This window comes from Ochotona curzoniae, unplaced genomic scaffold (assembly GCF_017591425.1).
Source record: "Ochotona curzoniae isolate NIBS_2020 unplaced genomic scaffold, NIBS_Ocur_1.0 scaffold_1852, whole genome shotgun sequence".
In the NCBI taxonomy this organism is placed as follows: Eukaryota; Metazoa; Chordata; class Mammalia; order Lagomorpha; family Ochotonidae; genus Ochotona; species Ochotona curzoniae.
The window spans coordinates 13,782,772-13,854,860 of record NW_024467087.1 but is presented as its reverse complement, the minus strand read 5'-3'; the positions used below and the strand labels follow the sequence as shown (position 1 = coordinate 13,854,860).

At 42.2% G+C, this 72,089-nt stretch overlaps 1 protein-coding gene across 1 annotated transcript; it reads right to left on the bottom strand.

Moving 5' to 3' along the window:
* Positions 1–43,147: 43,147 nt before the first annotated feature.
* Positions 43,148–57,753, bottom strand: RAP2C (RAP2C, member of RAS oncogene family). Its single transcript, XM_040999614.1, has 5 exons — positions 57,645–57,753; positions 57,325–57,421; positions 56,399–57,181; positions 53,613–53,927; positions 43,148–45,695 (listed from the first exon to the last, which is right to left on the bottom strand). Exons 3-4 carry the CDS (start codon positions 56,669–56,671, stop codon positions 53,649–53,651), a joined length of 552 nt encoding a protein of 183 aa, XP_040855548.1. The 5' UTR covers positions 56,672–57,181; positions 57,325–57,421; positions 57,645–57,753; the 3' UTR covers positions 43,148–45,695; positions 53,613–53,648.
* Positions 57,754–72,089: the final 14,336 nt, after the last annotated feature.

The window sequence follows — 72,089 nt, the reverse complement described above, 5'->3', positions numbered from 1 at the left end:
GAACCAGTTGTTAATGATTTCTGAAGTTCTCAGCCTGTCCAGACTGTGAAACAGGCTAAAATGCAGAGATTTCCTCCTAAGAACCCAAATTGAGGCCATGGCTAGACAAAGTGTTGCTAAATACAGCAGAAAGATCAAAAGGTCAGAGTACAGTAGTCCCTCCTTATCTGCAATTTCACTTTCTGTGGTTTCAATTATCAGCAGTCAACCAGGATCCAAAAGTATCAAATGGAAAATTCCAGAAATAAACAATTCATATGTTTTAAATATTTTTCATTATAGTATACTTTTTCTATTTTAGTAGTCTTCTTCGTTTCTTATGGTGCCTAATTCATTACTCAAACCTTCTTTTCCATTTGTATTTGGAAGTGGGACAGAGACAGAGGGAGATCTTCCATTGGCTGGTTCACATCCCAGTGTCAGCAACAGCAGGATGGAGATGGCAAAGCCAAGACAACTCAAATCAGATCTCCCACATAGGTGACAGGAGCCCAAGTACTCGAACCATCACTGCTGCCTCCCAGAATGTGCATTAGCAGGAAGATGGATCAGAAGTGGAACAGCCAGGACTTACACCAGGCCCTCTAATATGAAACGCAAGCATACTAAGTGGAGACTTAATCACTGTATCTGAGCATCTGGCCCTATAAATTAAGTTTTGTCATAGCTGTGTATGTATATGAAAAAAGAGTAGAGGCTGAATATTTCTAACTTGAAAATTCAAAATCTTCAATGTTCCAAATCGAAGCCAGTGGGCGGGGGGGGGGGGGAGCGCAGCTGATTAAGGGTGCCACCTGCAAAGTTAGCCTTGCATATGAACTTTGCTTTTGGTTCTAGCTGCTCCACTTCCGATCCAGCCCTCTCCTAATGCTTCTGCTGCTCAGAAAATAGCAGAAGGTGTACCAAGTCCTTAGACCCTGCCACCCATTTTCAGACCAGATAGAGTTCCAGGCTCCTGACTTTGGCCTGACTTAGCTCCTGTTGAGGTCGATATTTAGGGAGTAAAACAGCAAATAGAAGATCTCATTCACTTGCTGCTTGTTCTTCTCTCTCTTCTTCCTCTTCCTTTCTCTCTCTCTCTCTCTCCCCTCTTCATCCTCTTCCCTCCCTCCTCCTCTATCAGTAACTCTGCCTTTCAAATAAATGAAATGAATTCTTTAAAAATTTCTGAGGGCCAGATGCAGTGACTTCCAAGTTTATCCTCTGCCTGTGGTGCCAACATCCTATATGGGCGCCAATTCATGTTGCAGCTGCTTTATTTCTGATTCAGCTCCCTGTTTACCGCCTGGGAAAGCAGTGGAGGATGGCCCAAAGCCTTGGGCACCTGTATCCTTGTGGGAGAATTGGAAAAAGCTCCTGACTCTTGGTTTTGGATAGGCTCAGCTCCGGCCATTGCTGCCATTTGGGGGAGTGAACCAGCCCCCCCCCCCCCCAACTGGCCTCTCAGTTAAAAAGTGCTCTGGGATCTGAAAGATTTTGAGTTGCTATATAATACTACAAGTGCAAAACTCTATATCATGATGCTAATTCATTGAGAACACTAAAAAAATACCTTCGCACTATATGTACAAGGAACACATGAAATATAAATGAATTTTATATTTTGTCATGGGTCCCTTTCCCAAAATATCTCAAATATATGTAAATATTTCCAACACTGAAGAAACCCAAAATCCAAAACATATCTGAACCCAAGCATTTTGGACAAGTAAACTCTATTTGTAATTGCAGACATCCACTAGAGTTTGGACTATGTTCCCCACAGATAATGGGGGCAGGCTACTCTACCCGGCCACACCAAAGGAAAGGTCTTTGAAAAAGCTAGGATTTCACTTACAGATTACCTCAGTTGTTTCTGCAGAAATCAAAAATACAGAATGGAAGATCTAAGAAAGATCCATGAAAGAGCGCCTTGCTCAATGGAGTGACTCTGTGACAAACCTGAGAGACACGCAAGGTTCTTGAGAATGTAATACAAGCAGAAACATTGCCAATTTGGACTAAAAAAGACAGAGGGTATGAAGCCAAAGAAAGCTGTCAGAGTCCCAGAATTCTGCACGCAGGACAGCAGCTTCAGTGACCTGCAGACATGGGCTTGTCTTCGTGTAAAAAGAGGGATGATTCAGCAGGTGAACCCAGAGGCAGATCTGCTTGTCTATAAACTGCAACCACTGACCTGAAATAATGATTTCTAGGTCTTGAAACAAATCAAATTTTCCTTCTTTGATTTTGTAATTGCTTGGTACTAGTTACATTTTCTCACTTTCAAACCACAATGTATGTGACTAGTATCTTATACTATCTTCCTATTTTGAGAGTCATTTATTTGTGTACTGAGTTTTGCATCTGCACTGATTGATGAGGCATTGTATCCTGAGGATGAATTCTACCTGGAGCTCATCCGTACTTGATGTTAATGGCATAGCTGATGACATGTGGGACTCTTGAGCTGACAAGACTTAGATAACTTCATTTATCTTCAGTTATTACATAAATGAATGAAGCAATTGGGGACTTGAAATATGATGACTGTATCTTTGAATATATATATATATATATATATATATTTGCTTTTAATTGGAAGCAGATTTTACAGAGAAGAGAGAAAAAGGCAGATGGAGAAATAAGGTCTTTCATCAGTGGTTCCCTGACCAATGGTCGCAACTTGATCAGAGCTGAACTGACCTGTAGCTCGGAGCCAGGAGCTTCTTCTGAATTTCTCATATGAGTGAAGGGTCCCAAGTGTTTGGTCCATCCTCTGCTACTTTCCTCCAAACAGCCCTATCCAAATGCCCAGAATCAATGAATACCATACATTACATGTCAAAGAGAAATTATTTGTAAATAAAACTGGGGGAAGATTGTTGCTGGGTTATCCAAGTTAGTTCAGTTTAAACACAAGCAGGATGTCACACCATAGTGCACATAGAGGTCGTGGTAGCTTGCTGGGGTCTGCAGAGGACATCTGGTACCACAGCAGAGAATGGAGAACAGAACATGTGGACAACTACCCTAGCCAAACGATGACAGCAAATATCTGGGTGATTGGAGACTATAAGGTCGATGGTGTCAGCCAATGGCCATTGGAAGGAATTTCTCATCCATAGATCCGTGACAGAGACAGCATTTTGAAACTATCATATCCACATGGGCAGAACCTTTGGAACATGTACCATTGTGACCCTGGGTTGATATCAGGTGGCCTTTCCCCATCCTTGGGTACTGGGATGGTAGGGAGTTTGGGTATGGCCTATCCCCCTATGTCCCCACACCCCCTAGAAATAGGAAAAAGAAACAGAAAGTTTGGAAACAATGATCACACCCACTTCTCCCTAACTCTGGATCCTTCCCACCTTGATAGATTATATAAACATCATCTAAAATTAAAAAGAGAAATTTCTTTAAAAATGGAAGTGAGAGACAATAGGGACAGATATTAGAATGATACTGCGTGAGGAGAGTGTCTGCCATTGCTGACTTTGAAAGATGAAGGAAACAGAGTAAGGAGTGCTGGCAGCCTCTAGGAAGTATGAAAAGCAAAGAAACAGTCTGCACGGAGACCTGAGAAACGAAGACAGCCTAACTGTAAAACTCTCAAGGTACTTTGAATACAAAGGTCATTTCTCAATCTGCTAAAAGGCACACATGAAATACAATTAATGACAATTTTAATTGTGAAATAGTGAATGCCTCCTTTCCCCTCCCCTTCTTCCACCTTGCTATGTTATTCTTGAATAACTCAAGAATGTGTATTCTCATCATTTTGATCCAATATCACATTTGAGATTCTATCAAATACAATAAGGCAAAAAAAAAAGTAGAAGAAGAAGAAGAGAGAGAAATAAAATGAATCTAGATTGGGAAGCAATAAAATTGACCTCATAGACAAAATAAATAATTATGTACATGGAAACATGTTAGGAATTTATGATAAAATTACTAGATCTAAAAAATACAGTAAATTTGTGGGATGCAAAGACTACCTAAAAATATATTTAATTTCTATATAATAGTGATACATATAAAATGGCATTAAAAACCATTCTATTAAAAGTGACTAATATTTAGCAATAAATGTAACAAAAGAAGTACTTGGTTGCCATAATGAGAACTATAAGATATTGCTGAGAGAAATATGATCTAAATGCAGAGGTATTGTATGTTCATAGACTGGAAGATGCAATATTGTCAAATGCAGAATTCTCCACCAGTTGATCCCTGAATCAACACTCAGGTTTAGTAGCAGCGGTTTTTGCTACAGTAGTTCAGATACTGCCTGCGAGGCCCACGTATCATATCCAAGTGTCTGAGTTTGAGTCTTTCAGACTTCAGCACACAGGTGCTTGCCAATGACTACCACTGACTTCTGAAGTGGTTGAGTCCATGCCATTCACATGGGAGGCCACAACAGAGGTCTGACTCCTGGGTTCCATCTGGCCATCCATCAGTTGTTGGGAACATTTGGGGAAGTGGACTGTAGGTGACAGATCTCTCTGCATCTGTCTTTCATTCTCTGCCTCTCTCTTTCCAGCAAACTAAAAACAAACAAAGAAACAAACAAACAAGCTAAGCAATCATTTACTTGAAGAAAGCCTAGGTTAAACATAAAGTCCCAGCAATGCTGTTCTTTAAAAAAAAAAAAATGACAAACTGCATACAAAATTTCTGTGGAAATAGAAAGGACCTAGAATAGCCAAACCAATTTTGAAAAAAAGAATATAAATTGTGAGATTTACATAGTTTTGCCTCTTAAATTAATGTGAAGGCAACCAAGTTCATGTGTAGATGGTTAGACTTTAAGCAACAAGAATGGGAAATCCCAAACTTAACTCTTACATGTGTGACAAATTCACTTTTTCTACAAGATAGCAGAGCAATTTATTTGTTAAAGGGAAAAATTTTTCAGCAAATAACACAACAAATAGAATAATTTGATATTTATTTGGAAAAGAAGCGAATTTTGAACCTTATCTCACATACAAAATATATAAACACTAAAATGACCAGGAAAATCTTCCTAACTTTTGGATAGTCAAAAATCACCAAGCCAATCACAAAAGCATGAGATTCTATGGAAAACTATAATAAATTTACTATAAATTTAAAACATTCAAAGCACATCATTTAGAAAATGAAAAGACAAGCAATGAATTGTTTAAAAAAGCATTTGCCATACTTAATCTCTGGCAAATAACTTATATATAGAACACACAAAGAACACTAAAAAGGTACCAAAGTAGAAGACAGAAAGTCTCACGAAATATACATAAGAAAGTAATTCATAATAAATATACAAATGATTAATAAATACATAAAAAAATGTTCAACATAACCTAATCTTCAAAACTTTGAATTAAAGCCACCATAATACAGTTTGGGGGCCTGACACAATGGAGGTTTTTATGACTTCTGGCCCTACCAAGTGCTGTCAAAAACATGGAGCTGTTTGACCTCTCACACATTTCTCACCCAAGTCATACATTGGAATGTTATGTGCTACAACTACTTGCAAAAATATAGCACGCCTTACAAGTTTAAACATATATTTGTTATGCAACCTAGAAATTCCAATTCGCGGTATTTACACAAGGGAAATTATTTCTACATAGACATTGTACATGGATATGCAGAGCAGTTTTGTTCAAATGACTCCAAAGCAGGAAAAAGAAAAAGTGTATTAACTGACGAACATGTACTCAAGTTGTAGTGTGTCCATAAAAGATACCATTACCCAGCAGGAAAAACGAATGAATGTCAACAGCTTGCTTACACCAATATAAGCAAGATTATGGACAAATGTGAGTGAAAGAAGCTAAAAAATAGTTCATACTGTAGAATTTTACTTGGATAGAAACCGATACAAATTTAACATAATATCTAGAAACAGAAAACAAAATATTGATTGTCCTAGGTGAGCAGTGGGGAGTACTGACCACTAAGAGGAACAAGGGAACTTTTTGAGGTGATGAAAATATTTTCCATCTTGATTGTGTTGATGACTGTACATCTGCCAAATTCATCAAACTGCGCTCTCCGCATGTATATTTTACTGCATAAATTTAAAAGGTTTTTTTAAGACTAAAAGAATATTTGAGTTGTTCAGCATTTTTCTTACCATTCTACTCACATCCTCCCTTATTTGTCTCTATTTGAAAGCAATAGTGAAGTGCTTTTAAGGTTTAACAAAAACCACATCAAGTTAGAGGCTTATGGAAATCATTTAAAAGAGCAGAGAATTGCTTTGCAGCCAAAGTCATGTAGACTTATACCAATCCAGGAATCAAGGAATGTGATAAATCAAGATGTTTTCGGTTATATAACTGAAAGCCCAACTCAAAGTGTCTCAAACAGCTTCATCTACAAAAATATACAAGTGTAAAGCTATCCAAGAATGTCTCAAGCAGCAAAGACCGATTTTCTGGATTTTCCTGTCCTGTGTTTTTTTCCATAGTGTGAGTGCCATTTCTTAAAAAGGCTTCTTTTCTTTATTTATTTGAAAGAGAGAGAGAGAGAGAGAGAGAGAGAGAGTGCTTTGCTGAGGGTTCACTTGCCAAAGGCCAACAACGGCCACAAGTGGGCCAGGCCAATACCAGAAGCCTGGAACTCCATCCAGACCCAAGGACGTAGGCCATTTTCCACTGCTTTTCCAGGTGCGTTGGCTGGGAGATAGATCAGAAGTGAAGCAGCCAAAACATGAACCAGTGTTTATATGGATGGCTGCATTGCTGGCATTAGCTTATGCTGCCACGCCACAATGCTGGCCTTGGTTAGCACCCTTTCTTAGCAGTTTCCTCTCTTATATTTCTGCTGTAGTTGTCAGAAGCTCTTAGGGTCACAAGCCTTGTCATTCACATACAGCAGGGAAAGAGGAGATTTGTTGTTGCAATATTCAAAACAAAGATTTCATTTGTTTTGCTCATAGTGGTCTAAATTGTATCATGTGTTTGTCTCTGAATCGACCACTGAAGTCAGTTGTCTAATATGCACTGACCAACTTGTGCTGATTCTTGGCACAAGATACATATAGCTGGATCCCATTTGGTAGAGGATAGAGAGCAATAGATGTCAGGGCAGCAGCCAATGAATACCCATGGTACCAAGTTCTACCCTGATACTGAGAGGTCTTCAATAACTTACTCTCCATATCTTTTTTCTTCTCAAGAAAATGGGGATAATGACCTGTGGATAGCAACCATCGTCGGTGTCCGGCCAGGTCCCCTCAAACCTTTTGCTGATTCTGTGTGTCCACCTACCCAGTTTCTGAGTGTTTTGCTCTGTTTTTAAAATCTTCTAGTTTTTCAGTCCAACATCAACATTAAGAGGAAGATACAAAGATAACCCCCATGTGTCTTATGCTCTCACGTGTGTACAGCCTCCCCAGTTATCAACATCCTGTGCCAGATTAATAGATTTATCAAGTTAATGAACCTACATACCATAATTACCTAAAGCCCGAAGTTTACATAAGGGTGTATCCTAGTGTTGTGCACTCTATGACTTTGGACATATGTATAATGGTATGTGTTGACCAATGTCCTATCATACAGAACACTTGCCTTACCCCCCAAATCCTCTGTATTCCACCTCACACTCCTCCTTCCAACCCTTAGCATCCACTGAAGTTTTAACCATCTCATAGTTCACCCTTTCCAGAAGTCATGTAATTGGAGTCTAACAGTATGTGGATGTTTCAGATTATCTTCTTTCACTCAGCATATACATTTAAGGTTCTTCCCTGTCTTTTCATGGCTTGATAGCTCATTTGTTTTCAGCACTGAGTGATATTCCATTAAACTGACATACTATAGTTTCTCTGTTGACCTACATACTGGTTACTTCAAAGCTTTAGTAATTTTGAATAAAGCAGCTATAAACATTTGTGTTGGGGGGGATGTGGTTTTGACATAAATTTTCTGCCCTCCTAGGTAAATACTAAGGAGTGAAGATGATACGAGCATATTCAGTTTTGGAAGAAATTACCAAATCATCTACCAAAGTGTTTTGCTTTCAATAGATACAACTTGCCACTCTTAAGATGACTGTCCTTGAATGACTTGAACCAGTTTTGCTATGAGATAAGAAATCAGGGCCTGGTATTATGGCTCAATGGCTAAACTCTTCACCTTGTATGTGCCAGAATCCCGTATGGCAGTGTACCGACTGCTCCACTTGCTATCCAGCTCCCTACTTGAAAACTAGGAAAGCAGTGGAGGATGACCCAAAGCGTTGGGAGTCTGCACCCACATGGGAGACCTGGAAGAAGCTCCTGGCTTCAGATCAGCTCAGCTCCACCTGTTGGGACCATTTAGGGAGTGAATCAGCAAATGGAAGATCTTTCTGTCTCCTCACTCCATAAATCTGATCTGCCTTTTTAATAAAAATAAATAGATCTTTAAAAAAAGACAGGAAATCAGAACACCCTTGGAGTTTACATCCTTTCAGGGAAGTGCTTAAGCAATGACTGATTGATATGGAAGCATGAAGGTCCAGCTCTGATAAGTAGTTTGCATGCTAGAGTTCCCTTAGGGAGAGTGGTGCGGCCTTAAGTGATACCCTTTTTTGCTTTCTTCTATTCCTGATTTTCCACTCATTTGTCTGATTCTTCTAGGAGCAATTACTTAAAAAATCATGTGCATATGGATTTCCATCTCAGGATCTACTTGTGGGGAATTCAGCCTAACATACCCTGGTTGCTTAACTCACAGGTAGTAACTCAATATAACTTAGCAAAGTGAAAGTTACAAACTTGCCTAGGTCAGGGTCCTTCCTATAACCTCCATCCCTACTTCCTTTTTTAGGACTGAATTTCAGGATTGGTGCAGAACTACTTTTCTAGAAGTATCTGTCTCTGTTTAGAGTTTAAGAAACTGTCACTCTTCCCAACACTTAATTTCTAGGGATGTTAATTACTGAAATACTAATAATCACATCCACTCTCACTGTATTCGGGATCTTGGAAAGTTGTATTACATTCAGTCTTTACAACAGTATCGCGAAGTGGGAGTGCTTGTTCACATCCAGATGTTATAGGTAAGGAAATGAAGCTCAGAACACTCAGCATCGGCAAGTGGCAGGGCTGACATTCAAGTTCAAGTTGCGGATGCATGACTCCAGGGCAGGACTCTGACCACTTCTGTACGCTGCCTCTCCATCTTTACCTACCTCTCAAGGAATTCAGGGATCCTCAGTTGCCTCCCTCCTCTCCCAGTGTGTACATCAGGATTTCATCACTTAAGACACATCTCTCTTAGATCTTGATACTTGGCCCCAAACTCCAGGCCCTGACTTTTTGATCATTCGTCCTTAATCTTTGCTTGGTACTTCTTTTGTTTAACTGATCTTTTAAAAACTTGTAGAGAGACAAGAATGAGAAGAGGAACTTTTTAAAAGATTTTATTTCTTTTCATTGGAAAGGCAGACTGAGAGAAAGAGAGACAGAAAAACCTTCCATCTGCTGGTTCACTCCCCAGATGTCTGTAATGATAAGAGCTGAGCTGATTTTGAAGCCAGGAGCCAGGAGCTTCTTCCAGGTCTCCCATGTGGGTGCAGGATCCCAAGGTTTTATGATATATTCTGCCGTATTCCAGGTTCATAAGCAGGGAGCTGAATGTTCGGGAAAAGTAGCAGTTGTTACATGAACCGGTACTCATACAGGATCCCAGCACTGGCAAGGAGAGGATTAGCCAGTTGAGCCATTGTGCCAACCCCAAAGATGAGTTTTTATTGAGTGTTGACTTGCTGGGTATTTTGTTAATCAGTTAATTTGATCAATTAATGACAATTCCATTACAAATCTATAATATGGGTACAACATCAGATTAGGAATGGGGACAGGTTTTTGGAGGGGGAAACTGAGGATTGGAGAGGCTTTACCCAAAAGAACACCCAACTAATAACTGGCAAACCATGAATTTGGGACCTGTTGGCTCCAAAATTCGACTTTGTTCTTTTTCATTACACTGGTGATTTTAATTATCCAGATGTTGAACTTGACTTGTTGACTATAGAGCCAAATGTGTTTCCTCTGTTCTTGCTGACACGCTGTTATTAAAGAGTGTGTTTGCTCAATCGTGGCACATATTTGTTTTGTAGCAGGTAAAAGCTGCATTATTTGCCCAAACGTGTTTGAGAAGGTGGGAAAGGAGTTCTGTGACCAGTCACGCGATCTGATGTCTCTTTGCTCCCTGCAAGCCAGTTCCCCATTAGATGTCTAATGCTCTTAGAGTGATCGTGGGAAGTGAGGGGGACAACAATACAGACGAGTGAAGAGAAATGGCATGATTCTTCTCATAGGCTGATATTTTTATTCTCAAACCAACACTGTTGCTCCCCATTTCCTGCCAGGGTTCAGTTACATAATAGGCATTAAAATTTCCTTGAAGGTCTGCTATGTGCCAGCCTTCCTTACATGCTATCCATCTATCACTCAGCAAAAGCTTCTGTTGACATGCAATAGCAAATGAAACAGACAGAACACATATCCTAGAGCTTACATTCCCAGAGCAACCAAATAGAATTCTGTTTCTTTTCCTCAGCTCTAGCTTCATCTGCAACCTCTGTTTCTTTGCTTGTGTTTATTTACTATATTAAAATTCCAAGAGAGGGCTCAGCATGGTGACCTAGTGGCTAAAGTCCTCGCCTTGAACACGCTGGGATCCCATATGGGCGCTGGTTCTAATCCCGGCAACCCTGCTTCCCATCCTGCTCCCTGCTTGTGGCCTGGGAAAGCAGTCCGGCATGGCCCAAGACCTGGAGACCCTGCACCTGTGTGGGAGACCCGGAAGAACTCCTGGCTTTGGATTGGATCAGCACTAGCCGTTGCTGTCACTTGGGGAGTGAATCATCGACGGAGGATCTTTTTCCTCTGTCTCCCCTCCTCTCTATATATCTGACTTCGCAATAAAAATAAATAAATCTTTAAAAAAAAATTCCAAGAGAGAGTTTGCCTGAGAAAAGTTCCATACTGCCCAGAAAACAACAAAATCTGAGAAACTCCATTTCAAAAAATCAGATAATTAAATCTGAAGTAGATCACCGGAATGAACACTTGGCACAGCAGGTGGAACACTGCTTGAGACAGCCATGTCCCACTTCTGAATGCCTGTTTTGGAGTCTGGGCTGAACTCCCAATTCCAGTTTCCTTTCAGAGTGTACCCTTAGAAGCAACAACTGATGACTCAGGTGTTGGAGTCCCTGCCGCTCGTGTGAAAAACCTAAATAAGTCTCCAGGTTCTTGCCTTTGGTCTGGCCCAGCCCTAGATGCCTCGGGCACTTGAGGAGTGAATCAGCGGATAAAAGATCATTGTGTGTCACTGGAGTATGACATCAGAGTATGCCTACTTTTCATCTTTTTAAAATGAAAATAAAGAAATCAACTAACTATATAAAGTAGATCCATAAGTTAAACACAATTCTTTGGATCCTCCAAGATTCCTTTTGGTTGGACATTAAATAAATGTTGTTTGTTAGAGAACAGCACCCTAAGTATGACTCATTCCTGAGTATGGAGTTTTGGCTGAGTTAACAAGAAACAGAGTTGAGCTCTTTTATCACCAAAACTGTAATCAAGACACCAATAAATCATATTGTATCCAAAATTTGTCAGAGTTGAAGACAGCAAACTTATTTTCTCATTGAATTTTCATTGCGCTTGCATAAACTCGGTTCTATCATTACCTAATTTCACAGACAAGAAAACGAGACGTTTGGAATAGAAGTAGCAAGGTCTGAGTGGATTTCAATCTCCACATCGCCTGTATGTGAAAAAACTGGAGTTTGAAGCTAAGCCTGTTTACTTTTTCCTTGAGCAGATGCTCTCAGAACGGAACACTCGTGTGTTTCTGCTCCCCTCACTGCTACTAACAAAAGACAGTGCTTCAGAGACTTCATTAATACTGTTCGTAAGACAGAGTGGTGGGAAGCTACAGCATTTGTCTAAGCTGAGTTGCCCCTAGGTCCTTGAATCTAAGTTCTTGGAGCCAAGCACACCAGGAAGAGGCTGTCTTGCAAGCAAGGCGGTCTTGCTTCCCGTCAGATTCCAGCAATTCCATTTCAATCAGCAACGAAGCAAAGGACAGAAATGTATTAGTTCCTTTCCACTCCTTGAAAATTGCCTGTGATTCAAGCGCAAACAACCTAGTTCACAGAATTACAATGACGCTCTTGAGGAGAAAGTGTGGGGGGGGCCCAAAGAGCTGCTGAAAGAAGCCAAGAAAGCGGTGCATATCCAGCTGATGCCGTGCCAAGATTTCAGCTTAGAAGCACGAAAACATAATACACACCCTCTTCTTTGCCCCCTACTTTGGTTCCCTCAAATACCAGTCCCAAAGTCAGTGCGCAGCTGAAATATTCAACGAGTCATGGATGCCCTCAATTGGCAAAACACAGCCAGGTCTTTGAGAGTAGATACAGTGAAATCCACCAGATGGTGATGTTTCCAAACACGGTGATGTGGAGCGTGACTTGGAGCTGCCTGGGAGGTCTGAAGTGTGTACCAAAGCCAAACTAAAAGAATGCTTCAGATACTGCTGGAAAGTCAAAGGGCTCCTCTTACAAAGGCTCTGAAAGGTGGTAGGTCTTTATAAAAAACATGTTGGGTCCGTTGTTTGGAGCCAAGAGTCAGTCTTTTATGCTTGACACCAGGAACACTTCGGGGAACTTTTCCGAGGGTCCCAGGACTTGACGTCTCTGAGAAAAGAGATTCCTGACTAAAAATGAACACTGATGTCAGAGATTGCAGGCAGAGAGCGAGTTCCCGAGTCTGTCCTCAGATCAGCCCAAATGAGGCCCCCACGTCCCACACGATCTGTATCAGTGGTTGGCAAACTTTCAGCAAGAGCAGGCCACAGCTTTATTTAGCCCCTCTAATTTAAGGTTAGACATGCCAGGAATACATTGGAGCGTTTGAGGTCTCGCGACTCAACCCTTCACATATATGGACAGCAAATACAAGTTCTTAGGTAGTATTCAAGGCCTTCTCTGAACATTCAACTGCACGTGTGATTGGAACACATGGGCGTGACGCGTGCATTGATTCTCCCGTGCAGAGTATACTTGTGTATGCCTCAATGGGTATTGATCAATCGGAGCCCCCCGCAGTCCTCTTTCTCTCTGCCTGTGTCCCACTGCTCTGCAATTTCCCAGGGGATTAGGTAGATTTGCTTCCATAAGCCAATCCCCTTTCTCTGTCAAGTGCTACTATACCGAGTCCTTCTGTGCAGGACTGCTCAGAACGTTATCCAGCAGGTTAAACAAACCAGCGCTGCCAGAGACCACCCAAGTACTGCTTCTCTCATTCACCTCCTCCTTAGGTGCATTTCTTCACTCTCCATGTCAGTTACAGTGTCACCACTGCGTAGATACCTAGCCTGATGCCCTAGATTGGAAGACATTTTCCTCTCAGATATTCTCCTATGACCCTATTGGTGACTCTAAATTAAAAGCTGTTTCAATATGCTTTCATGTCTGAACTCTGCACTCCACTGTGTGATCCATGATGATGGAGGGGGTGTTTGTCTTGCCTACCATGCTCTCCCCAGAAGGCAACAGAGTTAATAACTATCATATTTACTAATAACTAGCACTTACACACGCCAAACATTATTCTATGTGTCGAGGTATACTCACTCATTTAATTCTCCCATCAATCCTACGAGGCGTGCACTGTCACCACTGCTTCAGAGACAGGGAACTTAAAGCCTGGAGAGCCGAAGTAGATTGCTTAAGGTCACATAGCTAGCAAAAAATAGAACTGAGATTTGAACGCAAGCAATGTGAGGACACTTTAAAAAGTGCATGGAAAAACTGAATTGAAAAATGCCTATTTTGGTGCAAAAAAAAATTTCAAAATCTATGCAAGTTTTTTTCATCATGTACTTTTTCCACAAACCTTCTGAGGATCCTTCGTATGCCTGGATTTCAAAATAGATTGACTTCAAAGAAAATCATCTTTTAATTCCTCTTTCCGGCAAATTTTTGAAGTAGTCTTGTAAGTCTTCAGAATTCACTAGGTCTTAATCAGTAAACCCAATGCCTCTTCTTGACGCTCTTCCATGAATGGAAATGAATGAAATTAAGTGACCACTTCTAATATATTCCCCAGTGACAATTAACATTATTGCTCTTCTTGGATCTCAGAAATGACTCAGAAATGTGTTTAAAAAAAACTGGAAGCCATATGGAGACCTCCAGCAATTATTTGTCAGCAACACCAACTCAGAGGAGTCTACCACATAGAACAGTTCTCTGATAGGCTAGAGAAAGAAACATTTTTAAATGTGTTTATTTTTATTTGAAAGGCAGATCATATTTACAGAGAGAAGAAGAGACAGAAAGATCTTTCATATGCTGGTTCACTCTCCAAATGGCCACAATAGCTGAAGCTAAACTGATCCAATGCTAGAAGCCTGGTACCTCCTCCAGGTCTCCCATGCAGGTGCAGGATTCCAAGGCTTTGGACCATCCTTAGACAGAGAAAATCTTAGGGTTGTCTTTTATATCACACACTGAAAAACACAATCCTACAAGCCAAACAAGGACTGAAGCAAGACCTCATCTATAGAAGGGGGCTGAAAAGTCTGAATTATACTAGATATATTAAGCTTAGGTTTAGTTATGAACAACAAAAAATCAGCAAATAACAAAATTACATTTCTTTCATTTTCCGCAATTTCCAAGGCCTTCAGTATAGGTTTGACACATAGTTTTTCACAGTGACAGCGGCTGTGAATAATGATATAAATCTGGGAGCAAAACTAAAGCAGGGCATGGTGTGATAGCTTAATTGGCTAACCTTTCCCCTGCAAGTGCTAGGATCCAATATGATGAGGGTTCATGTCCCAGCAGCTCTGCTTCCTATCCAGCTCTCTGCTTGTGGCCTGGGAAAGCAGGAGAGGATGGGCCAAAACCTTGGGACCCTGCACCTGTGTGTGAGAACTGGAGGAAGTTCCTGGTCTCGGATCAGCTCAGGTGCAGCGGTTGTGGCCACTTGGGAAGTGAAGCAGTGGGTGGAAGATGTTGCTCTCTATCTTTCCTTCTCTCTGTAGAACTGACTTTCCAATAAAAATATATACTTTATAAAAAAAATTAAAGCAATGATCTTCAGGGCAGAGGTCTGAACCACCTATATGGAATGAAAATATTGTCATGATCCCTTATGGGCACATGCTGCTCCACTTCCCATCCAGCTCCCTGCTTGTGTCCTGGGAAAGCAGTAGAGGACGGCCCAAGGCTTTGGGACCCTGCACCCATGTGGGAGACTCGGAAGAGGCTCCTGGATCCTGGCTTCGGATCGGCATAGCATCGGCCATTGTGCTCACTTGGGGAGTGAATCATCAGATGGAAGATCTTCTTCTCTGTCTTTCCTCCTCTCTGTATATCTGACTTTCCAATAAATAAATAAATCTTAAAAAAAATAAAACCCCAAATACATTTTTATTCTTTCTACTGTGTGTACTGTGTGTATTGTCTGCTTTCTTTTATAAATCCAGTACAATAAACAAATTATTTAATAAAAAATACATGGGGAAGAAGCAGAGACACAACAAGACTGTTAGAACAGACAAATGGTCACTCAATCAGTTCCTTGGGAAGTGGAGAATATGTGCTACATATAGGCACACTGGAAAGATGGGATCTGTTGAAATTTATGGTTGGTTGTGGAGTAGTGTATCAGATGGTCCTGACTTTTGGCATCTAATTTACAAGAAGAAAACTGGGATCATTCATCAAATCAGGAAATGTAAGATGAGAAGCTGGAGGTAGAACACAGACGGCAGCTAGTGCGTTTAGTTGAAGTATATGGATCTGCAGCACCTTTGGGATACCCAGGTGGATATGAGTTTCTTGAAAGCAAACTATGAGAATTCAAAGGCCAGGACAGAGGCTGAATCCCACATCCCATTTGAGCAATAACAGAAGCCTTTGGAGGGAAAAAAAAGTTGCAAAAACTGACTTTGTTAAAGAGAGGAGGAAAGAGTCTAATAATAACGGGTTGCAAAGCAGAAGAATGTTTCCAGAAAATGCATGTGCTGATGTGGACAACTCAAAGAGGATGAAGACTCACAAGAATAAGATAGGAACATCAGAAGTAATGGAGAAAACTAACTTTGCTGAGCAGGCTTGGGCGGTGAGGACTGGTGGGAAATGTTTGGAAGGCGTGGCTGCATAGCCAAGCCAAGGAAAAGGAAAAAGGCACAAATTGAAGGTACCAAGTTCAGTAAATGGTGGGGAAGTTCAGATGTTAGTTGCAGACTACATTTGGAGCAATTGGTGTGTGAAGTAGGGTGGGCAGCCAATATCCTCATGTTTAAGAAGACATGGGCTGAGGGCTGGGCAACACAATGGCTCAATTGGCTAATCCTCTTCTTGCAAGTGCCAGGATCCCATATGGGCACCAGTTCTAGTTCTGGCTGTGCCACTTCCTTTCCAGCTCTCTGTTTATGGCCTGGGAAAGCAACAGAGGATGGCCCAAAGCCTTGGGACCCTACACCTGCATGGGAGACCTGCAAAAATCTTCTGGCTACTGGATTCGAATTGGCTCAGCTCTGGCCGCTGTGGCCATTTGGGGAGTGAACCAGTGGATGGAAGATCTTTCTCTTTGTCTCCTTTCATCTGTAAATACACCTTTCCAATAACAGTAAATAAAGCTTAGGAAGAAAGAGAATAGTAATAATAAGAAGAAGACGACAATGACAACAGCATGGGGTCACAGAACTGGAAGGTCCCTTGAAAAGATCCTCTAGTTTCCAATGACATAGCATTAAGTACCAAATTCACGTAAGAGAAACCTAGGCGCTGTTGGCTGTCACTAATCAAGTGGCCAGTGTTTCCTTGGTCCCATAGGAGTTCAGATGAACAGGACCTATAAAGCATCCCTCAGTTCCATCTACCATCGCAGGGAATATTTCCAAATGTTCAAAGACTGACAGCAGGGAACAAATTGTTAGTCTTCTCTAAGGACCTAAATATCCCCTCTGGAGACATTCATAGAGATTTTCCCGTTACAGAAAGCAGTGTATGAAATGTCAAGTCTTGAGAACTACAAAGTGGGCCTAGTCTGCTGTCTTCTTACCTTGAGACACTGATCAGGTCTCAGACATTAGGGTTGTAGTCAGGGATGCAAGCCTGCGTGAATTTCCAGAAGGCCAGCCCAGCCTTTTTGTGGTAGAATACCTAACACCAAGCAAGATCTTGGTTTTTTACATATGCTCTTGTATAAACAGTTTGAAAGGAAAGAATCAGGCTCCAAGATGCAGCAGAGCTTGGTAGAAGGCCACATACTTCCTGGAGGAAATGAAGGCCTCAAGGAAGGAAAGAGCCATGCGCTTTTTTAAAAATTGAAAAATGTTTCTTTCACCCAAGTTTTTAACTTTACGAGTGGAAACATAAAGTTGTTGTTTGACATAAAGTTGTTGTTGTTCAACAGCAACAGATAACTCACCGTAGAGCACCTCAAATAGAGAATCTGTAACCAGAAACCCTCAATTCTGTCCGCTAGGCCTCTGCGAACCCTCTGTGTACTTTCTGGCTCTATGAATGAGCCGAGATACTACATATTTTGTATGAAGATTCTTCTCCCTGTCTCTCCTTCTCTCTGTATATCTGCTTTTCCAATAAAAACAAATAAATCTTAAAAAGTATACCAAGAGGGAGAGGAAAAAGAGGATATTGGGAGGAGTTCTACCTTGGGCTTGCTAAGAATGTAAGCCCATGGGGAGAGTAGCTAAGAGGAAACACCAGTTCTAAAGACAGCAATGATGTGTCAGCATATTCACCCCAGCTCTAAAGCGCTCACCAGCTCTGCAATATTCTAGCAGCTATCATGTCTCCAAAGAAGGCATACGCGGGTATTTCTTTTTTAAAAAGCTTATTTTGGACTTAAAGATTTATTTGCCAGTGGCACTCTAATGGCTTTATCAACTTATCATGGAATGTCTCCACTTGTATAAATCTTTAGAACCTTATCTTTATTAATTTTCTAGCTTTAAAGCTAAATATTCTCATGCCCAAAAAGCTTACTTTCTAAAATACTCTATTACAATTGCTAAAACCTAAAAATACTGATATCACCAACTATTGACAAGAATGCGGAGCAAAAGGAACCCTCGATTCATTGCTGGTGGGAATGCAAAGAGGTACAGCCACTGTAGAAGACAGTTTGACACTTTTTGCAAAGCTAAACACAATTATATCAAATGATGCAGCAGTGGCATTCCTTTGGATTTACCTCAATGAGCTGAAAAAAATCTTGTCACACACTAAAAAAAATCCCACTTGCAAGCGTTTACAATGACTTTATTCATAACTTCTGAAGCCAGGAAGCAGCAAAGATATCCTTCAATAAACGAATGGGTAGAGAAGTTGTGGTACATCTACATAGTGGAATATTATTCAGTGGCAAAATGAAGTGACTTATCAAGCCACAAAAGACATGGAGACATTTTAGATGCATCGCTAAATGACATCAGCCAGTTGGAAATGGTTACAGTGCTATGTGATCCCAGCCATGGCAGCTGTGGAGACAGTGAAATAGTTTGTTAGTCTCCAGGGATTCTGGTAAAGACACAAGAAATTTTTAGGGCAGTAAAACTGTTCTGTCTGATTTCATAATGGTGGATGAATGATGATGGCATGTATCAAAAGCCCATAGAACGGCACAATGCAAAGGAAACTAATGCAAACTACAGATTTTAGTTAATAATAATATATCAACATTGGTTCATAATTGCAATCAATTTACCACCCTTAGCATAAGATGTTCATAATAAGGAAGTGTGTACCTAGTGAGTGGAAAGGGGAGAGTTGGTAAAATTTAGTGATAAAAAGTAAGGGCAGAAGAGCTGGACCATCATAGAATAATCCTTTACCTGTGAATACCAACATCCCACATGGACACTGGTTTGTGTCCCAGCTGCTCTGCTCCAAATCCAGCTCTGTGCTTATGGCCTGGTAAAGCAGTGGAGGCTGGCCCAAATCTTTGTGCTTCTACATCCACGTTGGGGACCTGGAGGAAGCTCCTGGCTTGTGGCTTTAGATTAGCTCAACTCTGGCCACTGGGGCCATTTTGGGAGTGAACCAACAAATGAATGATCTCTCTCTCTCTCCCCCGGTTTCCCTCTCCCCCCTCTTCTGTCTCTCCTTTCTCAGTAAAATCTTCCTTTCAAATAAAAATAAACAAATTTCTAAAAAATTAAGGACAGAGCAAAGGGCAATAAAAAGCTCAATATATGTTCCCAATCTCTCCCAGAACTTCCTTTCCCTTCTTATTCTCTGGTGGTTGTCTTTATTTATAATCCCCGTGTAAGTGTGATACCAAGTGTGATGTCAAAACCAAAATCTGGATTTGATTTGTTAAAAAAAAGTTCCAAAGGGATAAATACTGATTTCAAGTTCATAGTTTAGGAATTACGAATCCAGGTAGTTAACTCTCTGCAAAAGGAAAGATCATCTGAGATGTTTGGAATGGCACGAAGACTTTTACCACTCCTCTAAGATTCCTGAGTCTTCTATCAGGTGTTCAGGTGAATCCGTCACTGTGATCCTCACAGTATCTCCTCTCACCAAGAGAGTGGGTGTTTATTCTATTAGAAGTTTATCCCCAGATCAATGGCATTCTTTTATTTTCTTATTAACAGAGTTAGAGAGGAGAGAGAGGGTGTGTGTGTGTGGGCAGGGGTGAGAGAGAGAGAGAAATCTTCCATTGACTAATTCACTCCCCAAATGGCCCTAATGGCCAAGGCTGGGCCAGTGCCAAGCCAAGAAACAGGAGCTTCATCTGAGTCTCCCACACTTAGGCCATCTTCCTCTGCTTTCCTAGACCATCCAAAGGGAGGTGGATCAGAAGTAGAGCGGCCAGGACTCAATTTGTACCCATATGGGATGCCAGCAGCACAGGTGGTAGGTGAACCTAATGTACCACAATGTTGGACCCAACGATACTCTTATATTTTTAACTGTATTAATTTCCTACAGATGTAATAGCAAACTATAATCACTTATTGAGTCTCGGGGGAAGCATGATACTAAAATCCAGTGTTGGTCAGCTCTCTTATACAAGCTGGCATAGTATTTGCATGTAACTTGTATCTACACTCATTCCCCCCTCCCTCCGAATGCTTTAAATCATCTCTAGAATATGTATAAAACCTAACAAATGGTTGCTAGGCTGTGTTGTTTAGGGATTTGGGACAAGAGGAAAGTCTGTAGGTGTTTGATATAAGTGTAATTTACAAAATGTCTTTCTATCTGTGATTGGTTAAAGTGCTAGATGTGGAGCCCATGGGCACAGAGAGCTGACTGTTCCACAACCTGAGAAAAAAACTTAAAGCAACAAACACGGCTTGCATCACAGTTCTAGAGATGAAAGGCCTAAAGCCAAGACATCAGCCGAACTGTGCTCCTTTTCAGACTCTGGATGGAAGCCTTCCTTGCCACTTTCTGGGTTCTACTGCTGCCTACCCATCACCCCTAATCTCCACCTCTGTCATGACATTGTCTCTGTGTGTCTCTGCCTTTCTCTTCTCTGATAAGGACACCAATCATATTGGATTAAAGGCCCATTCTACTCAGTATTCTAACCTGATTCCATCTGCAACAACCTTATTTTCAAATAGTTCATAGTCTGAAGTACTGAGGAATAGATATTTAGTGAATTTTGGGGGATGAGGGAACCAAAGCAAGCCACAGTGATAACAGAATGATGAGGCTAAGCTGCAGGCATACTTTAGCTGTTATCCTGAAACAAGGCCTTCTTACACATGACATCTACTTAGAAAAGCCTTGGGACTCCAGAAAGAGCAAAGGAACAACTCTTGTCCTGTGTGTAGTCATGTTGCCTGAGGCTGCACATTCATCCTGGTATTCTCTGCTTAGATCAGGAGCTCTGAAGACGCTCTTTCATCCACCTCACCGGGCAACACTATGCAGTTTCTTTAAGCCATCAAGCCTGCCAGCTCACAGAACATACCTAGCACCGCTCAAAAGTAGGCCTCCAATCCCTTAAGCTGTTCCCAGACTTGCTTCTGGACTTCAACAGTAACCATTTGTTTCCACTTATTTTTTTTCCAGCTTCTGATCTCATGATTCCAAATAGTGATTATGATTTTACTTGTCCTTTTGACCTGCTACTCAGGACCATTTCTGTGGTTTTTACTAATGTCTTTCTTTCCGAAATTCCAAACTGAACTCCACCAAAAACCTTGTGCTAGTTCTACATTGTGTATAACTACTCTATAATGTCCATCCCTTTGCTAACACAGCCACCCACAGACAGTATCTGCATGTGGGTATACCATTTTCATGAACCAGAGCCAAACATCAAGCCATGTGTATTAAGATCGTCCCTAATGTTGCCGTGAAGAATTTAATCTTCTTTTCCATGAACATAACCATTCTTTCATCACTGGGAACATACTTCTGCTTCTAAAAGAGTGTGTTTTTAAAACAAACTTTCATTTGTCCAACAAAATTCTAAAGAATTTATATAGTTGTAAAGAATTATCCTCTACTGTAGAAATCTACTTTACAATTTTTACACCTTCCCTGGAACAACCCTAGGGAAAGGTCCCCAGGAGCCTTCTAATGATTGTGTCTGACCCTTGTTTGTGAGCATTCTTCCTGCTTGACTTCACAGTGTCATTTGATACTATTTATCACTTTCTCAAAAACCTGCCTCCTCACTGATGAAGCATAGCATCTGCTACTTGCTCTAACGTCATCCACCTCTGTTTCACAGCCTCCTTTGCCTTCTTTTCTTCCTCTGACCATCTTTTAAACACTGGAACTTTTATATGTTCTCTCCTTTGCCGTTGGTCCTCCTGCTATGTGTTCTTGGTAGATGACCTCATTACTGCCATGGCTTCAGCTGTGTGATATGAGATCTGAATCTCTATTTCCATCCTCAGGTTTTTTTCTGAATTCCAGACCTGTGTATTTAATTACAGACCGGATCCCTGTGCTAAGATAATCTATGGGCCCCATATGTTTAAAATGCCAAAACAAATTTTAGTAATTTTAAAATTTATTTTCATTTTATTTTGAAATACGGGGAAATTAGGAGAGCAAGAATACATGAGAGAGAGAGAGAGAGGATCTCCCACCTGCTAATGTATTCTCTAAATGCCTGTGACATCCAGAACTTCCAGGGCTGGGCCAGGTTGAAGACAGGAAACAGGCTTCCCACATGGCTGCCAGAGACTGAAGAAGTTGTGCCATCACCTGCTGCCTCCCAGGATGCATTTTAATAGGAAGTTGTATTGAAAACAGAGTGGCTGGACCAAACACTCTGATATGGAATGTGGGCTATAAGTGTGGTGTCTCAGCTGCTGCACCAAACACCCCTATTCATCTCCCCAAAGCTCACTTATTGTCTATAGTTCCAAGCCAATATGCAGTCTACAGTTTGATCTCTCTTAATTGGCTTTGAATTCACTGTCTAGAAGCGATTTGAGCCTTTAATATACTTTGTATATTTTAGTAGTCTCCTATGTGGTTTGCCTCCCACTCCAATCCAGTCTCCACTCAGAAGAAAAAATGCTACAGCATGGGCCTAGCACAGTGACCTAGTGGCTAAAGTCCTCGCCTTGCACATGCCAGGATCCCATATGGGCATTGGCTCATGTCCCAGCTAATCTACTTTCCATCCAGCTCCCTGCATGTGGCCTGGGAAAGCAGTTGAGGATGGCCCAAGGCATTGGGACCCTGCACCTGCATGGGAGACCAAAAGAAACTCCTGGCTCCTGGCTTCGGATGGGTTCAGCTCCGGGCGTTGCTGCCGCTTGGGGAGTGAACCATCAGATGGAATATCTTCCTCTTTGTCTCTCCTCCTCTCTGTATATCTGACTTTGCAATAAAAATAAATCTTTTAAAAAAATGCTACAACACAAAACTTGTTATTTCAGTGGCTCTCCATTGCCCATGGAGTAAAGTTCAATTTCCTTAAGTGAGACACTCCAAAGGTGGCCTTTTGCACTTTGAACCTCATCTTTTAGTTTGCCCCACCTACAGTCCAAAGCTTTGGTTATCTCAAATTTCTTACAAGAACCCAATGTGTTTTATTGTTGCATGTCTGTACTTCAGCTCCCCTCTCCACCTGGCACACTCCCCCCTTCTCCACTCCCAACTACTTGGAAAAGGCCCAGGACCAGGCCTCCTGTTTGAGGAAAACAGCAATGAAACTTCCGTGAGCATTTACCCTGGAGAGAAATTCCAGCAGACACTGCTGGTTCATTGCCCCCCACCCCCTTTTGTGTATCGACTGTGGAGCACCATGGCACAGTGACCTTGGATCCCTGCCAGGAGCTGCAGGGCAAAGACAACTTCTGTGCTGGACTCTTCCGGATGTGTGTCAGTTCCGGGTGAAGCTGCAAGACTGCCAAGTTCTTACACTGATCTCCTGCTGGCAGGCTGACAACTTCTCCATGCCCTGCGTGCCAGCATTGGAACCGGGGGTGCAGGGGGGTGGGGTTCCGCTTCCCCACTGTCCCAGAGACAGTTAGCCTTGCTCTTGTCTTGCAGGCTGATTCACAAAAGCAGATGGATGACCCAGACTTTTCTCATCTCCACTGGCTCCTGGGCATGGACTCCAACTGCAAAGAGCCACTTTCTGTAACCTGGGACATCCCCCTCTCTCTCTCCAGCTCTGTGTTGTGTGTGTGTGTGTGTGTGTGTGCATGTTTCAGTAACCAATCAAAATTTATTGACTGAGAACTACACGTCACTCTATTAAATACTAAGGATTCAGAAATGCACAAAACAGGCAGAAGATAAAACACCTCCAAAAAAAAAAAAAAAGGAAAGAAAACCATTGCCTTCAGCCTACAGTCCAGAATGAGAGACAGATGTTAGAAAGACTTAAAAACAAATCAAAACATACATGTTAAAGAGAAACACATAGACAATGAAAGTTATGTACGGAAGGGCAGGATTCTGTGAAAGTCACGGCCTTCCTCAGCTTGCTTAGGAGGAGAAATGAGACTTTTCAAGCAAGTACCAAACAATCCAGGGTGTGGGAGGGAGGGGTGTAAGTTTTACTTCTTGGTTTGTAGCAGAATTTGTTTATACATGAACATTGTTAACTCCTTGGCTGTCATAGTTGGTGCAATCATTTTCCAAATGTCAAAAAAAAAGTCTGGTTAACTCTGAACAACAGCTGCATTTCAAGATTGCCGAGCTGCTGCTGTGTAGGATGTCCTCCGTACCAGATTTCCTGGTGTTTTCCCAGGATTAAGCATGGGTTTTGCATTGTGGTCCCGGCTCCCTCAGGAGTGCTCTTTGATCTGTTTGTTGCCTCCTATCAGAGCACACGTGATTTCAACATAGTCCATTCCTGATGATGTTCTTTGATCGCTTGGGGAAGGAGCAGCTTTCTCCACCGTGAAGATACTCTTCCCCTTTTGCATTAGTAAGAACTCTGGGAATGGCTTCCTCACCCTATTTGGACTACCCACAGGCGCACGAGGCTGCTTCTCTATGACTGCCTTTCTCAAGCAGGAATTTGCAAGCTTGTCACACTAGCCAGGCTCTGAGGTGTCACTGCCATGCCGCTGCCACATATGGATGCTCTCCTCTTCCACAACGCTCGATCCCTAAACTTCTGCACCTGCCTGCCACCTGTCTCTTCGTACCACGCTAGGACTTTGTGGGGACCCCATTGTCCCAGGACACAGGTTCTGACTTCTCTCTTCAAGGCCCCTTCCCATGCAGCTTACTTCAGACCACTTTAACTGTTCCACAAGAGAAAGGAGGATGAAAGTATAGAAAGAAATAAAACTGTACTCATTTTGAAAATCTCTACCCATTCTGTGGCCTCTGGAGCCTCAGGAATTGGAGAAATATGAGGATAAAAGAAGATGCAAAATTTTATTTGAGATTGATTCTTTGAAATATCAGTGTTTCTGTTAAGTATCATGGATTCAGCTAAGCAGGGCAATGCAGGGCACAGATTCAAGAGACATAAGTTCTAGCTCCATGTGTTCCTAAAACCAGGGTTGTGTTCTTGGGTGAGTCATCTATCTTTAAGCCTTAGTTTCTTCCTGTGTAAACAGAGATAACTATATCACACAAAGTTTTTTTGAGTGTCAAAATTATGACAGGAGGTTGACATTGTAGTGCAGTGAGTTAAGTTGCTGATTGTGGTACCAGCATCCCATACTGGAGTCCACAGTTCAAATACCAGCTATTCTGCTTTTAATCCAGTTCCCTGTTAATGCACTCAAGAAAGCAGCAGAAAAATGGCCTAAGTTTTTCAGTTCCCTGCCATCTATCTGGGAGACCCAGATGGAGTTTCAGGCTCCTGGTTCAGCCTGGGCCAGCCACAACTCTTGTGGCCATTTTGGGGAGTTGAAATCATAGGCAGCACATGGAAAAATCATATTCTATCTGTCTCTCGCTTGCTCTCTCTCTCTCTTGTTCTCTGTCACCCAGCCTTTCAAGTAAATAAATAAATCGTTTTGAAAAAACTATAGCCAATGTATATGAAGGTATGTTGTGCATATTTAAGTTGCAAACCACATGTTGAAGATGAGAAATGGCTGAAGTGTCCACAGCATGCCATTTCCTCTTGCAAAACAATTTAGAAGGAAGGGTCACAAGGGCAAAGGCCTGGAAGTAATACGAAGTGGACCGAGAATTCACCATCAGCAATTGGTTCAATGTGTTCAGCTGTAAACATACGCCTGGAAATATTTGGAGAATCTTCAGCTGTAAATCTCTTGGCGCTGAGCTGAGCCAAGCAGGGAGAGGTTCTCAGGCAGAATGATGGAATCCAGGATGTGTCTTTCTCACCCATCTCAGCCATCCCCACCCCCACACTCCATCCCCCCCCCCCCCCCCCCGCGGTGTCCCCTACTGGCAGAGTCAGAATCTATCTCACTCTTCAGAAATGTGGCAACGTGGAAGGGCCCGAGGGCAGGAAGGGGCTGGGAGAAGACACACAAGCAGTTCCATCAGTTTCCCTCCCTTCACCTCCGGCCAGCAAGGAGTCAGGACTCCACCAGGTTCTCTTTCTCCTACTCAGCTTGGTTTCTATCCTAGAGCCTTGCAGTTTCCTCTGGGACTCTGGAAGACTTGAGACTTTTCTAGACTGCGCTAGCAATGTTTCCCTGGGGTCATTTTGAGGAAATTGGACAAGCACCGTGTGGAAGCAATACCCTCTCACCACCTTAAAAATCCCAGTGGCTATTTGTGGCCCTGCCTTTGCTGCTCTAAACTTCAGTCTTGGTGAGGGAAGAGAAAAGCATGTGTCTTGAAACATCTTGTTCAATCTTCTTACCTCAAACTTGCATGTCTCTGGGGTGGTGGGCTTAGCAACTGAAGAAATACTGAAGTACCACAGCCTCCTTTGTTCAGATGTTGGAACTGACAGCTCTGCAAAATAGATAACATTAAGGAGTACTAGACACCGGCCACCATTGAAGTCACAGTGTAGTGCAGCAGTTCGCAGGGCGGAGTGCACATTAAAATCCTACTTGAGGGGAATTATTGGAATCAACTGGGGCCTGATCCCAGAGAATATGATTCATGCTTGGGAAGGGTTGAAAGGTTGGCAGGGATCCTCAGAACTCCCCCCACCCTAAGGAAAACAGTTCAGTTTGAATCTAGTTCCTCAAATGATTAAATATCAAGTTGAAACATGACCCACGATTCCTCCCCTAGGTACATAACCAAGAGAAGTGAAAATATGTGTTCCTACAAAACATCAGTGGTTTATAGCAACCTTATCCATAATAGCCCAAAGGTGGAAATAACGCAAATTATGCATGAATGAAAGTGTCAACAAAGTATTATAGATCCATACAGTGGAATATTATTTGACTGTAGAAAAGGAATGCAGTGCATACCAATACATGCTATGACTTGGATGCACCTTTGAAATGCTACATTAAATAAAAGGATTTAATCCCGAACATTCAGATACAATAGGATCACAACCCAGAAAGAGGACATCTACACAAACAGGAAGCAGATGAATGATTCCTTAAGGGTGGATCTGGGGAAGAAGGGGCCAGTGGGAATATAATTAATGGGTGTGATATTCCTTTTTGATGTGATGGAATGTGTGTTCATGATTATACTTTGTGAACATGTGTTAAAATGACTGAATTGTACACTTTCAATGGGTGAATTGTATCTCGATAAAGATGATTATAACAGACAGGAGGAAAACACTCTACAGATCATCTAAATATGAAGCTGAGTTTGAAAAGCACTGATAGAATTGAAGGTGCGTGCACTTGAAGGTGGCTTTGGCTTTCAAAGCCTCACTTTCATCATCTAGAGAATGTAGGTGAAAGCTTCTGAGTCCCAAAGGCATGCAAAGAAGATTCAGGATGGAAAGCAAACCAAAGTATGTGGAGAGTCTGCCACTGAGTAAGCTGGCACTCTACTAAAGGAAACCATTGCCATGATTGTTTCTATTCTCTGCTTAAAGGGCAGTGCTAGAGTCATCAGTTTTTGAGGCAATGGCACATCAAACTAAACTTATATCCTGTGGCACCAGCATCCCATATGAATGCTGGCTCATGTCCCTGCTGCTCCACTTCCCATCCAGCTCCCTGCTTGTGGCCTGGGAAAGCAGTCGAGGACGGCCAAAAGCCATGGGACCCTGCACCCATGTGACAGACCCAAAAGATGCTGTTGACTTGCAACTTCGGATTGCTCAGCTCTGGCCATTGAGCCATTTGGGGAGTGAACCAGAGGGTAGACAACTTTGTGTCTCTTCTGGCTCTGTAAAATTTCCCTTTCAAATAAAAACTTTAAAAAAATATATCAGCAGTTCTCCACTTGAACTGGTGGAGGAGGCAATCGGAGTCGTGGAAGGGAGCAGGCAAAATGCATTATCCGAATGTAGACTAAATACGTGTCCTCTATGCTTGTAAGAATTCTTTAATTGCATCACAAAGCTCACATTCCCCACATTAGAGTGCAGTGTCATTTCTTGGTAAGGAGACACAGTGGCTGCTGCTGTTTCTTTTGCCATTTAAGCTGACACAAGACTACTATTGGTCCACAGTGTGTTCTAGCAGGCTGCCCTCACTTTTGGAAGTATTTTTGCCATTAACTTTTATCATTCCTCCCACTATAAAATGTCTCTCAAATCCATCCTCTATTGTGTATTGTCACTGTTGCTGCCCTACAGCAGGCCTCTAGAATCTCTTGCATAATGATTACAACATCCTCCTTAACCGCCTCTACCCCTTTTAAACCCTTGCAAATCCTTTTCCATACTGAAGCCTGACCGATGTTTGTCAAATGCCAGTCTGATCAAATCCCTCTTGTTTAAGGAGCTTCCAATGGTTTAAAGTGTTTCAATGATTCTCTATAGCTCTTGAAGTCCAACCTGCAGCCTTATCGCTGGCGACTCCCTGCTTCCTAAACAGCTTTGGAAGTTCTCCTTTTTCCTCCCGCTCTATGCTCCATGTCTAACCTGCTCTTATCTTTACCTTGGGTTCTTGCAGTTTGCTATCAGGTCTGTCCTCAGCCTTGCCCCCTTTCAATTCACCTTGCCCTTAGCAGCCTGGGAGACTCCTGGGCTTGAAAGCCCTTTGTGCGTCAGTGTTTTTTCTAATGATAAAGATCAACCTTCCTAACAGGGCTGCAAGACTCTCCAGGCTCTTATCTTACTGCCTTTTCTCCTTCGTGCACACTCAGTACAGACATTGGAACTACTACACTTTTCCATATTCTAAGCCTCAACTTTTCCTACCCCTGGACCCTTGCGGATGTCCTTGCCTTCTGGAATTTCCTGCCTCTGTCCTGGTACGTCCCAGGACCCTACATCCGTCAAGGTTTAGTTTAAATGATACTTCATTCAGGAACTTCCTTCCCACCCTCCACCACCGCCAAAGAGCTATCCTTTGGGGCCTATTTAGAAACCTCAGACATTATCTGCATCTGAATTTTCTTTCTTTCCCTTTTCTTTGTTTCTCTCTCTCTTTTTTAAATCACCAACTGAGCTCAACATAAGACATTAACTTCAAGATACTGATTGCAGGGAAGGGTGTATGTTGGTGTTGAGGGTGTGGTGGGTAACAAGCTTAGAGACACAAGCTCAGTGAAGTATTGAGGTAGATTGGAATCACCCCTGCTAGGTGGTCTCAAGTGTAAATTTAAATTGAGGGAGTTAAATCAAACTGACAGGACCTGTTGTAGAGTTGAAAAATGTGTTAGAAAGACATGCTGGGCATATTCCACTTCATGCGCATGTGTGTATGTAAATGTGCACACAGATGCTTTTTCTTTATAGGTACAAGTGATGACATATATTAGTGAGGTTAGGCATAGCCCTGCATGAATATACATGTACGCCTGGGCATGCGAACATGAAGCGTGATTATGCACACATGCAGAGATCAGAGCAAAAAGGGTCTGTGCTTGAACCTAAACTCTGTCATTTGCTTGTCTTCCAAATGTCCAGGTAGGGTTAGGAAACTGGTGGGGCAGGCCTCATCACAAACACATTTGACTCAAAAGACTAAGGGGCTTCCTGGGAAGATCATTTATCCCAGGAGAGAAAAGAGGCAGGTGTACAAATGTGCCCCAGTAGGAAGCTTTCATCAGCAGAGAGCAGGGGCTTTGCTAAGCATAAGATCGAGGCTGTACTGGAATTTGTGTTCAGCCCTAGCCCCACAAAGATTCAATGCCCGAGTCTTATGTACATGCTAGGGGTTGTAGTCAATAACAAGGCAAACAGTTGTTTTACAAGATCATTTCAACATCAGGACACATGCATAACTCCACTCATTCATTTTTTTTTAAGATTTATTTATTTTTATTACAAAGTCAGATATACAGAGAGGAGGAGGAGAGACAGAGAGGAAGATCTTCCATCTGATGATTCACTCCCCAAGTGACTGCAACGGCCAATGCTGTGCTGATCCAAAGCCAGGAGCCAGGAACTTCTTCCAGATCTCCCACACGGGTGCAGGGTCCCAAAGCTTTGGGCCACCCTCGACTGCTTTCCCAGGCCACAGCAGGGAGCTGGATGGGAAGTGGAGCTGCTGGGATTAGAACTGATGCCCATATGGGATCCCGGTGCGTTCAAGGCGAGGACTTTAGCCACTAGGCCACACCGCCGGGCCCCATTCATTCATTTTTTAAAGGATTATTTTTATTCGAAAGTCAGATTGACAGAGATGGAGATACAGAGTGAAAGCTCTTTCAGCCACAGGTTCACTCCCCAAGTAGCCACAACAACCAGAGCTGAGCTGATCCAAAACCAAGAGCCAGGAGCTGCTTCTGAGTCTCCCAAGTGGGTGCAGGGTCCCAAGGCTTTGGGCCATCCTCGACTGCTTTCACAGGCCACAAGCAGGGAACTGGATGGGAAGTGGAGCAGCCAGGACATGATCCGGTGCCCATACGGGATCCCGGCACATGTAAGGCAAGGAATTAGCCACTAGGCTACCACACCAGGCCCCTACTCATTCACTTTTTTGGGCAATAAATATATATATATATTTTTATTTATATATATATTTATCTAACACTTGCTGTGTATGAGATTCTACGTGAGGTGTCAAGGGTAGAAAAGTGAACAACATGACAGAATGTACATGAGTGTAGCCTAAAAAGGAGAAAAGTGTTTTTTCCACATCATGCCAACCATTTTGTTCTTTACTATCAATAGGCTGGGTCATAGTTAGTCTATATTTTTGTATTAATTAGAACATGGAAACCTTTCCAGGCAGCCAAAAAGCTTGGTTTGGGGACAATAGGCAAGTGAACTAAAGATTGACCCCATTCTCTTGGGAAATTCCACTCCACAGATTTATTGCATGGCAGGAGGGGAACACCAGATGGATTCCATGCAACCACTTCTGCACTTAGCTAGGCATCTCTTGTGCCATGTGCAACGTGCACAACTGTGCATGTTGTCCTTGCACAGTTGTCACTAGTGAAAGGTAAATGATGAAAGTTAAAGGGTGCATGATAATGTTGGCCGGCACTGCCTTGGTTGGGGATGAAGACATTCACTACCAAGAGAAACTCTCGCACTAGTGAAGTAGCCTTGGTTTCTAGTGTGAGTTGCACAAGCCAGCAGAAGCGGCTGGGATGCAGCACGTGTGCTTGCAGACTTCCTGATTGGAGCATTAGCAGAATTGGCAGCTATGCCCTCCAAAATGCTCAGATTACACTAGAGTACTCCGTAGATACATGCTGGAGCAAAAGAATGGATAAAAGAAATTGCAAAGGCCACATGGTGGAGATTGACAGTATGCTGGGAACAGAAGGAGGAGGTAATAGCTAACAAAGTATGCATGTGTGTGTGTGTGAGAGAGAGAGAGAGAGAGAGACAGAGACAGAGAGAACACACGCTACACACACTACACATGCAAGCATGTGTACACACATGCAGACCAAGTGTTTCTCTTTACATTTCACATTAAGAAGAGAGCCCAGGATGTGGAGCCATAGTTTTCTGTTGCGTAAAAGAAAATCCATTTGTTCAGCTATGTGGAAAGGGTTTTCTTCAATATTGGTTGCAACTATTGAATTTAGGTTTACAAGACTCAAAGCGCCTTTGATAGTGAAATAAAGCTTTCTTTATCTCTAGTCTTAGAGCTTAGCTTAGATTTATGTGGATCTTTGCTGTAATGAGAACATCAAACATTTTAAAAACTGCTATAGGGGCCCGGCGCGGTGGCGCAAGTGGTTAAGGTCCTCACCTAGCACGCCCGGGAACCCATATGGGCGCCGGTTCTAATCCCGGCAGCCCCGCTTCCCTTCCAGCTCCCTGCCTGTGACCCGGGAAAGCAGTCGAGGACGGCCCAAAGCTTTGGGACCCTGCACCTGCGTGGGAAACCCGGAAGAGGCTCCTGGCTTCGGATCGGCATGGCATTGAGCCGTTGCGGCTCACTTGGGGAGTGAATCATCGGACGGAAGATCTTCCTCTCTGTCTCTCCTCTCTGTATATCCGCCTCTCCAATAAAAAAATAATAAAAATAAATCTTTAAAAAAACTGCTATAAATATTCGCAGTTATTTCTATTGCATTGTTTTTTTAATTTGTCTATAAATTAAATTTTTTTAGTGTTAATATACACTTTCATACTTTCTGGGATTTCCCTCACCCACACCCCAAATCCTCTCCCCTGCTCTGATTTCCCTTATACTATAGTATAGTCCTTCCTAACCAGTCATAAGTCCATCATTCCGCTATGTAAGTGTATCCTGACATTTTAGGTATTGACAATGGCTGAGAGTTCAGCATCATATTGTCAAGATATATTTAAGAGTTTCATTGGGATTCCACTGCTTTTTTATTAACAATTTTTTTAAAAGATACATTTATATTTACTTGAAAAGCAAACTTTCAAAAGTAGAGGAACTGCTTATAGTTGAAAATAGAAAGGAAGACAGAGAGAAAGATCTTCCATCCACTGGTTTACTCTCCAAGTGGCTGCAATGCCCAGAGCTGATCTGATCTGAAAGCAGGAGTTGGGAACTTCTTGCAGACATGAAATGGCATTCATATGGAATACCAGCACTAGCAAAAAGAAGATTAACTTGCTATGCCACCATGCCAACTCCTATTGACAACTTGTTTCTAATTATTAAAGTAATATTTGTTATCCTGAAGATATGAAAATAAAACTGTGTACCATCTTTCATATAGATAAGTATAAATGCATGAGTATAATCACTATCATTAAAATGTATGAAATCTTTCATCTATTATAATTACGATGCTATACATAATTTTGTTGTCTTCTGTCACTTAACCATTTTCAAAAACATTTTTTTTCATCCATTTGAAAGGCAGAGAGAGAAAGAGAGGGACGAGATCTTCCACCCACTGATTCACTCCCTCAAATGCCTGCAGGAGCTGGACTTGGGCCAAGGCAAAGTGAGGAGCAGGGAACTCCATCCAGGCGTCTCACATGGTTGGCAGTGACCTGAGCACTTGAGCTGCCCTAACGGTGCATCACAGGAAGCTGAGTCAGAGCAGCATAGCCAGAGGCTGACGCAGTGGTTCAACAGGTTAATCCTCCACCTACAAGCACTGATATCCTATATGGGCACGGGTTCATGCCTCCTTTATTCCACTTCAAATTCATTTCTCTATTTGTGGCCTGGAAAAGCAGAGGATGGCCCAAAGCCTTGGCACCCTGCACCCACGTGAGAGACTGGGAGGAAGATCCTGGCTCCTGGTTTTTGGCTTCAAATCAGCTCCGTTCCATTGTTGTGCCATTAGGGGAATGAATCAGCAGATCGAATATCTTTTCTTTTTCCCTTTTCTTCTCTCTGTAAATCTGCCTTCCCAATAGAAATAATTAAAAAAAAAAAAAAAAAAGGAACTGGGGTCAGTGCAATGGCTCGATTGGCTAATCCTCTACCTGCAAGCACCTGAATCCCATGTGAATGCCAGTCATGTCCTAGCTGCTCCTTTCTATCCAGCTCCCCGCTTACAGCCTGGAAAAGCAGCAGAGGAGGGCTTAAGTTCTTGGGATTTAGGAGGTGAGAGAGATCTGGAGGAAGCTCCTGGCTCCTGGCTCCTGGCGCTTGGCTTGTGGCTCCTGGCTCCTGACTTTTGGATCAGCCCAGCTCCAGTGGTTGTGAACCAGCAGATGGAAGATCCTTCTCTGTAAAATCGCCTTTCAAACAAAAATAAATAAATCTCAACAAAGAAAAGAAGAAACAGAACAGCCGTCTGGGAGTTTTGTTAACACACCATGTGGGATGTGGGAATCCCCAGCAGGGGTTCAGCATGCTCTGCCACAACAGCTGCCACTCAACTTTTCCTCAAGACTATTTCTACACAGCAGTATACATTCTATAAAGCATGTTAATTAGTAAGTAGCTGCATGTCTCATTTTCTGAATATATCACAACTATTCTCTTTGCTATTATAAATAACATTTCAATAAATACCCTTAAACATACATGTTTGCAAGCCCTTTCGTTTACTATTGCTTATTTGGGGAAGTGGAATTTTTCAGTTAGGTTTATGAAAATTTAAAATATTTTAGATTCATGTTACTATTAATAACCTCCTTTTTCAGGTTAACTTAACTTTACACTCCATGTGCAAATCACTGGTGGTGTGTAAGTCCTTTTATCACCACGTGACAAAGGTTTTTGTTTCGGGCAGAATGGCTGTCTAGCCGTTAGACAGACTCTGCAGATAAATACATAGAGAGAGACAACATCTTCTTAAAGCATCCAAAAGTTAATAAGATATAAGGATTTATGAGGCCTACATCTAAGTGCAGGTGGCAACCCAAAGAGGAAAGCCACACACTGGAGCTATTTTTTTTCTGACATTTGCCAAACCAGTTCAACATGCGCTTTGCTCTTTCGTGTGCATGTGGTTTCTCCAAAGAGGAAAACAGAGCATGAATCTTAGGGTCCCTGTGAAGCGAGGAGCCCAATTAAGTGTCTCTATCCCCGTAAATCTCAGTTGCAAATATGAACCGGAAACAAACATCCAGCCTGACAACACTGTAATGAACATTGTTGTGTTCCTATCTAACTAGTTGGATAAGAGGATGGAGAAAGTGACCATTCAAGAAAATTCTGATCAAACCTAGTCTAACTCTTGCGTGGATTTATTGCTCCAAATACACATTGTCTGTGTAGTTCTCCCAAAATCTCAGGACACAAACTTAGAGCATTATGACACCTGGCACCTTGCAAAATTATCAGGAGAAACATATCAACCCAAAGCCACAAACGAACAGCTAAGAACTAAAAATAACTACATACAATGGACTTAGACAGAAATGCGAAATAACAAGAGGAACAGGTCCACAAGAACTTCAGATACTGACACAGATGATAAATAATTCTGCTTAATATGCTTAAAGAAAGGAAAGACTTTAAAATATCATCAGGAAACAAACTGCTGAAAATATCTAGCTGATATAAAAATAAGCAAATAGAACTTTAAGAAATAAAAATAATCATTGAAAAACAAAAAATCAATAGGTGCTTTTTCAAAGTTGTTTTTTAAATTGGAAAGGCAGTTTTACAGAGAGGAGAGACAGATCTTCCACCTGCTGATGCACACACCAAATGGCTACAACAGCCAGAGCCATGCCAAACCGGAGCTGGGAGCTTGCTCTGGATCTTGTACACTGGTGCAGGTGCCCAAGAACTTGTGCTATCCTCCACTGCTTTTCCAAGGCCATAAGCAGGAAGCTGGATGGGAAGTGGAGCAGCTGAAACAGGAACCAGCACCATATAGCATGCCCGGTGCTGCAAGCAGAGAGTCAGCCTGTTGAGCCACTGGTGGTACTGGCCCCACTAGAGGGGGTTTTATGACAGATTGTGAACATTATGTTCCAGGGAGAAACAGCTTGCTAGCTGACTTTTCCATAACCAAAACTGGGACTCAAAACAGCCCTCAATGGACTCCCCAATACGGTATGAGAAAATCATTGCCAATTTTCAGTGATACTCCCTTTAAAAATATATTTGAAGAAAGATGAAGTACAAATTTTCAAATATTTAGAGCAGATCTACCATAAAGAAAACGCTAAAGGAAGTGAACTCCAGGTGAAGGTGTATGATTTTAGATGAAAAATCTGAATCCCAGATGGGCTGCTAACTCCATGGAAGGATAAAGGACATGTTCACCAAATGAAATCTAGTATCATGCAGTTTTGAAAAAAGGTTTGTTGGTTTGAAAGCCAGAGTTACAGAGTGAGAGACAGGGAGACCTTGCTTCTGCTGGTTCACTCCCCAAACGGCTGCAATGGCTAGAGCTGGCAGGGCCAGAGCCAAGAGTCGGGAAGTTTCTTTTGGGTCTCCCAAGTTGATACAGGGGCCGGAGCATTTGCATAATTTTCCACTGCTTTCTCAGGCCATGCAGGTTTTTTTTTAAAACAAGAGAATTTAAACACAGTATCATAAAAATATTTCTCCACTGTTTTATTCTCATTTTTTAGTAACTTGGAACACTTTTAATATATAGCCATATATTTCTTTTTCCTATGAATTTCATTCTCTGTCCAACTTTCGGTTGAAGTTCTGGGTTTTCTTCTAAATGTGCATGGATTATTTTGGAAAGATTTATTTATTTTTATTGGAAAGGCAGACTCAAGAGAGAAAGAGCAAGAGAAACATCTATTCGCTGGCCACAATGGCCAGAACTAAGCAGATCCACAGCCAGGGGCCAAGATTTTCTTTTAGGGAGTGTCTCATGTGGGTGAGGGTCCCAAGGCCACGTGCCATCCTCCACTCTTTCCCAGGCTATAAGCACCATTTGGCGTATACATTTTTTTTAAAAAAAATTTCCAACATAATTTTAAATTTTAGCTAATCTTTACCATATTAGATATAATTCTAAGAATGCAATGCCATTGCCCTCCTCCTCTCTTTGTCTGTCAACATATTTTAATACTTTCTTACAGTATACCTAGTTCTGTGAGCCAGGGGTATTTGGAGGGAATGATTTGGGATTTCATTAATCTCTTTCTTGAACTACACTGATTTAATTGCAATGTCTTTGAAATATATTTACATGAAACCTAAGGCTTGTGCTTTCCATCACACTCATTTTTTTCCCCAATAATCTGAAAATAGACTTGAGCAGCAAGTTTTATTTCCCAAAGTGCCTTGACTGATTTGGCATTGATGCCGTGTGATTTAATTGTAAAAGAATTATCCAGGAAGTGGGACAGAAGATAATTGATACTCCTTCACAGAGTATGGCAGAAACCATATTAAAAAATGATACTTAACTCACCTGTTTCAATATACTCAAAGAACATGATTTTGGGGGTGCAGAGAAATGATCTTTCTAGCTTCCTGCCAACTTTTGTTTTCTTAACAAGCTGCAACAGAAACAAACACACTGATCTTTTCTGTCAGGAAGGTTCTGCATTAGCTAAGTGCACATTGGCAGGTGTAGGGAAGTCCTGCACTTTGAGTCCAAGGAGGTCTTTTAGGAGTAGCTACCTTGTCTTGTTTATGGTACATTTCTGTCATATCAACCCTCGGGGTGCTTGCTGAGGCGTTGTTTGGAGAACAACGCACAATGGGATGAAGTCCCATGCTAAATGGCACAGATGTGTAACACTGAATGTCTGTCCTCCACGGAACCAGTGAGCTCTATGCTTGATTTTGTAACACTGCGATGTATTATTTTACACTAGTAAATAAACAAGCCTATCAGAACGTGAATTGTTTGCCAAAGGCAATAGATGTATTTGTTTCGAATGCCTCCATGGAAACCAGAACAGGAATGCCAGAGTCTTCACTCTGCTTTCCTCAGCGACAGAGAGTTCAGCACTGATGTGCACGCCCAAAGAAAAAATGGGAAAACACTCAGTAACCGGCTAAGAAGCACCTTGATTTGCTTGGGTGGGGAGGGCAAACAGAAGAGGAAGTGGGATGTACCCATACAATTTGAAAGGGTTGCAGAGATAAGAAAGCCTGACTTTAACAGTATCGTGATTTTGGCTACAGCCCGATTGGTGCCTGATGGAAGAAAACAAGTCCTTAGGATCCCATTCCTCTGGCACAGGGCCAGAGGCAGGGAGGATGAGAAATTTGGCTTGGCTAACTTTTCTGCATCAGGTATAGATTCACTGTTGACGCAAATGAGAAGGTTGACATCCATTCTGCTTACCCAAGAAATGATTAAATTTAAGACTGCCACCCATGAACTGGCAGAAGGCAGAGGCGTGTCCTCGGTGACAGTCGTGGCAAATGTACCTCCTCAACTGCCCCATCCATTGGGGCATCCCCTGGGCTGAAATTTTACACCCGTTCCCGTCAATTATCCCAACAGCCTCACTTGCTGCACGAAAGTGCTATTAATAAATAGCATCTTCTTCTTGCCAATTTAGTTCAGTTCAACAGAACTTTATTAAACATCTGTTTTGTGCTGTCAGGTACTGAGGCCACTAGTAAATAACACATAATCCGTTCCATTCGTTACTGCCTTAAAGGGGAGATGATTTAAATGCTTGAGCAGGAGCCAGGCAGAGAAGAAAAGCGAGAAAGTTTCTGAGATAAGGCAAAGGCTTGAGACGGTGTAAAAAAAACTACCAAACCATCTGATATTAAAAGGGGAAGGTGTCAGGACAGCTGTGGTTGAACATGAGGACAGACAGGTAGGCAAGGGTGAGGTCGCACTAAGGAGTTTGGACCAACCCCGACAGTGATAGGGAGCCCCTGGTAAGTTTTAGACTGCGGAGACTCAGGATGAGATCTGCAATGGGAAACGTCCGCTCTCGCTGCGTTGTGAAGAAAGGATGAGAACAGGCCAAGAAGAAGAGCAGAGGAACCGACTGAGCAATTCCATTATTTAAAACTGTCCAGGCCCCTTAGCTAGAAACTGCTTACCTTTCGCTTCCTTTTCATCCTAACCAGCAATCACAGCAAGTCACACTGGTTCAAGTGCCAATGCTCATTTCAATTCTTCAGCCATCATTGAACCCTTCTATGTGTACAATCCTGTGCTGAGAAAGAATCTTTCTCTCCCAAGAGAAGCTGACTACTTTATGGGAGTGATGAACACTCAAACTGGGAATTTGAAAATACTGTGGTAAGCAGTCACTGGGTGCGATCCAAGGTGGAAGTGATGGGAGCAGAAGGGGGAGGCAGAGGAAAGGGGGAGGGGTGGAGAGGAAGTTTGAGTTATGAGAGTGAGTAAGAGTTCCCCCTGAGGGAGAAGGTGGGGGTTACAGTATCCCTCGTCCAGGGAAGAGCGAGTGCAAAGCCATGGAAGTGGAAGTGAACTGAGCCTGTTGAGGGATCAGCAAGGCGTGTGGGACAACTGGACTGGAGCTTGGATTATGAGCGGAAGCAAAGAGCCGGCCGTCAGAGAGAGATGCCAAGTCCACAGGTGAAAGCCTTGGCTAATACAGGATGACCTGCAGAGCAGGGTGATTTCTAAGCCAAAGAATGTGGTGTGATTGGATTTGTCACTTGAGTCCATTTCTCAGACCACTTCAATTTATCACTGTCTCTTCATTTTCCCCGCCTGTGCCCTGCCAAAGCTCTTACTATTTCTTCATTTCTGCGAGCCTGTGGTTTTCTTGATTGCTCTCCCTGCCCCAGGCAAGCCCCTTCCGCTCTGTGCTGCACTTTGGCATCTTGGTAGAACACCAACGTGCTCCTGCCAGTGACCCCCACCCCCTCCCTGCCCCCACAGTTGCTGGAAAAAAAAAAACCTCAAATAGTTACAGGGCATACAAGACCCTCGCATTCTAGTCTGTGCTGTGCTCTAGGCTAATCTTGTCCCTCTTGTGCTCAGCCCAGCCTTCTTTCCAGCATTGCTTTACCGCCAGGCCTCCCAAGCCTGCCACACCCACTCGCGGATTTGGGTCTCTTCTCTGACTCCTCTCCCAAAGTTGGTCTGAGATGTTCTTACTGCAAATTTCTCCTTAACCTTCAAGAATCATCTCACAAGGCAAGTTGCTCTGACCTTGCCTGGACTCGCAAGGGCCGACACATCCCTTGGCTCCTCTGGGTTCCCCTGCTCTCTGCTGCACGGCGGAGACTACAGCATACTTGCAAGAGCTGCCTCACTGTCCTGGCTTGCAGCCTCTGTCTCCTGAGCTAGGACAGGTGCTAGAAATGTGAGGCCCTATCACATTTCCCTTAAGAGCTCAGCCCAGAGCACCATGCCAGGCACATCCTTAGGAGCTCCACCAAGATGAAATGAAGGTGCTGATCTTCTCATCCTATTTTTGTCTCATCAAGCAACTATTTACTGTCAGAGGGAAATCACTTTTCCGAATAAGGTTACCATTCCTAGGTTGCTGTGGCTGCTCTTTTCACCGCTCAAGCTTCTCTTGATTGAGAGAGCCAGGGCCTCATTCCCCACTCCCCAGGAACTCTGTCACCCACCGTAGAATTCACTTGCAACCAAGGAGCATGCGGAAACCTGCAGTTTAAATGTCACTTCATTGCATTTTGCATCCTCAATAAAATGCCAAAGACCGTCTTTGGAGTTCTCCTAAGGTATGGCACTAAGTCTACAGCTAGGATTCATCCAAGAGCCAATTTTGTAAATGAGGAACGAGAAACAAGAGAAAGCTGTACTAGGGTTTCCCGGGGCTCCCCCTTTAATAGCTGAACAATGACCCACAAAGCAGACGCTTATTGGAGACTCACAAACTCACATAGCCTTATATTCCTCAACCATAGATTTACCATCTGTCCCCGTTTAAGCACTGAGAAAACTTAGGTGTGGCTTTAAATACCTCTCCCCCATCCTTTTTCACGTTCACAGCAACTGGCAGGAGCTTCAAACTGCTCAGCCCAGGACATTCCTGGAAGCCTACAGAATGAGCAGCAGAGTATCCAGAGCCTGAGGAGCCAATTCCTGGAGGTTTTCTGGAACATCTGATTGTCTCTTGTTATGTCTCTTGTTACATGGTAGTCTAAAGATCACTCACACTGAAGCACATCTATGGGACTAACATTTTGCGGGGGACAGCTTTGTTCTAGCAAGTGTCTCTAAACATCAGTTGTAGACTGAATCTTGATGTTTGGGGATGCGATTTTAAAAATCTGAATCTAGTAGCTGTGTTACTCAGAAAATCATTGTTTTTTTGACAAATGTAGAGGTACTATGTACAAGTTTAATTATATGAAGTGCACATTGGTTGGTAAGTACAATGAGGGAACAGGCCAGGGACAAAAGAAGACAGAGGGCTTGACTGAATGGGTAGGTGAGGAATCTCTGAAGAATCTGGTGAAGAGCAATTACTGGCTCACTATAGAGAGACTATTAAAGAGGTTATGGGGTTTCCATATGAACATTTCTCTGATTTTTGCAAGAATGAAGTGGGCCTAGACCCTACTCACAGTGTGCCTGTCCACATCATGGATCTATTGCAAACATTTTTCCTGGAAGAGTGTTGAGAAACAGCTTATAAACCAAAAGCAGAAAGCAAACAAGTCAAGGACAATTTAGGATTACAGAGGATGAGCAAGTGGAGGGAGGAAATGCATTTCCTTTGCTGCTTAAATGCTAAAAAAATAAAAATCAAAATAAAAAATCCAGCAAGAAATCGCAGCCTTAAGATTTGCTAAAGAGGGGCTCTGCATTGTTGCAGAACAGGTTAAGCCGCTGCCTGCAGAGTCCCAGCTTCTCCATTTCTGATCCAGCTCCCTTGAGATCCAGAGGAAGCTCCTGGCTCCAAATCAGCTCAACTCAGCTCTGGCCATTGCAGCCACTTGGGGAGTGAACAGGTGGATGGAAGATCTTTCTGTCTCTCAAAACCTGCCTTCCAATAAAAAATAAATCTTAAAGACAAAAATATTCATCTTGCTGGATGAAAGGCTTTTTATTAGAAAGAAGGAAGGCCCTGAGATCCCGAGCGCCTTCCCTAAACAAAGGGATTTTGGGATTGCAAGGACAGTTCAACCAAAGACCAATAATTCATAGCAATAAAACAGATACTTTATACATATGAAGAAACAGGTATAGGGGCTGGTGCTGTGGCTCAAAGCTAATCCTCCACCTGTGTCCCTGCTGATTCACTTCCCATCCAACTCCCTGCTTGTCGCCTGGGAAAGCAGCAGATAATGGCCCAAGTGTTTGGGTCCCTGCACCTTCGTGGGAGGTCTAGAAAGAAGCTCCTGGCTCCTGATCAGTTCAGCTCTGGCCATTGTGACTATTTGGAGTGAACCAGTGGATGGAAGACCCACCTCTCCTTCTAAAATCTGCCTTTCCAATTAAATCATAACAAAACAGGCGTATAAATGTGCCCATCCACCCACAAGATATATATTTATGTATCTAATGTAGGCCACAGAATTGAATGAGTTTGAAACAGCGAGGTTAAAATATCTATTTAAAACTTAAAAATAGAGTTTGGCATAGTGTTCTAATCTTCCACCTGCAGTGCCAGCATCCCATAAGGGCATCTGTTTGTGTCCTAGCTGCTCCAGTTTTTGATCCAGTTCCTTGCTAATGTACCTAGGAAAGCAGTAGTGCCAAGTGCCAAGTGCCTCTGCATCCATAGGAGTGATTTGGAGGAAGCTCTTGGCTTTGGACCAGCACAGTTCTGGCCATTGTAACCATTTGGGGAATGAACCAGAAAATTAAGAGATTTCTTTCTTTTTTTCCTTTTAAATAAATATGGCACTGGCGTGATAGTGTAGTGGTTAAGATCCTTGCCTTGAACACATTGGGATCCCATATGCATGCCGGTTCTAATCCTGGCAGCCCTGCTTCCCATCCAGCTCCCTGCTGTGGCCTGGGAAAGCAGTAGAGGATGACCCAGCTTTGGGACCCTGCACCCACGTGGAAGACCTGGAAGAAGTTCCTGGCTCCTGGGTTTGGAATAGCTCAGCTCCAGCCATTGCGGCCACTTGGGGAGTGAACCATCGGACGGAAGGTCTTCCTCTCTGTATCTCCTCCTCTCTGTATATCTGGCTTTCCAATAAATAAATAAATCTATATTTTTAAAGTGACTAGAAGCACAAATAAATTGATTCAACTGGCTCCACCTCCCAGCACTGGCATCCCATATTGGCACCAGTTCATGTCCTGGCTGCTTCACTTCCCATTCAGCTCCCTGCTTATGGTCTGGGAAAGCAATGGAGGATAGCTCAAGTCCTTGGGCTCCTGTATCCATGTTTGGGACCCAGAAGAAGGTTCTGGCTACTGATTTTGGACTGACCCAGCTCCAGTCATTGTGGCCATTTGGTAAGTGAACCAGGTGATGGAAAAATCTCTCTCCTCTGTAAAATCTCCTTTCCAATAAAAATAATTAAATTTGTATAAAAAAGTGACTAGAGAAAACTCTTCCACCAGATAAAGTGATAACTGAATTGTTAATTTTTTTGAACTTAGTATTCTGAAATTCAATGGTATTGCTTAATATTATCTGAAATATTTTATACATGGACAATTCACAGGTATCAAATTTATGGCTGGTCTACTTTCTGTACCTGGCCATGTTATATACATACATTATTCTTTCTTTACTCATTACTCATAACTTGTGATTTAGGTTATTCAAACTGACTAAATCAATATTACTTTTGGGACATGGCTTAGCTCCCCGCAACCAGCTCCACCATATTCCCAAACAGTGACTAAAGAAACAAGTGAATAAGCGCTCGATATGTAATGTAATGTATGTTATCATGTTTACCAAAAATGACTTTCAGTTACAAGGTGTCTGAGTTAGCAGATCTAGAACAAGACGCAATATACCAAATAAGAAAACCAACCTCAGTAATACAGATGTCTATTTTATTAAAAAAGTTACAAACAGGTGGACTGCAGGGTCGTCTTACAAAATGACAAGAATGAAATCTATTGGAAAAATTTTACTTTTACAAATCTTTATAGGTAATTGTTCAATGTTTGTACTTATTATTTGAGATTTTACTTTTCACTGATAAAGATACAGTACATTAGATCCAGGATAATAGGTTACATGATTTTATTTGCAGAGCCCTACTGCAGTGATTTGAACAACTCCTAAACAGATGCCATAGTAAAGACAAGACATATATTGCATTTAATATTTAATTTATTATCCTAATAAGCAACATGCAATCTATTGAGGAAGCTAAAATAACTTTTGGTCCCTTTTCTTAAAATGTGCTGGAGAAACCATCATTAAAATCACTTTCCCCTGATTCCTGTGATCCTAGATAAATTCAAGTTAAATTTGCTGCTGAGGTCAATGACAATGAACACTGTATTTGAGGGGTGGAGGACAAGGAGAAGGAGAAGAAGAAAGAGAGACAGACATGGAGGAGAGAGCGAGAGAGGGAGACACACAGGTAGGGGAAGAGGGAAAGGGAGGGAGAAAAGAGGGAGATCCATAGGAAAGAAACAATGCAAAAGCAAGCTGCAGAAAATTTAATCATGAATTATTTGATTCCTTTAGATTTTGACAAAGCTAATCAAGATGAACCATAATTACTTAACCTACTTTGAAATGAGTGTTTGGTTTTTTAAGTTTGGTATTAAGGTGCAAACTTAAATTACAGATTCGTTTCAAGCAGTTTATAAACAAAGCACAATGTTTCAATTGCCTCACCCTTACAATTTTCACCATAAAATTCAAAATTTAAGAGCAACAGTTTACGATGTGGGAATCTGATCAGGAATCAAATGCAACACGATTTAAAAAAAGGAAATCAAAGTTTAATCAATTTCTACTCAATAATTAATGGTCATGTTGACCAATAAATCACATGAATGTAGATATCACTTTATTTGAACATCACACACAATAGAAATTTAAAATTGCCACACCCTTCCGTAAACCATCACTGCATATATTAGGGCTTTCCTTGACAACATTATTGAGCTATTATTATAGATCAAAAGCATGGTTTTGGTTTGTTGTTTTATTTAGAAGCATGTTCAAATGACTAAAGCTGGGCTCCTAAAATCGAGAACTTTGGTGCAGTAGGTGAGCTGCAGTTACTAACTTCTGCAAATTAAAAGCACACGACTAAAACCAAATAAAAGCCAAGGAACAAAATACTGTCAAGCTGACACCATTTAAAAATCATTGCTAGGAAAAGCGCTTGTTGTCATGATGTTAAAACTGAACCAAAGATTCGTCTTTATAAATTTCTTTTCTGTTTCTATACCTGTGTTACGGTTAAATGTTCAAGTATTCAGACAAAATGTGCTGATTAGGTAAACAACATGGAAGGCAATGGCTATTAGAAAGCACATTTGCAAAAATAAAATATATTAGCCCAGAGACTTGGTGCTATTCTCCCTCCTGTTACACAGATTTTGTCTCTACTACGAACATGCTTCTGGAGAAAATAACTAAAAAAGCAATTGTGATAGTGCAAGAAAACTTTAACAAATATTGCTTTAAACTATTATTCAGAAAGACAAAATATTAAGAGCTAGAAAGTGTACATGATTTTATTCGAATCAATTTTACATGTGCAGAAGTCTACTGGATGTCACTTACAAGCCTGACAGGCAAAGCTGAGCTATCTCTGTTTAGGTATACAATTAATTTACCATGGATACAATATCCCTTTTCAAAGGCATTGCTAAGTAGGTCATAACTAAATTTAGAACTTCACAGAAAGGAAAATGTTACTGCTGCAATTCAATGCTGTAAATGAGATTAACACATGTGAAAACCTAATGGAATTGAACACTTAACTGTTCAACTAAATGCTCTACAGTCAATTGCAAATACAGAACATGTTAAGTACAAAAACACATCACAAGCCGCACTTGAAGAAAAGGGATATTCCATCCATATAGATGCAATGTGATCTTTAGTTTCTTTTTACAACACTGCCACATGTAAACAAAGTCTCAAAGTATTAACCGACCATTTAAAGGAGAAAGATTTTACAAATAGAATGAAGCACTGGTACGAGGTAATATACAGAAGTAACCATTTGTTTAAGGCTCAATTTTTTCTCCATTTATAACTTTCTTTTAAAAGGCATTGAGTAGGTAATACTGAGTTTTGAGTAATAAATATAAGTTGAGAAACTGATTAAAGAAATCAATGAAAATATTAAAAATTAACCCTTGCATATTAGCCATCAATAAGAACTTAGAAAGCTATAAAAGGACTGATAAAGAACAGATTTTGAAACGTATGGTAAACGTGCTAAGCATTCCTGTTGAAGGTCGTTGGATCTTGACGGCCAAAGACCTTATGCACTTAATTCGATGTATGGCAACATGCTGTAATAGAGACAGGTTTACCAAGGCTCAGTTCTGCAACCCAGGTTGTAAAGTTCTCCAAAGCAGCATCTGTGCAAATTTCCTCTGAGTTTTATCTGCAATGAAGATTTCAAAAAGTCACCAAATGCAGAAACAACAGTTTTAGAAGCTAACATCGACAATGGATCTGCAAGTACAAACATGCACCACAATCTCAACCTGGAATGTCATCGTATTCCCCATCAGTCTGAGTACCCTACCCTCGCCAAAAAACAAGTCGTCTGCTGTGGTCCTAACAAGTCAGTAGCGATTAGGAACATAGCAACGATGCACTGGACAGAATGTGTGCTCGAAACTACTCTATTTTCATGATAAGATGTCACTGTATACCTGTGCTATACAATATGGCCAATGTTCATACTCCAATTGATCTAGTTGTGGCTTATGCTGATTTTACTTGGAACCTGACCACCTAGGTGGCAGCAGCAGTCCCCATTGCACAGGCTGCCCCTGGGGACTCGTGCTGTCAGCCTCTTCTCACAGCTCAGAGATGGCGGCCCTTGCAGCTAGTCATCTGGACAGCCGCAGCACCCTTCAGCTGTGCTGAATCACCAACTGGCTTCTAGGGAGAATGGAACTGCACGTTAATGCGCACAATAAAATATCGCACCAGAATGCAAGAAATAAAAGAACAGAAACTAGGAACGAAAGGCGAGCAACACCAGAGTCAGAGTATTTAAGGGCTCTGCCAGCATTTACATTGGTACAATTTTCATGCATGTCATTTGACAGTATTCTAAGAGCCTGAGAGAAGCCTCTGGCAGCTGTTTCATAAATGTTGAACTTAATGTAGCTCTCATTCTTACTGAAGTTCTACCCCTAATCACACCAGGGACAAATCGAACAAAACTCTCAGTCTCTTTACAATCTATCACAGAAACATTTTCTTTTTCAGCTGAAATTTGGACTTTTTGTTAATGAGGACACTGGTCATTTAAGTTTGGGCAAGTTTAGCTTCCTAATTATAAAAGTAGGGATAACCTCCTCCCCCTCCCCAGGACTGCGAACATCACATCATGCGGCTTGTGCAAGTACCTTGGAAACAGCAACACCTGAGTCAAGTACTGTTCCTTTCCCAACTGTGTGACAACTGTGTAACAGACCAGGGCCTGGCCATTATGTCCAAACTAAAGACCTGGGCTTCTTTTTAGCTTAGTTTGAATCACTACATCTACTGGAGACACAACCACATTTCATTATACATGTATTTCATCACAAAGATTTTCCAGTAATTCAGACTACACTTCCCTCGATTCATCTAAACTTGTAAATTTCAATTTTGATCGACATTTCAAAAAGTATAAATAGCTCAAGAGTTTAAGCTATTCTTATGAATTAAATATTGAATGCTTTCATAGACTTCATCCTCTGAATTCCAACTGAAAATGTAGTTAGCTGTGTTTTTTTTTTTAGATAGCCAGAATAAGAATACAAACCCACTTATTAGCTTATTAGTCTACATAAGTAAAAATAGACAAATTGATCACTTTCCACTTTCCCAAAACTTGGTTAAAATTTGTCCATCCACACACCCCTGGACTACAACACTCCAGTGAGACTAAGGGATATATATTCTGAGTCACACTAAGCAATATCAACACCAGGCATTCAGCATTAATGCGGGCTACTTTTCAAAACACTACTATATTATAATTCTTGGTAGCAATTAACTCCAAAGCAGGAGTTTGTATGAAGCAAAAAGGACAGTCTCAGATCAGAATTTCACAGCAATATGTAAACGTTCTTGTTGCACAGTGACGGCAGCACTGACAGTTTTCTAACACACTGTCATTTTGAGAAACATCCCGGCTCCTGATCAAATAAGCACTTCATCACTGCTAGGATGCCACATCAAGATGCATGGCAAAGGTCTGCGTTAGAGTTGGAACACCTTCTCCTCATCAGACATTCACATTTGTCTAGTGAGGTATTATGGGAGACTACAAAACACAGGGCAAATGATAATCCAAACCTTGTGCTCAGGAAACCAGGGTCCCCCCCAAGCGGGGTAAGCACACAAGGCTACCAAGCACAGCACTGATTATTATTTACGTCAGCCTGAAGAAAAAGGGAGGTTCCCAACTCAAAACTAGCATATCACTTCTTGGGGCAGAATGCACGGGCTCTCGGACGCCCTAGCAGTTCATATACTTCCAGCTTAACTGGACTTCCTATCCATAACAGTGGCATTTACTAGCATCCTTTCTCTCCTTTGGAGCATATGTGCAATCATAACTGCTCCTATCCCCCGCCCCCGCGTTTTAGCTACATAATATTCTGAAGATTTATGCCAAGACTTATTTTTAAATAAACTTCTCTTCATTCTTTTCTTGACTTGGCATTTTCATACCTAAATATTAATTGCATTATCAGAAGACCATGCTGGAATTCTGTTGACAGAGGTTAAGTTTTTAATATCTTGCTTCATTTCTCTAATCTGTGTTACACTCACAAAGCTGACTGGGGGTGTAGGAGTATTATGTCATTAAAAGTGCTCACTGTCATTCACTCGCAAAAGCTGACCTGCAAAAGCTGACCCTGTGACAGATTCCTTAAGGGAGAGCATGCAGGCTTAACGTTTATGATGAACTCAGTGTTAGGGAATGGATTATTTTTCTTATGTGTCAGACCTGAAAGCTCCAAAAATTTAAATGAATACGATGAATCCAATTCTGAAATCTCAAGAGTGGAGATCCCCAACACTGCAAGCCCAGTGAGTTGATTCCAGCTCCTGGCTGTGACTTGGGCCAGGGAGGATACAATTCTCCTCACTTTAAAGTACATTTTAGAAATCCGATTGCTCTAACACAGTGGCTAGTAAAGGACTCTGGGAGTCAGTTTTTGATTGTACGCATTTTTCCCCAACAGGACTTCAGTTTTTCTTAGGGACATTATCTTGCAAACTGCAGAAACGCAGGAGGAGGGCAATCCTGCAAAAACAATCTTTCCTGTGGTAGGGTTAGGACACTTCCCTGGTGGCAATATTCCAAGTCTATGAGGCAAGTTTTTCATAATTCTACTGATGGGTCACTCTAAGCCAGAGAAGTAAATGGAATAAATCTGCATGTGTCATATGCAGTTCATTCTTCAATAAAAGCCTAATGTTGAAGTTAAAAGGAAGCAATTAAAGAAGGAACAGATACACAAAGAGTCATTCTAATCACCACACACCTCCATACCCAGAGCACGTCCCACAGCCCCCATAGGGGCCAAAGAAGCTCCAGGAGAATTAGGGGTGCCAGAAAGGGCAAAGATGCGCTATGCTGGCATGGATCCCAGGTCCAATATGGTGTACACTATTCCAAATCACGCTTGACCCTCCATCCAAGCCTTCTTCTTTACTTCAACTCACCAAATAACCTGGATGACAAATAAGCCATTCTCCCTACTCCAGATAACACAGAAAATCAGGGCAGGAGAAGAAAAGCAGTACCTAATAAAACTGTAACTTCTGCAGCAGAATTGCACCCTAGAGTTTTATTGATATGACTAACATTTCACTTGGATATGAAAATGCCAGCATTTCAACCTATACAACATGACTGAAGATTTTCTTTTCATATTTACTCAAATCCAGCATTGTTATCTAAGTAAAAGCCCCCCAAATAGGATTGGAAGTAATTCTGATTCTATATTTTTTACTTACTTGAAAAGCTGCTGAAAATGTTAATCAATCCCACTATATTCAGAAGTAGCTCAGTCCCACCCACAGATGGTCTAGCCTTCCAGGAGCCTTTGCTAACCTCGCAGGCATTCTGCTGCCCTGGGAAATGATCTGCTAGTCTTGAGTCAAGAATCCCCCTTTTCCTTCAGGCTCACATATATAATGAACTGAAGTTGACATAAATCATGATCTTTGTTCTTTCTGTTTGCTTCCTGGTGTTGGTACTCGTTTGTGCCATTTATTCCAGTTGGGAAAACCCATTCCAGGATACACTGAGAAAAATGTATAAAATCTCCAAGAGACATTTAGGTAGTCCTAAAGAACACCTCCCCTTCCCTGACTTTATTATTATTATTATTATTTCATAAAATTGGCCCAGCACATGGAAATCCTTGAAAAATCATCATTACAAATTTCTATTTGCCCAAAACATAGACCAACCTGTCACATTTAAGGGAAAGCGTTACTGCACTTGCCCGCTTCCTTTGAATGAGCCAGCAGATCTGAAGACATTCTTATGCTACTGGTGGCCATTCTTTCTGCTTTGAAATCACCCCTGCCACCTTATCCATCCCCTCAAATCCTACCCAGTCAGCAAGGCCCGACTCAAATGTTGCTGCTCCTTCAACTTGTCTACTTCAATGATGCTCCACTGAAAGACTCTGCTCTCCTCCCTCTCCAGGGGCTTTCTGACAATTTCCAGGGATATCTTCATCTGTCTCAATTGGGCAGGCTGGGGGACTGCCAGTGGCATCCAGTATTACTGTACAAGCCAGAAATACTGCTAGATATCTGACAACCCCGAGCAGAAGTGGAAATGCTGAGAAACTCCTCTAACTGGAGGGAGGCTCTTCTTGCCCTGAATGCACATTGAATGCTGATTTCCTTCTTTAAAACTGTGATGAGATTATTCATATAACATCTACACTTGTCAACAGTGGTATACTAAAATGGTAAATTGTCAATTCTTTACACCAACACAGGAGTGGCGAGGTCATGAGTAAAACCAAACTAGATGGACAACACTGGCCTGGGTTGCTCTTATGCTGCTGTCCACATGGTAAAACAAGTCCTACAAAGCACTGATGGCAGCTACCTCAAGGCCACCAAGGATGAGACCAACCTATATAGAATCTGGCCATGTTTCCAAATTTACTCTAACATGTCTGCCAATGATTGGGGCAAGGTGAGGAAACCACCCTGGGGTCCATGCAAAAGCACAGGTGTTCGCTAAAAGACCACTGAGCCAAATCAAAGGGTGTCAAGAAACAGGAAGAATTATCCAGAGCCATTTCTTAGAGCATTAATATAATTTTCCTCTCAGTTAAAATCAATAAAATAGCAATAATAATCACAGTGTTGCTTGGTTAAGTTCTATTATTCCTTCTTGGATAAGGTACTAGTAAATATTAAGGACAAATATTTCCTAAATCCCCTCTACATGGTAAAGCTTGATCGTCAGTGTCAATGTAGGACTGACAGACTTCAGAGCCCCAAGACCCACACTACAGGATCCGGAAGCCATCACCTGTTCTTTGGTTGGGACAACCTGAAACTTGACTAGCCTCAGGTTCATACATTCCCATTCACATCAGTTGACTATTGCTTGATATCCGCTTCTCCCGCCCCTCCCCCCCCCCAGTGTATTTAGTTCTAACAGAATATGATCAGAGTTCATTCAGTATTTTTAGAAAGTAAGCTGATTAGTTCTTCTATCTTACAACCTACATTTTGATTTATGCATTATACTTAACAAAAAGAAAAAACAATACAAATAACTTGATGATAAAACTTACTATAAATGCTTGCTTGGGCAGCACATACACTAAAAATGCAACAAAACTTACTATAAACAAGAATATCTGTAGTTATTCATTTCTAATTTCTAACATATTCATCAACAGAAATGCACATAGCAGGCTTCTGATAGGAAAAAAATTTATGTGCTCTGCAGGTAACCAAATGGATTAAAAATAATCTGATCACAAGGAAAGGAAATAAACTTGTAATAAAAAAACTGAAATATCGTTAGCAATTGTCCATTTGGAAAGAATGTTTGGCCCGCATCCCACATTGGGCAATCTGATTGTGGCAATGCAAGACTCAGCAAGGCAGAGGTGATGGCTTAAGTCATTACCCAGCCACTCACTTGGGAGACTCGGCTTTAGTCCTTGACTTTCGGTTTGGGGGTCTCAGAGAGCATCTGGGGAGCTAGCTATCAGATAGAAGCTCTCTCATTGTCTCTTGATTTCTCTTACTTTTGGGTGTGCCTTCTGTCTCTCAAATGAATAGTAATAAAAAGAAGTTAGGCCTTTGCCATTTTGGTTGCGACTAATTTTACTGTTTACCCCCTTTAGTTATGTAGGTTAATGACAAGAACAAAATTCAGAAATTCTGTGGGAGTAGGATACATTTTTATACAAAGATGATAAAACTAAAGCCAAGTACACATTCTTATTCATCTGCCCAGTTAAAAGCATCAGCTAGCAGAAACAGAATATGATGGTAAAGATGCAATCACTACACACAACCTGTTCAAACTTGAACCTTGCTTCTGCAAACAAGAATACAGAACTCAGCCACCAACTACACCTGTTCCTTCCTAAAAAGACAATATCGCAAATGTCATGGTCCCAAAAATGTGTGCTGGACTTCAGTCTGAATGGTGACTTTATTATAAAGTAACAGATCAGCTAGACATAGGAAAATGGATGAATTTTCATTATGTTCCAGTACGCTAAAGGCTGATGAGTGAGGCATTTTGAATAAGGCACTGTTGTCATCTTTGAAAGATGACACAACCTGACAGGAGACCTTGTCTGAAAAGATAAATTAGAGACCATTCGTCTGGTCTCCAGGGAGCACATATAAAGCCCGACCTTTGATTAGGAATCATCACTGCAATCTAACATGCCTGTTGCCATTTGCAACACTGTCTCCCAGACTCGAGGTCAGCCTTGGCTCAGAAAGATCAATTCCATTTCTGATACTGTCAGGCCTGTCTGGCTCTGCTGCGGTTTCTCAGTCATCCACGATGCTGGCTGTGTTTACTATCTAAGGGCTACCGTCTAAGTGAGGGTACTTGCTCAACTACAGCCAAGACTAAAAGACTATGATATGAATCAAATAATCTCATTTTAAATGCGAAGTTTTACATAACCTTACTTTGTCAGGATCTCATTTCATTGAAAACTTTTGAGATTATTATTATTCCTCAACTAGACACTATTTCCAGTTAGACAATATGACAAATTCTTTCACCCAAACTCAAATGTGTTTGTCCCTGTAATCAATGGTTGTGGCTGAAGAAAAACATCTGTGTGATTAGAAGCTAGCACTTCTCTCTTTTGCAACCAGTTGTTTTCATTAAAAATAAACACTTTTCAGTGTCAATAAATATAAACCATAACACCAGTACCTCAGCAATGCTTCCTCTGCAGGACATAATAAATTATCTGAATAAATTCATATTACTAACCAGTAGGTTCGTTTATAACTTCATTATAGTAAACTGAAAACTTTTTTACAAAATATTTTTTCTAATTTATGCGTGTATTTTTAAATTTAAGATAACACTCTTAGTTTCCTCAAACCTTGCATCATTTCATGTTTGAATACCTTTTTTGAACACTTTTTACTGTTTCTTAATTTTATCCTTCAGTCAACTGAACGTTTCCTGTGCTGGCGACTGTACCTTCTAACACCTCACAGATGTTTTCAGCAGATTCTCATTAGGACCACTATTCATAATTAAGTCAAGATACACTGTGGTACTATAATTTTCTATTTTCAGAGGTCACTTAAGTCCCTCAAGTGCAGAATAAGGTGATTAAATGATCATCCTGCAAAATAAAGCACTTACATGATTAATAAATTGATTATTTCAATTATAGGCAACTCTGCTGCCTGCATATAAAAGCATAGAAGTCATCATGGAACTCATCGCCTTCTGAAGTTCTTTTTGAAGGTTCTCCAGTGCAGTTTAGAAGATACATCAGCCAAACAGGGGAAAAAGTGTATTATGATTTGACTCAACCCAAAGAAATGTCAATAGGAAAGGACAGTAAACTCACTTAAAAAATCCATAAAGCTTGGTGATTGGAATACAGGCAATTGCTTTGTTTGGGTTAGCTACATTTTTTAAGCGTCCTGTATTGATACAATTCTGTGCTTGGAGAGATGTCATTTTACAATAAAGATAAATGTAAGATTGTGCCATGTGCATTATTTATACTAATCAGCTTCTTGCTATAGTTGTTCAAAAAAACAGAACAAAACACTACCTATTACATTCCCGTCAACAACTAACCTGCTCGGTATGGCCATGATTGAGGTTATCTTTTTCTTACTGGACAACGCAAGTTGTACAACACTGATCTTGCTTCTCAGGCAGGGACGAATAGTTCATTTGTCTGACGATCTCAGCAAAAAGTTCATCCACCATTGATTTACTTTTTGCCGATGTCTCCATGAAAGGGCATCCCCATTCTTGAGCAAGAGCTCTGCCTTCTGAAGACATAACCTCTCTTTCTGGTTCCAGATCCACTTTATTTCCTACTAGGATTAGTGGGACTTTTTCATATCTCTTCACTCTGACAATCTGATCTCTCATCGGCTTGATATCCTATTTGAACAATCACAAAGAGAAAAGGAAAAGAATTTATTTGTGTAATAGCAGGACAGCAATATCAACAACAGAAAAGTCAGCGCATGGTGAGTAGATAAAGCTACATCCAAAATAAAACCACATACTCAAATGGAGAAAACACTGTTACTGTGTTCACTGAAGGAGGACCTAAATAATTTCCACAGAACCTACCTGCTGAGTTTATCTGAAAAATATAAAACGTAGGTTCTCTACCAGCCCAAAAAGTCAGATACAAATTAACTTTCCATCATCATCCCCAAAAATACAGTAATGAAGAAGAGCCCCCAAATATGCTTAATCTGCTCACACACAAAGTTGCTTGGCCATGTTCCTAAACCTGCCTGCTTGTCACTGCTTCTTGTAACACCTGTTATCCTAGCCCAGGATTGCAGCATTCCTGGCCAGTTAGCAAGAAAACTGGAGAGAAATTGTTCAGGGAACAACTAAAACACTTTCTAATGCCCAGAAGACGCGAGTTTAAAAAAATGATTAAGACACTTAAACATTTCATTTTAAAGTGATCATTTGCACTTGTCTTCCAATAAAACAGAACACTTGAAAATGCCCTTCATATATTAGATACCAGGGGAGTCAGGCAGGCAGGCGGGAAGAAGTCTTTCTTTCCTCAGGTTTGTATTTAACACTAGATTTTTTTTCCTTCTACGTGTATTATTTCCTAAGGAACTACAATGCATTACAAAAGGTAAGAACTTTCACAATTTTCCAGTAACATCAATTTGAGGGAGGGAAAAACATTGCTTTAAGACAATAATAGAGATTTAATCCTACCTAGCATTCAAGATTTTAAGATGTCTTACAACCCTGAAAAGAGATGCCGTAAATAGCAAATGTGATTAATTTGCATAGTCCTGGTCCACTCAAAATTTACACAGTTACTTGCTGCTTGTCACAGTTTGATTTGACCGTGTTTCACCAGTTCAGTCTTTCCGGTGTTATGGTAGTAACCCAAAGCTCAGCTCAGTCCCAACTTCTGGCATTTGGGCTCTAAGGAGTTTAAGTCTGTTGAAGTCCTGGCAGTGTTTTCCACTCTCTGTTTATGTCTGTAACAGAAATGGATTTAACGGGAATCTTGGGAGACACCCTTGTGAAGACTCCCAGTCTCTAGAGAGTCAGCTGCGCAGATAACAAAACCTCCGGAGGATCTTAAAAAGAAAACACGTGTGAAATACCACCTTTCTCACTTTAGTACTTTCTGGGGAAGAAACTTTGCGAATAGTATCGCTTTGGAACTTAATGCTACAGAAATTGAACTTTCCCTTGGTCCCAATAGTTTTGATTCACTTCCCCAGAACTTCTTATCTTAAAAAATAATAATAATTTTCTGAGCTGGCTGTATCAGGTCCCTGGAAAAGTTCACCTTAGTACTTTCAAGTACTAAAGAAACTGAAATTAGTACATTGGATTGGCTAAAGCACTTAAGGTCTCTTAAGTAAGCAACATTAAATGCATACCTTTAAATGCAGAAAAAAAAATAATACCCATTTCCTAAATCAATGGAGGTCAATATAATGGGTCAATATGAGGTTATTTACTCTCAAGGAATAAATAGCAACATTTAGTGCATCTCTTAAAATAACGCTAAACCTTCAGTCTGTCTCCCAGGGAAGGACTAGGCAGTTTTCCTAAGAAACTGGACAACACCCAAGATAGCACTGTAACCAAACAGAATTCATTTGTGATGGTGGTGTGGTGGGTGGGGGGTGCAATGCAGTCACTTGTAGGAACTCTACTTTTCAGTTAGCAACTGGCCCTTATATTGCACGCCGCCAAGTCAAATGCCTAGAAGGGAGTGCCAGGGTTCTTCCGGTAGCCTTAGTCGGATTTACAAATTCAGCTGAGTCCTTGGGCGATAACAGAGCCGTGGCACAGCTGGGGAGACACGCATGCCCCCCCCCCCCCCGCCCCCAGGCCGCAGCTGAGAGCAGACTCAGCTGAGTTATCTGTGCGCTGGATAATGGGCTCCCCAGCCCTTTCCTTTCCAAGCCCTTTATTTGCTCAAGATTATCTGTTAAGGGTTGTTTGTGCTGAATGGGTTAATCAATACTTGTGCAATTGAACAGGAAACTCCGGAATGGTTATATCCCAGGGCTAAAGTCGGCCCAGCAGCCCCTTGTCTCTCTCTCTCTCTGGCTTTGCCTTGACTTAAAAATAAATAAATAACTCAAAAATATTCGTGCATGCTTCAGTTTTCTCGTGCTTTCTCATTCTCTCTCTCTCTCTTTCACTCACTCTCTCCCTCCCTTCCTCCCTCTCTCTTTCCAGAAACAACCTGACACTTTGCCACGCCAAGAGTCACCTAAAAAATACGCCATGTCTAACTTTCAAAAGCCAAAGACGGTCAGCAAGGCGCGGTTCACACTACGCGGAGGGGAAGGCACGATTACCACACCCCCTTCCAACAAATGCGCAAGACTTGGGTTGATTACCTGAAAAGACTGTTGATTAACCAGACTATACACCAGGATGAAGCCTTGGCCGTTTTTGATGTAGAGGTCTCTCATGGAGGCAAACTGCTCAGTTCCTGCGGTGTCCAGAATTTCCAGCACAGAGGGCGAACAGTCCACTTCGATCTCTTTGCGGTAGAAATCTTCAATGGTGGGGTCATATTTCTCAATGAAAGTCCCAGTGACAAACTGCACGGTCAGGGCAGATTTGCCAACCCCTCCGCTCCCTAACACCACTACCTTGTATTCCCTCATGAGGCTCACCTACACCAACTCCTACCCGAGGGGGAGGGAAACAACACCCCGCTAGCTGCGGCGCGGCTAGGCGGAAGGTGGGCGGAAATCTGCGAACTGGGGAGGAGAGTGCAGAGGAGCCGAGGGCCCGAGCGGGGAAGAAGAGGAAGTTACAGGAGGGGGAGGGGAAAGAGCTAAGTGTCGGGGGTGGGTGGGGATGGGATGGTAATGCCCTTCCTATAGGAAGTGAAGCCCAGGCAGGGGGCGTGGGGAGGAGGGCGAGCCAGGGAGAGGGCGATCGAGGGTGGGGAGAATCAGCGCACCCCTAGAAGGGAAGGGGTGGGGGCGGCGGCAAGGCGGGCGGCTGTCCTCAGAGCCTGGGGCTGCCCGACAGCCTTCACACAAAGGGGCCCAGGGTCCCCGCTTCCTGCTAGCGCCGCTGGCGAGCCAGCCCAGGCCTGCGGGCTCCGCACCCGTCACTGCTGCCCGGGCGGATCTCTGGGTCCCGGCTCCAAGCGAGAGACGTCCGGCCTGTGATGGCGGGGCGGGGAGGGGTGGGGGGGAGAAAAACACGCATTAGCCGCCTGACCCTCACCCCAAGCAGCGGTCCCGGGCTGCTCCTTTCCCCCAACTGCCACCCTCACCAGGCTGCCGCCGCCACCGCCGCCGCTTACCCGGCCGTCCGCACCCGCCCAGCCGCCCGGGAGGCTCTGTCACTCCAAGGCCATGACCACCCGCTGGCTCGTGTGTGTCACCGCCGCCCAAGCGCGGCTGCTCGCCGAGGGGAAAGGGGCGGGGGCCGGCCGGCGGCGGTGGCGGCGGTGGCCGCAGGGACACCAGCCGAACCCACCTCTTTTTTTTTTTTCTCCTCACCCACCCCCCCACCTCTCCCCCCTCCCCAGCACACACCCGGAAGGGTTTCCCTGACACACTGGCTGAGGTGCCCCAGTTCCCCGAGACTGGACGGGATCACTTCCGGTGGGGAAAGTCCCACCTCTTCGGGGCGAGCCGGGTGGCGCGGGGGGCCGCGCCCTGCTGAGCGAGCCAGCCGCCCGCGGACGGTTTCGGGTCCAGGCTCCGGCCTTGGAAAAGGGCCTCTGGGAGAACCTCTGGCGTCCGTCCCTTCCCGCCCGCAGCTGCTGCTGACTCTCTCTACCCCCCTCCCCCTTCTCACCCCAAAGCCGTTGAAGCTGCTCTGGCTGGGCCTGGCCTCCTGCAGCTGGGCCCGAGGAACTGCTCAGCTCCTTGGCCCGGGTAGGGCGACCAGTTAGCAATCTAAGGACCGGGAGAGAACGCCACACATCCCAGCACTACAAGTTGCAGGGAGAATAAAATCGGCCAGGACTTTATTTTCTTTGCTGGTATTTCTTCCATTTGATATTCTTCTGAGAAATGCATGCAAGATATCCCTAGACGTTGCTGTGCCTCTGGCTTTGTATGTGATGTGTTTGGGCAGTGTGATCGTTAAACGTACACATTATTTTATCATCTCGCAAATCTGCTTTGACTCCATTAGCAAATACCAAAGTGACTGCTTACAAAAAAAAAAAAACCACAAACCTAGGAAACACCGTTACAAAGTTAATAGTACTCTGATTTCAACCATACACAGTAAAAAAAAAAAAAAAGCAAATAGCGACTAGTTTATGGAAAATGGTTACACCTGCATAGTAAGTTCTATTAATCTTCCATTATCTGCATGCATAGCAATTCTCATGTTGTCTCTTCCAAGCTCAAGTTTCGTTTTAAATGCCACCGTTGGTCATCATTGAGGTCTTTAAGACAAATGTTAATTCTCTTAACGATTTTCTAAGTTTCTACTTTTTCATACAGTTGTTACCTATCTTTCCTTTTGCTAACTTTCCATTTGTAAACTTTCGTGTCAGAGCCACAGGGCCGCATGGCCAGGATACTATGCTACATTTTAGGCACGTCACGAATTTTTTGATTAAAGCATACACCCAGAAACTCACTGGGCAGGCAGGTTAAAGTGACTCCTTTCTTAGAAACCCCAAGTAACCAAACTTTATCAAAAGAGATTTATTGTGCAAACCAGCTCGTTAGAACTGAGAAAACAGGCGAATCACAGCAGTGTCAGATCCCACTGTCCCTCCCTGAGAATACCCCCGTGGTGTCACTTACAGTATTCAGGGGCTGTGTAGTTGAGTTTCTCCCGGGCCTTGAGCTAAGTGCCGTCTCTCCCGCGGAGTCCCCAGCTCTGGCTCCAGCCGGCCCCGGGGCTGCCGGATATTTGAGACGCTGCCCTCTGCTGGAAGAGCTTGTCGTCTCCCCATAGGTCAGCGCTCCATCCACACGTGCTGTTGCCTGATTTGGAGCTTGGCTGCTCATCTCCCTGCCCCTCTGTCTCCGGACTGTCTGCTGGAATCCATAGCCCCCCAGCAGCCCCAAGTCTGGACATTCCTCTTCTGATCCAGCCGACGCTAAGTAATGGTAACCGGCCTCCTCTCTATTACTAAACTGTCAAAAACCACGAGTTCTTTTTGAAGTAGTCCCACCTGTTGGTAAACCTGAGCATCTCTGACTGTTGGCCAAGGTTTGGAGAGTTCTTTGTTTCTCTACATAGTGAAACTTAGTCCTTCCCTCAGGACACATTCCCGCGGGGTCAATTTCACTTACTTCAGGATGGCCAAGTGCCACACTCACCCTGAAGGTTTTCCCAGGTTTTTTAGGAGAGGAAGTCATTTCAGCATTAATTAGAAAAACAAACCATTGCAAGTGACTTAAGTGCCCTACAATCGATTTTTTTTAACATTTATTTTTAATTTTGAAATTTATGGTACAATTCCACAGGTCTGGGATTCCCTCCAGTCCAAATTCCCACCCCCTGACTGACTTTCCCCATAATATACTCCTTCTAAGGAGTCATAATTCCATCAGTCTGTTATTTAAGTGTGTCCGACATTGCTGGTACAGACAGTGTTAGACAGTCCAGCATCCCATTGTCTAGATATGTCCAACAGTTTCACTGGGAGTCCAACTTTGATTTGGAAGTAGGGATGCATGTTACGTTGTGTCTTCACATTTGGATACGGTAGTCTCTATTACGCCATCACTGTACATTCCCTTAAATGAGAAGCCACGAGACAAAGTCAACAACAGGTATGAAGTCAAAACAAAAACAAAAAGAGGGAAAAAATACAGCACCATGGAGTCGGAAAAACGTGCCACTGAATAACCAAATCAAGGGTGATGAAAAGAAAACACAAAAGCCTCTTGGGTAAAATGATGCCACCATACAATCCATGAGCCAACAATGAATTCAATAAGAGAAAACGAAGTATTTTGAAGAAATGAAAACGAAATAGAAAACATCAAAACACATGGGATGCAGCAAAAACAGTGTGGAAAGGGTTATTGACCTTACAATTTGCATGATGGTTTCCTTATATCAGAGAGAACACATGGTACTTGTCCTTTTGGGATTGGCTTATTTCACTCAGCATAATGGTCTCTAGTTGGGACCATCTAGTTGCAAATGGTGCCATTTCATTCTTTTTAATGACAGAACAGTATTGCATGGAATAGATGTACCACTGTTTCTTTAACTCCTCTTTGGATGGGCATCTGGATTGTTTCCATTTCTTTGCTATTGTAGACTGCGCTGCTGTAAATATAGGATTACAGCTCCCCTTCTCATATGCAGTTTTCACTTCCTTTGGGTCTATTCCTGGGAGCAGGTTACCTGGGTCATATGGCAGGTTTATTTGCAATTGTCTAAGCATTCTCCATGTTGATTTCCATAGTAGTTGTACTAGGCTATACTCCCTCCAGCAGTGAAGGAGGGTGCCTTTCTCCCCACATCCATGCCAGCAGGTGTTGTTGGTAGAGTTCTGAATGCAGGCCAGTCTCACTGCAGTTAGGTAGTACCTCAATGTGGTTTTCATTTGTATGTCTCTGATGGCTAGGGAGCCCGAGCATCTTTTCACATATCTGTTAGCTATTTGAATCTGTTCTTTTGAAACATGTCTGTTCATTTCCTGTGCCCATTTTTTTCACAGGTTTTTTGTTTTGTTTTGTTTTGTTCTGTTTACTGTCCCTGGGTTACTGAAGCTCTTTGTAAATCCTAGATATTAGTCCCCTATTACTTGCGTAGTGTGTAAAGATTTTCTCCCACTCTATTGGTTGTTTCTTCACTTTGTAAATTGTTTCCTTTGCTGTACAGAAGCTTTTTAGTTTGATGTAGTCCCATTTGTTTATTTTGTCTTTGACTGCCTGTGCTTTTGGCGTCTTTTCAAAGGGAAAATAGATTTTTAAGGGTTAATTTTGAAAACAAGGCCAAAATGTATTATAAAGGCTAAAAGAGATGCTTAAAATGTACAGGTGCTCCCACTTATGCAAAATATGAGTATGCACAACAGCCACATAACCACTAAAATCTGAAACAAAGTAATTGCAGGTGCTGCATATTAAGAACTTTCATTTGTCCATCTCATGTTAATTTTTGAATGATGATCAGTTATGACTCAGAAAAGGGGAAGTCAATATAGCTTTAGAATATTTTTAAAGGGGAAAATAAAAGGAAGTTGTTGATCACCGCTTTATCAACAGACAGTATTCCATCTAGGTGTCAGACTAATTTCAACAAACTCGCAACCACTGTCTGCCCTCCCCAAACATTTCTATACTTTGAAAAGGATTTTCACATACAGTATCTCACTTGTTTGTGCTTTGTTTGTACTTTCATTAGGCAATTCAAACAGCGAGGCCTGGCACTGGACTTTGAAGTTGCTGCTCATTTATGCAACCATTAATGCAGCCAACGGAGGCACGGGACATTTAAATGGCAGCTCTCCATCATCCAACAGTGTGCCATTAAGCACGTGATTTCACCTGTTTGAGCCTCTAACTTCTCTCTACAAACGAGCCGAGACTTATTGTGACAATGTAAGCAGATGAGAGGCAAAGTGCTTAGCACGGTCCTTGGTACATTAGGAAGTCTCAATCAACGCTAGCTGCTGTCAATGTGATTCAATATTTTTTAACTAATTTTTTTATTTGAAAGAGTTACACAAGGAGATCTTCCATCTGCTGCTTTATTCCCCCAAATGGCACCAACAGCCAAAGTTAGGAGCCCTGAACTCCACGCAGGTCTCCCACATGGGTAACAAGAGCCCACAGACTTGAGTCATCCTCTGTTGCTTTCCCAAGCACATTATCAGAAGCTGGAGCAGAAGTAGAGTAGCCTGGATTTGACTCAGTGCTCTGATGTTGGATGGGGACATCACACACAGTGGCATAACCCACTGCACCACAATGGCCTCTGTTTTTCTATTTTTAAAATAGGGACTAGAGCTATGACTCAACTGGCTAATCCTCCAACTGCAAGCCCTGCAAACACATATGGATGCTGGTTTGTGTTTTGGCTATTCCACTTTCCATCCAGCTCCCTGCTTATGGCATGGGAACCCAACAGAGGGGACCCAAAGTTGTTGAACCCTGCTCTTATATAAAAGACCCAGAAAAAGCTCCTGACTTCGGACTGGCTCAGCTTCAGCCATTGTAGCCATTTGGGGAATGAACCAGCGGATGGAAAATTTTTTTCTATATCTCCCCTTTTCTATCAATTCCGCCTTTCCATAAAAATAAATAAATCTTTTTTTAAAATGTGGAACATTGAATTAAAAGATAAATTTATTTTGCTGCAAAAAATGAAATTCATGCATGACTGTATCAAAGTATGCATTTTTCCATGAACTTTACGGAGTTTCCTCATAGATCTCCATGGTTTTGCTTTTTTAAAGAGACCCCTTATTTATTTTTATTTCAAGGGCCAATTTTACAGAAAGAATGAGAGAGAGAGAGAGAGAGAGAGAGAGAGAGAGAGAGAGAGAGTCTTCCATTTGCTTCCTGGTTCATTCCCCAATGACCACAATGGATAGGGTAGAGCTGCCACAAAATTGGGAGTCCTTGATTTGGTTATTCAGTGGCACATTTTTCCGACTCCATGGTGCTGTATTTTTTCCCTTTTTTTGTTTTTGTTTTAGCTTCATACCTGTTGTTGACTTTGTCTCGTGGCTTCTCATTTAAGGGAATGTACAGTGATGGCGTAATAGAGACTACCGTATCCAAATGTCTTTCTGGTCTCCCATGTGAGTGCAGGGGTCCACGGACTTGGGCCGTCCTCTGTTGCTTTCCCAAACCATAAATGGAGAACTGGATTGGCAGTGGAGCAGCTGGGACATGAACCTGCACCCATCTTGGATGCTGGTACAGCAGACTGATTAGTCTGTTGAGCCATAATACTGGCTGCAAGAGAGACCTTCTTTTAAAAGATTATTTATTAAAGGAGTAAACACAGAGAGAGAAAGAGAGATCCTTCACCCTATGATTCATTTATCAGATGGCCACAATGGCAGAAGCTGGGCCAGGCTGAAGCTAGGAGTCAGAAACTTCACTTGGGACTCCCACCCAGGTGACAGGGATCCATTAATGTGGGCTATCTTCCACTGCTTTTCCCAAGTGCATCAACAGGGAACTGGAGCAGAAGTACAGCAGCCTTTTACTGGGACACCAGCACTGTGGAAGGAGGCTTTACCTCCTATGCCACACACAGGGCCTGCTATTTTTTTTTTTTTAATGGCTGTACTAATGTTCTTTGGTTAACCAGTTCCCCATTGATGGGCACACACTACATGAGGTGGCTTTACTTGCTAGGCTACTATTGGGGCCTTCCCTTTCTGTTTTGTTTAGTTTGGTTTTGTTTTTTAAATGGCTACACTACTATTCTTCAGTTAGCCAGTTCCACTTGAGGGACGCTGGTTGCTTTTCGTTGTTTGCACTGAATGTTTATATACACGAAGATTCTTGACCAAGTTCATGAAAAATTTATGTTAGGAAAAAACAGATTTAAAAACTACTTACATTAAAATGAAATTATCTTTTAATTCCCATTTTTTCTCATGAATTTTTTGAAATCCCGTCCATAGCATTGTCAGTTCATCTTTAGGATGACTTTCTAGTAATAGAGTAATTAAAAATAAGTGCACCTGCATTTAAAATTCTTTTGGGAAGCATGGAAAAATTGTCCTTCAGAGAGATCACACCTATTTGCATTGTGATTACAGCCATTTCATTTTCTTTATAACCTCACTCCAGGGATTAGTCATTGTAGCATTTTTAAGGTTACTGTTACTTGCCTTAGGGTACTTGCTGGACTGAAAAATGCAGGGTAGTGCTTTAGAAGGAATTTGGGTTTCAGAGACTGCCTTTTTCCGGGTACACCTGCATTCCCTCATTTGTAAAACTGGGCACCATGGCAGTAACTAGTTCCTAGAAGACTAAACGAGATAACCCATTCAAAGCAAACAGCTTTCCAAATATTTATGCTCAATTAATATAAATAGTTCAAATAATCATATCTCACTCCTATGACTCAGAGGATGGGGTTTGAGGTTGGTGGGGGGAGGTCAATTCCCCAAAGAGCATGCCCTTAGGTTCGGAACTTCTAATTCTAGATTAACCCTCTCTCCGAAGTGGTGTTGCTTTCAAGAACACAACCATTTTTTCTTAAATATTTATTTATGTTTTAATATGAAAAACAGATTTACAGAGAGAAGGAGAGACAGAAGGAAATCTTCCATCCACTGTTTCACTCCCCAAATGGTCAGGACTGAGCTGATCTGAAGCCAGGAGCCAGGAGTTTTCTCTAAGTCTCCCACGTGGGTGCAGGGTCCCAGAGACTTGGGCCAAGCTTCACTGCTCTCCTGGTCCATTAGCAGAAAGCTAGACCAGAAGTGGAACAGCTGGAACCAGAACTGGTGCTCATTTAAAAAAAAAAATGTGTTTCATTTGTTTGCAATTCATGGTTAGAGAAAGAGAGAGACATGTTTCATTCCTTGGTTTACTCCCCAGATGGTTACAATGACTAGGGCTGAGTCAGGCCAGGAGCTCCTTCCTTGTCTCCCATGTGGGTGGGTGCATGGCCCAAGCACTGGAGCCTTCTTTCTGTGCTTTCCCAGGCACATGAGCAAGAAGCTGGGACTCCAGCTGTCACCCATATAGAATGCAGGCATGGTTTAAGCCTCTGCTACAGAGCGCTTGCCCCAGTCAGTTTTAGATACACTGTGAAGAAAAATTACGGTATAAACTATATGCAGAACACATGTATTACAGGTACAGAACCTTAGGTTATAAAGTGACGTTGGAAGACTCATAAGGTGCTAGATAATTTGACTTAGGCACAGACTGCTCATTTCTATTTCTCTTTCATATAGATACCACCTTCAGTACAACACTGGGAACCATGGACTTTCCATAAACATGCTTTATGCTGTTCGTGTCCCAAGTCCTATCCTGTTTTTTTTTTTCCAAGTTGCCTTTGAGTTAGCAGAAAACTTGAGTCAGTTTTACTGTTGGCCCTTACCTCTGAAAGTCTTCTGTAGGGCGTCTCCTCTGATTTCAGTGCATTAGGGGCTTCCAAGAAGTCAGTTAAATTGACCCAAGTTCCTTCCAGCACCTTCTAGCCTCTACGTTTCCAGTGTTCCCTTGAAATCCTCCTGTAGTTTCATCAGCCATTTTTCCTGTCTGTTGGCCTCCCTATGTACCCAGAGCCAATTCTCATGCTTCCTGTCTTTTTCCTATTATGAAAAAAAAAAATGTTCCTTGCAAATAAATAAATAAAAATGTAATCCCACTATTCACAGAGAAATACTAATATTTTATAGCCTTTCACAAGTTTTGTGGTTTTTTCCCCTGAGGGTCAAGAATATTTTTTAAACACTGAACAGGAACATGCCCTTGTGCAAGTAGGTAGCCTCTTCTGCTTCCTAACTTGCCGTGTTTACATGTAATATTCAAAATACTCTGTAACCCCCATCACCTGCCTGAGCAAGGCCCTCTCTCCTGTAGCTTATTTTTTCCTGCAATCTATCAGTATTTAACTATGTCCAACCTTACCCCTGGGAAAGGTAAGGGACTGCTTCCTGAAGAGACCATTACCCCAGCCTAGCCAGGCAAGTACTGTTATAGACGAAGAAACTTTATTTTGCAAGTGTGATCGCTGAGGAAGTCCCCAGAGAAGTCAGGGTCCTCCTGAACTCCTGAATCAGTTTCCTCTCTCCAATTCATGCTTTCCATGATGGCAGACATGTATTCTGTAGCCTACAAAGTTACAAATAAATAGAAGGAATTCATTTTCATAGTAATAATATAATGAATATGAATACAAATACATTTATATAAACAAATTAATATAAATAAATAAAAATAAATAATATAATTCCTAGTGAACGTGTACCAGCATCACCATGATGAGCTGCTTAACAAGCCATGACCAGCCCCTCCCTCAGAGTTTCAGATTCAGTCCCCCTAAGGCAGGCCAGAATATTCACATTTTTTGTTATTGCTCAACAATGTTTTTTCCTCAAAGATGTATTTATTGTATTGGAAAGACGAGTTACAGAGAGAGGAGGCAGAGGTTTTCTATCTGCGGTTCATTGTCCAAATGGCCATAATGGCTGGAGTGCACCTGTCCAAACCCAGGACCCTGGATTCCATCTGGGTTTCCCACATGAGCGCAGAACCCAAGTGTTGCAGCCATCTTCTACTGCTTTCCCAGTCCATAAGAAGGGAGCAGCTAGGACTTCAAACAGGTACCGCAGGCTCTGGCTTTACTTGCTAGGGTGTATGTGTGTGTATGGGGGGAATCATTTGAATTTCTAAGTCATCAAAAGAAGCCATTGCCTCGGGATTTTAGAGACTATACTTTAAGCACCTTAGGTCAATAAAATGGTAGGAATTCAATTTTGGTTCTCCACTCTTTTTTTTTTTAATGAATCCACCCACCCATTCATTCAACACACATTTATTAAATTCCTGCTGAATGTCCAGCACTTTGCTAGCATTTCAGATGATGCAGTCTACTTTTACAGTGCAGTGTGGCAGGTGCTACCCTGGGCATGGGCAGGGTGCTAGAAGAGACTCAGGTGGGTCATCAGGGGAAGGTTTCTGGGAAAAGGTGATTGCATTGTAGGATGGAAAGTCAGAAGGGCTGATAGGGGCAGGCGGCAGATAAAGAAAAGCCTTGTGTGGTAAGGGGAGGGGGCTTGACCTTTCCCCTGTGGGCTGTGGGAAGCTGTGAAAGATGTGCTTACAATGGTGAGGCAGTGCATTACCCCAATCCAAAGTCCAGCCTCCAGCATCCAGGCCCAGGCTCAACTCTTCGCTGCACTGCTTAAGAAGTTGCTCACTTTCCTGGAGCCTCCATCTCCCCAAGTACAAAGGGAAAATAGTATGTATTGTTTAGCACAATACCCTCAAGCGTTACGAAGATTGAGCAACCAGCACCTGAATGTCTGGCATATGACAGGAGATTAACAAATGGTGGCTATGATCAGGTTTGCACTTGAGCAGACTAAAACCGTGGAAGGCATGCTTCTCGGATTATTTACAGTTCATCTGACACTGCAGGACTGGTTCAAATACCAAAGCCACTTTTGGATGCCATGGCAAGTTGGATGATTTAATGATCTAACCATTATGATTGATTGCTTACAGACTATACTGTGGGCCTTGTGAAAAGTGATTCACACACATCATTTCATTTAATTCCTTGCAATGACCTTGAGCATTAGGTATTCTCAGTATTGTTTCCAATTCTGCAACTGAAGAGATTAGGGCTCAGAGAAGTTAAGTAACAAACCAAATTGAAGTTTGTCAGTGCTTAGAGCTGGAATTCAAACTCTGGTCAAACTGACACTATTATCTACCTTGTTCCGCAGCAGGAAGTTCCGTTTCTTTGGAGAATGGTTAATGAGACAATGGGTAGCGAACCAAAAACAAACAAAAAGAGAAGATGGACTTAGTCTCCTATTTTCTCTGACTGTGAACAAATCTGCTTGTTGCTATTCTGTCTGGCAACATTAGCGTATCATCTGGCAGGAGCCACTTGCCTTTAGTTCTGTGGTTCTAGTATTGATGTGGAGGTGGTCACAATTCTCTTCCATGGCACTCTAGAGCATTTCCAAAAGAGAAACTATGGCTACTTGGACCATATTAGACCCTATGGGAGCAGGTTGGGTGTGTGTGAGCAGGGGAGCTTAGCTGGTTTTAACACTGCTCTTACAAATAGCAGTCTATTTTATTTATTTATTTATTTATTTTTTGCAGTTACTATATGTCCGTAAGGCAAGTGTTAGTACTATCCTTTAGAGTTTGGACATGAGCAAGCTAAGATTCATGCAACTAAGTTCCCACAGCCAGGAATTGCACTCAGATAGGAAAGTGTTACATTCATTTTAGCAACCTCACATTTGTAATTTCTTCCTTTGACTCTGTAGCTATAATGCCACTAAACACAAAGTTTAGTTTTAGAATTCTTTTTTTAAGATTGAAAAAAATATTGGAAAGGCAGATTTACAGAGAGGAAAGACACAGAGAGAGATATCTCCTCCATCTTCTTGTTTAATCTTCAAATGGCTGCATCGGCTGGGGCTGAAGCCACAAGCCAGGAGCATCTTTCAGGTCTCCCACATGGGTGCAGGGGCCCAAGGATCAGAGCCATCCTCCATTGTTTTCCCAAGCCAAGATTGGTGAGAAGTAGAGCGTCCAGGACTCCAACCCGTATGGGTTATTGGGGCTAGCAGGTGGGGGATTAGCCTGTTGATCCACAGTACCAGCCCCTTGAATGCTTCTATTCTGTGCACAATCTACCAAGAGTCTGTATTCACTTAAAACAATTTCATGCCTTACAAGGTCATTCTTCCTTCCCTCCTTGCTGTGAATTCATTCTTCGTTCACAATAATGATATGGAAGGCTAGATTTGCTGCTTAATGTTAAGACCTGAGTGGGAATTGGAAGCTTATTCAATAAGTGTGAAGGATGACTATAGAAACATTGTGGACTCTAGTCCTTCTTGATGAGAAATTTACCCTGTGTGCTTTAAGTATTGCAGCACAGCAAGCTAAGACTCTGCTTGAGATCCTTGCATCCCATGTTGGAGTACCTGGTTCGAATCTGGGCACTTCAGCTTTCAACTCAGTTTCCAGCTAGTGCACCTGGGAGGCGGCAAATGATGACTCAAGTAGTTGGTTTTCTGTGACCTATGTGGGAGACTTGGGTGAAGTTCTCGGATACAGGTTTCTATCTGGCTCACACCATGCTGTCATAGGCATTTCGGGAATGAATCAGTAGATGGACGCAATCTCTCTCTTACTATCTCTCTCTTTCTGCACTTTTCAAACTAGTTACTATTAAAGGAAAAGTTGCAAAGTGAAATTCTGATTTACTTGAACCTCATGTGTTTTCAAGAACTCCCCCAGCAAGTTTCCAAAAATGAGGACAGAAATTGCCTCAAAACTGAATTCTTAGCCATTTAAACTGAATGGTGTCTGACGAATTTGCCAGAGTCCAGCTCCAGCTGAGTTTGGAGCTCGGGAATGCTGCGTGGAGTCGGCTATAAAGAAAGATACGGACACTGTCACTTGGTGCCCTCTCGCAACAGCTCAAGAAGAAGCTGATCTTTTTATTTTCTCAGACACATTACAAGCTTCTACACAAACAACTAATTGTTCTATTTTTTACTTCAAGACTAGAGGGCTTGTACAGATATTTGGTCATTTTGTCTGCACTTCATGGCTAAGCAGGTGCCCCTAAAGATAATTCTGCAATACTGTATTCTTATTATTCAAAGCAAGCCATTATTCATTCTTCAGTAGTAAGCATGGAACCACAGCCAGGACTCCAAGGCCAAGGCACATGTGATTACCTGCTAATCAGTAGTACATTCCTACCACGTTTCTATTTCCACAATTTACCCATTATTTAATGGGAAAATAGGTTACAAGGGAAAAAACGTAAAATCCAAGACAAAAGTTTCAAATATTAAATCCCCCTACAACTATAGGCTGTACAACCCCATAAACAATAAAACAGTAATTAAAAGCATATTTCCTTAATAAAAGCAACCTTAATTCCTCTAGCTAAAAATTATAAAAGCAGTTAAAACAGTTACATTTACAATAACTATATTTATTGCCATATCAGTTTCAGATCTCACTCCGATCACTTGCATTAATATTTAGGATACTTATCAAGCCCTTTCCCAGAAAGTGTGTTACATGTCTGGGCCAGGTTCTGAGGCAATGGTTAGCACACAATAAGGTGTCCAGAAATGGCATGGGCTTAATTGTGTTCCTGTGTGTAAATTGTCAAAGGTCCCTTTCACCAAGACATTATCAGTGACATTAACTCTCAAGCTTACTTACATCGGTTGCAAAAGCCATCCCATGGGGCAAACAATGCCTCAGTAGATTACAGAATTCTTAGTGGGGTCTTGAGTGTCCATGCAACCAGGGGGTGAAACAGCGTCAAGGTGGTCAGAGAGAAATCCTCCAGGCCCTGCCATGCAACGGGAAGCTCCCCAGGCCCTGCCAAGCAGGGGAGCTGTTCTCTTCACACCTTCATGTCATCCACAGACACTGCACGGACCCCAGCACTAATTGAAAAGGTTTATATTTAAATGTGATAATTTATTTGAAAAAAATGATAAGAAATGTTTGCAAAATTGATCATTATTTCTGTTTCAAATTCATGGCAACTCAAAAATGTGTCTATTTTCTCCCCCTTGTTTGGCACAGCTAACCTGAAAATGCAGAGTTCTGGCACTAGGTGTCAGCAAAAGACTAAATTGGAAGCACCCACCTTTTTCTCTTTCCTCTTTTTTATGTTCAACGTTTTGGGAATCAAAATTAAGCACATGTCGTGGATTTTTTTTTTTTTTTAAGATCCGAAGCCAAGAGCCAGGAAGTCCCACCAGGTCTCCCACGCGGGTGCAGGGTCCCAAGGCTTTGGGCTGTCCTTGACTGCTTTCCTAGGCCACAAGCAGGGAGCTGGATGGGAAGTGGGGCTGCCGGGATTAGAACTGGCACCCATATGGAATCCTGGAGCGTTCAAGGATAGGACCTTAGCTGCTAGGCCATCATGCCGGGCCTGCATATCCTGGATTTTAAAAAGAAGACATACACAATTCTTGGTTGTGATAATGAGATGTTGGGTTGTGGCTTCTCTAAGTAGGTACCTTAGAGAGGTCACTGTGGTTCAAGGCAGAGTGAGACTAATTCGACCCTTAGCTTTGAATGGCCTAGAACTCAATTTTGCATCATTCAGGAAAGTGAAGGTTTAAATGAAGTTCAGGATGGATAGTGAGGCACACTCCTATGAAACGGCTCATAAAATTGTGAAATTATACAACCCAGAGAGACAGAACATTGAAGCTGACTGCAGGGCCTCTGATTAACTCAGTGATTACCCTCCTCGCATGGGGGAGAAGAACAAAGTAAAGTCTGAGGTCACTTGAACAGCCCAGGGAGATTCCTTGGTGCACTCAGACTTAGTATACAAGAGAACTTCAAAACATTTGTGGAGAAATGGAATCAAAAGATAAGTTGATTTTGGTGCAAAAACAATTGAAATCAATATATTGGAAAGGTCTTTTTAAAAAATCCTGGGAAATGAGCATTATGAAGAAACTGTGTATGAATTTTGAAAAGTTTTGAACTGAAATTAAGTTGTATTTTAATTCCATTGACAGTGACCTCTTTGGAATACTTCCCATTCATTATTTAGGCTACCATGTTATATTCTTAATTTCCAGACATCCCCCCCCTGCCCCCTGTGTCTTGTAACACAGTACATGATACCACCGTCTACCAGTTAGAATAGAACATAAGGCATCATTCTCAATTCTTCCTTCACCCCCACTTCTCATAAGCAGACAACAATGAAATCCTGCCAAGTTTACTCCTTGAAAGTTTTTCAGTATGTCCCCTTTTTGCTCATATGGCTGGCCTTCCAACCCTGCTATCCGATGCCTGCTCTTGTGGGCAGACACTTGAACAACACCCTTCACCTAAATGTTCTAGTAGCCTCTTAAGTGACTTGTTTGTCACCAACAAATCCTGCATGTTTCCACCAGTGCCACAAAGTAAATCTGAAGCAAGTCTGACTATTTTTCTGCTAATTTCAGCGACACTCTGTGGGGATGGAGTCCAAGCTCATATGAACGAAGTACAAAGTCTTCTGTAATGTTTTTCCTCTTAGCTTCTAAGTTCATTGCCCACCTCATCCCCTTTATGTCTTAGTATAACTCATCATTGTCTCAGTAAATTTGCACTGAATTTCATGGCTTTATATGCCATAAGACACACTCCCAAATGTGCCTCACCAGTGCTGACTGCTCCCCCAGCTCTAGATTCATGCTTCATCTATAGTTCCACTTGTGTTTGGATATCTCAGATTAAACGTGCACATGTGGGAGCATTGTTGGCAAGAGCGTGGGGAAACCAACACTCTCAGACACTGACAATGGACTTTGTTGTTAACTTCTGTCAAGGATAATTTGACAATTTCATCACCCTTATAAATCTACATCCCCTTTGCCCAGCAATCCCAAGGGCAGGAATTTGTCCTACAGATATGTTT

What these genes read in the sequence shown, in the direction of transcription:
- RAP2C (XM_040999614.1), bottom strand. Translation starts at nt 56,671, where the DNA reads ATGAGGGAATACAAGGTAGTGGTGTTAGGGAGCGGAGGGGTTGGCAAA. An exon ending in TTAATCAACAGTCTTTTCAG is followed by an intron (nt 53,928 to 56,398) that starts GTAATCAACCCA and finishes TTGTTCAAATAG; the next exon opens with GATATCAAGCCGATGAGAGA.